Source organism: Geotrypetes seraphini, chromosome 3 (genome assembly GCF_902459505.1).
Source record: "Geotrypetes seraphini chromosome 3, aGeoSer1.1, whole genome shotgun sequence".
NCBI classification, from domain to species: domain Eukaryota; kingdom Metazoa; phylum Chordata; class Amphibia; order Gymnophiona; family Dermophiidae; genus Geotrypetes; species Geotrypetes seraphini.
In genome coordinates, this window is record NC_047086.1 from 35,734,901 (window position 1) to 35,806,989 (window position 72,089).

The 72,089-nt window shown below is 42.7% G+C and overlaps 1 long non-coding RNA gene across 2 annotated transcripts; it reads left to right on the forward strand.

Annotated features, from left to right (window-relative positions):
- The first annotated feature begins 30,738 nt into the window (after nucleotides 1–30,738).
- Nucleotides 30,739–53,714, forward strand: LOC117356484. Of its 2 annotated transcripts, none has more exons than XR_004538648.1 (4): nucleotides 30,739–30,884; nucleotides 33,740–33,889; nucleotides 34,408–34,455; nucleotides 53,149–53,714. It is a non-coding gene; the product is annotated as an uncharacterized LOC117356484 (long non-coding RNA). The 2 variants fall into 2 exon arrangements; XR_004538647.1 differs by lacking the exon at nucleotides 53,149–53,714 and adding an exon at nucleotides 44,991–45,444.
- Nucleotides 53,715–72,089: the final 18,375 nt, after the last annotated feature.

The window sequence follows — 72,089 nt, forward strand, 5'->3', positions numbered from 1 at the left end:
CCCCGACCCAGCAGGAGGGATCCCAAGGTGGCTAAACAGGTAGAAAAGGTAATGGTCAAAGCAAGGCAGATGCATGGGAAAAGAAATGGCCAGTGGGCGATAGTGCCGTTGTATAAGTCTCTGGTGAGGCCCCAATTGGAATACTGTGTGCAATTCTGGAGAGCACGCCTTCAAAAAGACATACTGTAAATAGGATGCAGTCGGACCAGAGGGCTGCTACAAAATTGTCATAAAGCGTATGGGGACAGACTTAGAGACCTCAATATGTATACTCGGGAAGAAAGGTGGGAGAGAGGATATGATAAGAGATATTTAAATATCTCCATAGTGTTAAGGAACAGGAGGTGAGCCTTTTTTCAAATGAAAGAAAACTCTGGAATGAGAGGGCTTAGGATGAAGGTAAGAGGTGATAGGTTCAGGAGTAATCTAAGGAAATTATTTTTTGCAGAAAGGGTGGCAGATGTGTGGACTAGTCTCCCGGTAGAGGTGGCGGAGACAAAGACTGTGTCTGAATTCAAGAAAGTGTGGGACAGGCACATGGGATCTCTTATCTTGAGGAGGAGATCGTGGACAACATAGAAGATGACAACAGAAAAGGGCTACAGCCCATCAAGTCTGCCCACTCTGCTTACCCACCCCCTGTCTATGCCCTAATGACCCAATTTCCTTATCTTGACCCTCGTAGGGATCCCACATGGGTATCCCATTTATTCTTAAAAGTCTGGCACGCTGTCTGCCTCGATCACCTGCACTGGAAGCTTGTTCCAATGATCAACCACTCTCTCTGTGAAGAAATACTTTCTGATGTCGCCATGAAATTTTCCGCCCCTGAGTTTGAGCGGGTGCCCTCTTGTGGCCGAGGGTCCCTTGAGAAAGAAAATATCATCTTCCACTTCGACACGTCCCGTGAGGTACTTAAATGTTTCGATCATGTCTCCCCTCTCCCTACGTTCCTCGAGAGTGTAGAGCTGCAATTTGTTCTACATTTCTAAACTGGGTGACACAATAATAATGGGTGGATACTGCTGTAAATTGTGCCCTTAAAAAATAATCAGCACAATTGCCAACACTTTTTTTTTTTAAAGATGAAAGTTGATGACTGATGCTGTTCATCAATATAAACAAACCAGCAAATACAATGCCTGTGTCCTTACATGTATTTTATAACAGGCTTTATGAGTTCACCAGAGCCTTTTGTAAAATACTGTTGCAAATTTGAATGTGCTGACCCGATTCCTATCGCACCATTCGGTGCAAAATGGAGTTTTGTATGCATGCTACCTCTGTATTAGACATTAAGACATTTTTAGAGCTATTTCCCTTCCTCAGGTGAATGCATTAAAGGGAGCTTGGCTTTCAAAGCTATTCACTAGACAAAGAGCTAGTAATTCTTGCAATGCAAATTACTGTTAGGAAGATAAGTCTAATTTAATGGTGTTGGGAGGCAGGACAGTACAAGATCTGAAAACAACATACCCTGTGTTCATCCCACTAAAAGCAGACAGAAACGTTACTTCACCGTTCAGCTAAAAAAAAAAAAAGTTTGATAAGCACTGAGAAGCTAATGTTGCAGCTAAGGCTGCAAAGATTTCTTTTGTGAAACTTTGTGTGAAACCACTGTGACGATCCTTAATTTTCCAAGTGTACCTTCAAGGCAGGGGTGTCAAAGTCCTCCTCGAGGGCCGCAATCCAGTCGGGTTTTCAGGATGTCCCCAATGAATATGCATGAGATCTATTTGCATGCACTGCTTTCATTGTATGCACATAGATCTCATGCCTATTCATTGGGGAAATCCTGAAAACTCGACTGGATTGCGGCCCTCGAGGAGGGACTTTGAGACCCCTGCTCCAAGGGTATATTTATAGATGCCAGGAAAGGAGCCCTGTCGCAGTCACTACATAATACGAGTATAGATGACCTTTACTGTTCTACAGTGGAGAAGGGTGAGGTTCAAGACAGGGGTGGGGATTTATTGAGAGTTCGCATTGACGGAGATGAGAACGGGGCAGGTAAAGACTTTCTCCCAGTCTGCCTCTTGCATTCAGTGGGGGGAGGGGGAAGATTTTAAATATCAAAGAACTTACCCTGGAGAGATCTTTTGAATACTGAACTCTGACTACTAAAATTTAGGCAAATTAACAGAGGATAACAAGACCGGGGGCAGGATTGAGGAAGCTTAGATTGTTTATTGTTTATTCAGGCTTAAATACCACTACTAACGACTGGAGCAGTCAAATCCGAGCGGTGTACGTTAGCTTACCAATGGTGTCACAAAGCATGGCTTCTGTAGTGGTGTAAAAAAAACAGAGCTAATTACATGGGCTGTTTTCATGGTGTTACAATGCATCCTCCTGAACTAATCTCATATCACATTCATCCTATGCCTGTCCACACAGCCCCTCTCAAACCATATATACACCAAACTAAAATCTAACTATAAATTTAGAATCTATAATATAATAAAATGATAGGCCGCGCATGCGCACTAAAAAAATCATGTTCCCTGATCCCGTCGCGGAAACACGAGTGCGCATGCGCGGGTTTTACGTCACCTGCTCTCCATCTCGCGCCACCAACGATCTCTGTTCCTCACTGCCAAAACCACCACCTCCTCCTTCTCGCCGGCTCACCCGCTTTTAAAAATAAAGAGAAAAGCACTACACTGCGCTAACGCTGGCTTTGCTGTCTTCTGTCCACTGCGGCCGCCCTCTCTGACTACTTCCTGTTTCCGCTAGGGTTGGCCGCAGTGGATAGAAGACGCCGAAGCCAGCGGCTGTAGCCGCCGATCTCCGTCCCTCCGGGGGGGGGGTCTGGGAGGAGAGGGTTTGCGGCCACTCAGCGCCCCCACCGAGGAGCCCTGCAACTTTCCGCTGCCCGGGACATGAGTCATTTGCCGCCCCCCTCTTCCCTTACCGCGGGCCCGACTGGCGATTTAAGCAGCGTGTCAGCAGTCTTCACACACTGATTTGGACCTTTCTACTGCCCTGATTTGCTCCGGACGTGCCAGAGTAAATCAGGGCAGTAGAAGGACCCGAAGCAGCGTGTGAAGAGTGCTGACACGCTGCTTAAATCGCCAGTCGGGCCCGCGGGAAGGGAAGGGGGGGGCGGCAAAGGACTCGGACCCGCGTTTGTAGTCGCGACTGTGGGAAGGGAAAGGGGGTAGAGGAAACGCTACAAGAAGAAAGACACAGGGGAAGGTGCACAGGGAACTGGTGTGGGGGGAGGGAAATGGAGGGGGAAGGAATGCTGCTTTGGACAGACAGACAGAGGGAGGAAGGGAGACAGAAAGAAAAGAAGAAAGACAGGGGCAGGGAGATATACAGAAAGACAAACAGACAAAGGGGGCCAGGAACAGAGACAGACAGAAAGAAAGACAGCAGGAGGCACGTCAGGAGGGGTGCGGGATGCCGCAGAGGGAACTTTTCCAATGGGTGCAACTGGGCAGAGCAGAGCAGAACAGAGGCAGAGCAAGGTAAGTGTATCATAGGGATAAGAAGGAGGAGGGGGGAGAAAAAGGAAGGGACGCCTACTGCTGGACAGGGGGAGAAGGAAATAGGTGCTGATGGACAGGGGGGGTGAAGAAAAAGGAACGGAGGCCTAATGTTGGACAGGGGAAGAAGGAAGGTGCTGCTGGACAGGAGGGAGGTAAAACAAAGGGAGAAGGGCTGCTGCTGCATAAGGAGAGCTGTGAAGGGGTGGTGGTGGACACAGGGGAAGTAAAAGGAAGGGAGAATGGACAGGGGAAGCAGGCAAGGGGTGGTGATGGACAGCCAAGGAAAAAGAAAGACAGAAAGAAAGAAAGCGGCTAAGGAGAGAGAGAGAAAGAAATAGAGAGACACACACACATATATTCTAGCACCCGTTAATGTACAGAAAGCGGCCAAGGGGAGAGAGAGAGAAAGAAAGAATGAAAGACAGACATACATATATTCTAGCACCCGTTAATGTAACGGGCTTAAAGACTAGTATAGAATATAAAAGATATGAAATATAAAATACTCCGCCCCCCACCCCCCCAAATAAATAAATAAAAGCTAGCACAGCATAACAAATTAAACCAAGACCAACTAAAGCAAAAACCAAAAGGTAAAAATTGAAGAAAGTCCATAGTCTGTTATTGAGAAAGAGATGGGGGAAGCCACTGCATGCCCTGTATTGGTAGCATGAAATATTGTTACACCTTGGTTTTTGGCCAGGTGCTGGTGACCTGGATTGGCCACCGTGGGTACGGGCTACTGGGCTTGATAGACCATTGGTTTGACCCAGTAAGGCTATTCTTATGTTCTTTAGTCACAAGGTTTAAATCTTCCACTTCAGGTCACTACAGGATCTTAGTCTGTTAAGTACCCAGCACTGAAAATCAGGGCTAGCTGATGAACAGGTTTCTAAACAAGTCAAATTTTAGATTAGAGAATGACAAGGTGACAAAATTCATCACCGTTCCTGTCCCCGTGGATAACCACGGGAAACCATCTCCATGTCCTCCTTTAAAGAGAGAGGGAAGAATCATAAGAACATAACATAAGAACATAAGCAGTGCCACTGCCGGGTCAGACCAGAGGTCCATCCCGCCCAGCAGTCCGCCCCCGCGGCGGCCCAACAGGTCATGACCTGCCTTAATCACCAGAAGGGGCCCCCTTGCCCCCTAGGTTTCTCATCGAAGTCCTATCTTCCCATCAATGTCCTAACCCTCCGGCCTTGCACCTGCACGACCTGGTGAGCTGTCTATACTTATGCAACACCCCAGCACCTCCCTCAGTACCCCACGATCCCCTTTTCCCTCAGGAATCTGTCCAATCCCTGTTTGAATCCCTGTACTGTACTCTGCCGGATCACTTCCTCCGGGAGCGCATTCCATTTGTCCACGACCCTTTGGGTGAAGAAAAACTTCCTTGCATTTGATTTGAACCTATCTCCCTTCAGTTTCTCTGAGTGCCCCCTCGTACCTGTCGTCCCTTTTAGTCTGAAGAACCTGTCCCTGTCCACCCTCTCTATGCCCCTAAGTATTTTGAAGGTCTCTATCATATCCCCCCTGAGCCTCCTCTTTTCCAGAGAGAAGAGCCCCAGTTTATCCAGCCTCTCAGCATATGGGCAGTTTTCCAGCCCTCTTACCAGTTTTGTTGCCCTCCTTTGGACTCTCTCAAGAACTGCCATGTCCTTCTTGAGGTGCGGCGACCAATATTGAACGCAGTATTCCAGATGTGGGCGCACCAGAGTACGAATGGCCACAACCACTGACCCGCAAGCTTTGCTTTGAAGAATGCTGGTGTAGAAGGACCGAGGTTGAGATAGACACTAGAAAATGACATGGGATTATTTCCCACGGTTATCCACGGGAACGAGAACGGTGATGAATTTTGTCACCGTGTCATTCTATATTTTAGATGTCTCGTTTTGTTAGGCATCCAGGAGAAGGTGAAATTTTCATCTCAAAACTTAGTGCCCCTTTTACCAAACTGCAGTAAAACAGTGGCCTTAGTGCATATCTACGTGTGCCATTCCTAGGGTTACCATTTGGTTCTAGAAAAAAAGGAGGATGGATTACGATATCCAGGTTTTACTTCCATTGTTTCCAATGGAAGTAAAACCCGTCCTCCATTTTCTGGAGCCATATGGTAACCCTAGCCATTCCCACATGCTAAGACCATTTTAGCCACTGGGTAAAATGACTGAATCTTGCCTTTTTTTTTTTTTTTTTCTATTAATGGCCAAGAGCTAATTCTCTTATTATTTTGTGGCCATTAGCTTGTGAGCCCCAACCACCACCCATGATGTAGACAGTTAAGGGTCTGATTCCATAAACGGCGCTTAAATCGACCAGCGCCTAAGGCACCGTTTACACTTGGGCGCCATTTACAGAATCATGGCCAGCGGCACCTATGTAAAAACATAGGTGCCTGAAATGTAGGCGAGGGTTTTAAAGGCCTACATTTCAAGCACCTCAGTTTTTAGAGAATCGGGCTTAGTGGCACCTAAATCAGTGGTTCCCAACCCTGTCCTGGAGGACCACCAGGCCAATCGGGTTTTCAGGCTAGCCCTAGTGAATATGCATGAGAGAGATTTGCATATAATGGAAGCGATAGGCATGCAACTCGATTGGCCTGGTGGTCCTCCAGGACAGAGTTGGGAACCACTGACCTAAATCATACTCCACCCATAGAAATGCCCATTTTGAGCATTAGGTGCCGCTAAGCGCCATGCGATAGGTGCCTTATCACCCAATTCAAATTTTTTTTAGCAATTACTGAGCCTATTAAGGGTATTTTGCATTTCAAACTGTGGTAAATCACACATTAATGCTTACTGTTGCTTAGTATAAGGACTGCTTAAATGTTATGTGGAGGGCCATTTTCGATAGGACGTCTAAGTTCGACTTTGGACATTTCCTGCAAGAGATTCATAGTTGGAGGTGGACAAACAGCCATTTTCAAAACTGGCAACACTTCAAGATGTCCAATTTTGGGGTTTTTTTTAATCTCCTAGTTAGACATCATGGCAGCCAGGGAGTCCAGCCTTTAGGACATCCAACTTTATTTGCCATTTTTGACCACAAAATCGTCCAAGTTTAAAACATACAAATCCAGACCATTTGGACATGGGAGAGACCAGCATTGCAATGGACTGACCACACAGAAATACCAACAGAGTAGTGGAACACCTTAGAGGGCACTGCTATGAACTTCACATAAAGGGTGCCAGGTGTACATCTCACCATAATCTCCTTCTAATGATGGTGAACCCTTCAAAACTCTCCCAAAACCTACTATACCCACCTGTCTACCACCCCAATAGACCTTATGGCTGCAGGTAGCACCTATATGGCAGAAGAGTAGGTTTTGGATGGGCTCACATGTTCCACCATAAATGTAATGGTTAGAGTGGTTTATGGGACTTGCTACTCCTCTCAATGGTTCACTAGCTCAACCCCCAGGCGAAAGAGACCTCTGTGCAGCTCTACTAGGCTTTCCTATAGCAGGTGCTGATGTTCCGGAGACAGGTATGTACATTTTTATTCCGATTTTTATGGCGGTGTGAGGGGGTCAGTAATCACTGGGGGAGTGTGTATAGGTCTGTACTTTGTGTCTGCAGTGATTATCTGGTCACTTTGGATACCTTTTGGGAACTTAGTCTTGGTTTTAGATCGCCTAGGTCCAAGAAATTTCCTGGCAGTCCACAGGGCCAGCACGTGCATCAGTCCCAAAACATTGTTCTTCAGCCGCCAGTCCACGGTGCAATCGATGTGGTGTTATCTTCGAGCCAGCTTTCTCTTCCTCACTGATTCAGTACACAAAGCCACGGGCAGTGGCTCCTACGCGCATCCTGCGCCTGAACCGGAAGCCTTCTTTCTGACATTGCCCACAGCTTTGTGCACTGCATCAGTGAGGAAGAGGGAGCCGGCCTGAAGATAATACCGGGGTGGCATAAAATGGCCAGGCGGGAGCAGGCCAGAAGGTAAGGCATAACATGGAGGGAGGGAGACAACAAAGGTAGGGGGGAATGATTTTATTTTTGAATTTGGTGATTGAATTATGCCAATTTTGAGAATTTACATCTGCTGTCAGTGTGTTTTGTGTAGTTTAATTTTGTGGTTAACCATTATATGTTGTTAAAAAGATTATATTGTGTGTATCTATGAAAAATGAATGGAAAAAAATAGTGTTACAATTAGTACTATTATGGGGGCGGGGTCTGGCCCACGACTTAGCCCAGTGTTCTTCAACCGCCCGTCCACAAACCGATACCGGTCCACAGAATAATTCTTTTATTTCTGCCGGCCCATAGGTGTAAAAAGGTTGAAAAACACTGGCCTAGGTCACAACGTATAAGTTCCGTCCAGGCAGCCTCGTACAACTTTCAATTATCCCTGCACTACAACTAAGTCTAAGTCTAGGTCGGCCCAAATCCCGCCCTTACCAGTCCTCCAAAAATGCCCCCTTGAGCTCTGGGCATGGAGCAGCAGCATTCAGAGGCCAAAAAACTACCGTCTGCTCAAGAGGAGGCGGTAGCGGCTAGCGTGTGCGGCATTTTAGCGCACGCTATTCCGAGCATTAAGCCCCTAACGCGCCTTCGTAAAAGGAGCCCTAAGTGTTCTGATAATAGTTTTTATGTGTTTTTATATGAATGCCTTTTGTACCTCGATAATCAATGTCTTACTTATTTACCAACTAACGCATTTCTTTCGTTTCCTCGTTCACAGGTTTTCAACATAGCATCATCATAGTGATAATCTAATATTTAAAATGTCCAAAAGAAAAAGACCGGCGCCATTTTTGATATGCGAGCAAGTTCATACTGACCGCATTTTTCAAAAAAAGTCCCCCGACGAAGCCTAAATTCTGGCGAAAAGGGTCCCGTCGGGCTCTTATCGATTATTCAGATAAGTGCATCTTCTACCGATTGTTATAATGACTTAATTGACAAGTTTAAAGTTTTCAGTCGGTTACAAGAGGTTTTTCAGACCTATGATAGAGAACCTGTCCTGCTGTTAACCACGGTGTGAATTTTATATTCTTTGTGGTACAGGCTTCTGAGGTCTTTTTCCTCTTGTTTAAACAAGTACAGCTGTGTGTGGAACCTGTGTTCTTGATTTGTTATTCACATCTTGGAGGTTTCCGTCCATTTTTTGTTCTACAAAAGAAAAACAGGACATTTGGACTCATTTATATCATTTGGTGGGATCAGGCAGAGAACTACCTGTAGCTAAATTACCAGCTGTCAGGAATCTCATTAGATATGGGTTGTATTTGAGAAGTATCAGTGATCAAAACAGACAAAATTACAACACTTATGAATTGGTCAGTGACCCAACCAACTGCATTATTTTGCTCAGTGGTGAAAGCAAATTCAGTTTATTTATTTGGATTTAAATTTATTAACCACCTTTATGAAGAGACTCACCCAAGGCGGTGTGCAGCAAGTACAATTTAACATTAAAAGCTTACAATTTTGTTGCCAGAGGATGTGGTAATTGCCAGAGGAATTGGTAAGAGTGGCTAATGTAGCTGGTTTAAAAAAAAGGTTCGGACAAGTTCCTGGAGGAAAAGTCCATAAACTGCTGTTGAGACAGACAGGGGGGAAGCCACTGCTTGCCCTGGATCGGTGGCATGGAATGCTGCTACTCTTTGGGGATTCTGTATGAAATGTTGCTACTATTCGGGGTTCTGGAATCTTGCGTACGCTGAGATAATAGAATGTTGCTACTCTTTGAGTTTTGGCCAAGTACTAGTGACCTGGATTGGCCACTGTGAGAACGGGCTACTGGGCTTGATGGGCCATTGGTCTGACCATGTAAAGCTATTCTTATGTTCTTCTTCTTAAAGTTTCCTTAGGCAGAGCAAAACTGGATGAAAAAGACAGTTTTATGGAGAAACTTGACACACTGATGGACATACTTACCTGCAAATAGAGTTGTACTGATGTGGGATGCAATTGTGCTTGTTTACTGTAGGTGGGATATGCATACTTTGTGACTGCAGCAGAGAAACGATTCCTGTGATTTAGTTAGCCTTTATAAAAGGTCAAAGAGACCATCGAGCTAAAATTAGCCCCACAGATACTTGTCTTAAATGTAATCAGTCTTCGGCCTCTTTGGGACATCAATTTTGGACTTGTCCCATGGTCCAGGGCTTTTGGACTCAGCTGCAACAACATATTACCTCAATGTAGCATCAAGGATATACTCAAGGTCCTGAGATGCTCTTTACTTTGGACCATCTTCCTCGGGTGTCCCCGAAGGGATTCCGGGGATTCTTGGAGAGAGCCTTCTTGCTGGGGAAAAAAACTATTCTTCATTGTTGGATTGTACCGGACTCGCCAACCTTGTCCCATTGGCGAACCCTTATGCTTCACCAGGCTTCTATGGAGCGTCTTTCTTTGCCATCGTTGGATACGCCTAAGGGACGTATATTTTGTTCCATTTGGGAGCCCTTTTGGCTCACTCTAACTCATAAAGCTCGTAGTAATTTGTTGAACCCATGACTTTTCATTTCTCTGGAAGATGGATTACATCCTCATTGTGGAACTTGGGTGGGGGGTGGGGGGTGGAGGGATGGATGGGGTGTGCTTGTTCTGTTCTGCTGTTCATTTCTTGTTCTTGCTATGTTTGTTTATTTTGGAAATTTTCAATAAAAACATTTAAATATAAAAGGTCAAAGAGAGAAAGATGGGCATGTCGGACTTCATCAGATTGGACCAGCCAACTTTCCTGAGGTCAGAAGACTAGAACAACAGAATCACCTACAAAATCATCCTTTTGTCATTTAAAATAAAATCTTCACATCTGCCATCATATCTTCACAAACATCTTATCCCTCAGTGCTCCACTCGAACTCTGAGATCTTCAAATCAAAATCTCTTATTAATTCCGTCTATAAAAGAATTTTATTACACACGCAAAATAAACTTTGCAGTAACTGCCCCGACATTGTGGAACTTTCTTCCACAACCACTTCGTGACGAACAAAACCTTGACAAATTTAAGAAAAACTTAAAAACTTTTTTATTTCGAGATGCATTCTTTTCCACTTAATTTCTATCCTCTCAAATTCTCTTCTATTTAATTTTGCGCTTTTATAAACATTCAATATATCTTATCCCCATCCAACATGTTTTTTTCCCTAACCCCTCTTTCTCCTTTTCCTACTTACAATGTAACTTTACCCATCCATTCCCTCTCTCCTCACTGTCAAGTCTGTCTTATTATTGTTTTTAATGTTCACTATATATTATTTAAATTACTTAATACTTTCTGTTTTCAATTGTTACTACTTTTATCTGTCAATTTTTTAAATCTAATGTAAACCGTCCAGATATTTGCTTGATGGTCGGTATATTAAAATCTAATAAACTTGAAACTTGAAAGGCTAAAAAGGAGGAGATGATGCAGAGATCTGTGGCTGTGCCTGAAGTGGAAGAGGGTGATTTGGATGAGGTGGCAGAAGAACCGCAGAAGGAAGCTCCAGTTGCTCTAGAGAAAATGAGGAAAGGCCAAAATATAACACTAAACCCCTCTTTTACTAAGGTTCGCTAACCGATAAGCGCATGCTAATCGAATTAGCGCACGCTAAAATGCATGCATGCGCTAATCGGTCAATGCACCTTAGTAAAAGATGGGGTAAGGATATAACCAACACCTCCCTTGCCTGTTTAAGACACCATAGTGGACAGAGATAGACCGCAGAAATTGCTATAGCTGCTTGCATCGATGCAGGGCTCGTCGCTCACTTGGACACTGCTTTGGTGGATTGATCACAACTAGGTGAAGGGGGCTCAGGCGAGAATCGTGGGGGAAAAAAATTGGAAGTTTGAGGAACAACTGCAGGAGAATGGCATCGGCGGCTTTTTCTTTGATGGTCGTCGTGATGATATCAGAGAATGGAAAAATGTATCCAGGTGTGGTTGATAGAGGAACATTACACAGTTTGAATGGAAGCCAACCACGTCCAATTCTGGAGAAAACCTGAAAACTCTTCTCTTTGACAATTAATTTATAAGATCACCATACGCACCTGTTCTTTTGCTTAGTACGACTAGGATCCTCCTCCTTTCTCCCCCTTCCTCCCCCTTGCACCCAATCTACCCTTTTCATTTTCAGATCGCCTAGAGCACATGTGTCAAACACAAGGCCAGCGGGCCAAATCCAGCCCGCCTGGCCTTTTTATGCGGCCCGCGGCAATGCTTCCGAACTTCCCCTTCTCAGAGCCCAGCATGTCCTCCATCCCTCGTCGGTACGAAGTCGCTGTCATGCGGAAAGTCTGCCGGCTTCGGCAGTGATTCAGCAGTGTTGCTTGTGGCTCCCTCTCCTGCCTTCCTTCCGTCGTGGTCCACCTGGGCGGAAACAGGAAGTTGCATGTCACGAGACAGACCGCGGCTGATGAAAAGCAGGAAGATGAGCAACATACAACACTCCCGAATCGCTGAGGCCGGCAGATTCCTTGGCTTGGCGGTGACATTGGATCGGCGCCGGAGGGAAAGACACGCCGGGCTGTGAGGAGAGAGGGACCGGCGCTGGAGGGAAAGGCATGCTGGGCTGTAAGGAGAGAGGGACCGGCGCTAGAGGGAAAGGGAAGCTGGGCTGTGAGGAGAGCGAGATGAAAGGAGAGAGGTTGGGTCTGGGGTAGTGTGGAGGAAGAGGGAAAAAGATACTTGAAGGGAGAACCGGAAGAGAAAGGAAGAAATGGTGACCTGAGGGGGGGGGGGGCAGGCAGACAGGGGGAGAGATGGGGGATAGTTGGTAAGAGAAAGGGAGAGAAGTTGGATCTGGAGATGGAAGGGAGGGAGAAATGTTAGGCCTGGGGGTGGAAGAGAGAGAGAGATGCAGCATCTCTTTTTTTTTTCCTTCCATCTCATTGTTCAGCATCAAGGGGGAGTGAAGAAGAACAACAGAAAAGAGAGAGAGCAAAATGTTGGACCAAGAGGAGAGAGGAGGAGCGATAGAAGGAAATAGGAGGCAGGGAAAAGAATGAGATGGGAAATGGGAGAGCTACAGAATAAGAGAAGATGGAAAATTGATAGGTAGCTGAAAATTTAAAAAGGAGAAGGATGAGAATGAGGGCAAGATTTGAGTGGATAGAGGCAGAAAAGAAAAAAGGAGAAAAGTTGAAAGGGAAAAATCAATATGTTGGAGACAGGGACTGGAGCAAGAGAGAAGAGGAGAAAAAAAAGGGCAGCAGACACAGGAAAGAGAATTAGAAGATAGACAAAATCAGAAAGAGAAACTGGGACTAAAAGCAAAATGACCAGACAACAAAATGTAGAAAAACTTATTTTATTTTCTATTTTGTGATTACAATATGTCAAATTTGAAATGTGTATCCTGCCAGAGCAGGTGTTAGACAGCAAGCGTGAACTAGGACCTATAAGAGAGCCAGCGTGGGGTTGGAGAGGTTGTATCCCTATACTTCTACTAAGACTAACCCCCTCCTTTGCTGGTGTGCAGCGTGGGTTTTTGCAGCGGCGGCAGCAAATGATCGGATGCTCACAGAAGTCCTGTGAGCATCGGAGCCGCCACCGGTGCTGGGGCCCATGCTGTGCGTAAGCAAAGGCGGGGGTAAGTATCTTAATAAAAAATCCGGCCCATGACTTAGCCTGTGTTTTAGATTTCGGCCCCTTATGTGATTTGAGTTTGACACCCCTGGCCTAGAGCCTGTTTAGGTTTGTGCGATTCACAAATATTAGATTAGATTAGATTAGGTTTGCATGGAGCCAGGAAGCAGATGTCTGTGGCATTTTGCTCCTGCAAAAGCAACTAAAGAAAAGTCTCATGCAGAAATAATTGCAGATAATTTGGTTACATGGCTAAGAAAAAGAGGAACAGGCAAAACTCTTCAAGCAATTGGAGGTGATTCCTGTAATAAAAACATGGGTTGGGAGGGAGGAGTGATGCCTTATGTTGCAAAAAAAAGCAAGCTGTTTTATACAACAAAAATTGTTTTAAAATGAGACATGGAGGAAATCAATCCACTTAATAACAGAAAAAATATATTTACTCTCTATTTAATCAAATCAAATCTATAAAAAGCCAAAACCCATTACAAACAAAAGAAAAAGCCTCAGGTCTTGGGTGAGCCAACCACTTACAACTCTACCCCACCATTGACATCATTGGCATAAAAAACTTTTGTCAATAGGTTGCGTTTAATTCAAAAGGAGAAAAAAAGTTTTAACATCAAGAAAACAAGAAAATAACACAGATCCTTCTTTGTACAATCAACATTTCATGGGGGGACCATTTCTTCAGGACTGCTGAACTTAAGTGATTATTGATTGTTCTAAGAACATAAAAACATAAGAATAGCCTTACTGGGTCAGACCAGTAGCCCATTCTCATGGTGGCCAATCCAGGTCACTAATACCTGGCCAAAACCCAAGGAGCAGCAACATTCCATGCTACTGATCCAGGGCAAGCAGTGGCTTCCCCCATGTCTTTCACAATAACAGACTATAGACTTTTCCTCCAGGAACTTGTCCAAACCTTTCTTAAAACCAGCTATGCTATCCGCTTCTACCACGTCTGGCAATGCATTCCAGAGCATAAGAACATAAGAATTACCGCTGCTGGGTCACACCAGTGGCCAATCATGCCCAGCAGTCCACTCATGCAGCGGCTCTTAGGTCAAAGACCAGTGCCCTAACTGAGACTAGCCTTACCTGCATACGTTCTGGTTCAGTAGGAACTTGTCTAACTTTGTCTTGAATCCCTGGAGTGTGTTTTCCCCTATAACAGCCTCCGGAAGAGCGTTCCAGTTTTCTACCACTCTCTGGGTGAAGAAGAACTTCCTTACTTTGTATATCCCTTTTAACTTTAGAGAGTGCCCTCTCATTCTCCCTACCTTGGAGATGGTGAACAACCTCTCTTTTTCTACTAAGTCTATTCCCTTCATTATCTTGAATGTTTCGATCATGTCCCCTCTCAGTCTCCTCTTTTCAAGGGAGAAGAGGCCCAGTTTCTCTAATCTCTCACTGTACGGCAACTCCTCCAGCCTCTTAACCATTTTAGTCGCTCTTCTCTGGACCCTTTCGAGTAGTATTGTTTCAAGTTTCAAGTTTCAAGTTTAATATATATTTGATTGATCGCTTTATCGGTTTCAAAGCGATTTACACATGTTTAAAATTACAATATAAAAGAAGTTTTAAAAATAATTAAAGACAAACGAGACATAGACAGTTACGAGATGAACTGGAAACATTGGGATAAGTAGGGGGAGAAATTACAATATATTTAAGCAGAGTGGGAAACAAATAAAGGAAAACACATATGGATAGGATAAGAGTAGGGATAATTGAAAAAATGTTAAAGAGATTAGTTCGAAGACTTGTAAAAATATATTAAATGAGACCTAATAGTTTTAAATAACAAAGGCGTCGTTAAATAAGAAAGTTTTAAGTTTACTTTTAAATTTTTCTAAATTAAGTTCTTCACGTAGATAATTGGGGAGAGAATTCCAGGTTTGGGGAGCTGTGACTGAGAAGATATACTGCCGACGTGTATTGATTATTTTTAGCGAGGGAATTGTTAATAAGTGCTGTTCATCTGATCTTAAAGTTCTATTAGAGGAATAAGGGATTAATAATTTGTGAATAAAAGCTGGAGTTTTAAATAGAAGGGATTTAAATGTGAGTAAGCAAAGTTTATAAATTATTCTGTGGGCCACTGGGAGCCAATGGGCTTCCTTAAGAAGAGGCGTTATATGATCAAATTTATTAGCTTTAGAGATAAGTCTGATAGCTGTATTTTGTATGATCTGTAAACGTTTGATTTCCTTTTGTGCTATACCCTTAAACAATGCGTTGCAATAATCTAATTTCGATATAACGAGAGAATGGATGAGTATTTTCAAAGAGTCAGTGTTAAATAATTGAGAGATAGAGCGTATTTGTCTAAGTCTAAAGAATGAAGACTTAATGACGCTACTAATGTGGTCATGAAAGGAAAGTTTGTGATCGAGAATTACTCCGAGTATTTTGGTTTTTTGTACAACTTGTAAAGGGAGACCATTAATAGAGATTGGTGAGATAAGTTTAGGATTATCTTTCCAGGGGAAGAGCAATACATTAGATTTATTGATGTTTAATGCAAGTCGGTTATTGTTTAACCAGTGGTGTATTTTTTCGAGTTTTGTATTGATTAGAGTTCCGGGGAAACTGACGGAAGCACTGATTAAAGAACACATCGATGAACATCTGGAAAGAAACGAACTTTTGAAAACAACCCAACATGGTTTCTGCAGGGGGAGATCGTGCCTAACGAACTTATTGCACTTCTTCGAAGGAATTAACAAACGGATGGACAGAGGAGACCCCATAGACATCATATACCTTGATTTCCAAAAAGCCTTTGACAAGGTGCCTCACGAACGTCTACTCCGGAAACTGAAGAACCATGGAGTGGACGGAGACGTACATAGATGGATCAGAAACTGGTTGGCGGGTAGGAAACAGAGGGTAGGGGTGAAGGGCCACTACTCGGACTGGATGGGGGTCACGAGTGGTGTTCCGCAGGGCTCAGTGCTCGGGCCGCTGCTATTTAATATATTCATAAATGATCTAGAAACAGGCACGAAGTGTGAGATAATAAAATTTGCGGACGATACAAAACTATTTAGTGGAGCTGGGACTAAAGAGGAATGCGAAGAATTGCAAAGGGACTTGAACAAATTGGGGGAATGGGCGGCGAGATGGCAGATGAAGTTCAACGTTGAGAAATGTAAAGTATTGCATGTTGGAAACAGAAACCCGAGGTACAACTATACGATGGGAGGGATATTATTGAATGAGAGCAACCAAGAAAGGGACTTGGGGGTAATGGTGGACATGACAATGAAGCCGACGGCACAGTGCGCAACAGCCGCTAAGAAAGCAAATAGAATGCTAGGCATAATCAAGAAGGGTATTACAACAAGGACAAAAGAAGTTATCCTGCCATTGTATCGGGCGATGGTGCGCCCGCATCTGGAATACTGCGTCCAATATTGGTCTCCGTACCTTAGGAAGGATATGGCGTTACTCGAGAGGGTTCAGAGGAGAGCGACACGCTTGATAAAAGGGATGGAAAACCTCTCATACGCTGAGAGATTGGAGAAACTGGGTCTCTTTTCCCTGGAGAAGAGGAGACTTAGAGGGGATATGATAGAGACTTATAAGATCATGAAGGGCATAGAGAGAGTAGAGAAGGACAGATTCTTCAAACTTTCGAAAAATAAAAGAACAAGAGGACACTTGGAAAAGTTGAAAGGGGACAGATTTAAAACGAATGCTAGGAAGTTCTTCTTTACCCAACGAGTGGTGGACACCTGGAATGCGCTTCCAGAGGGAGTAATAGGGCAGAGTACAGTACAGGGGTTTAAGAAAGGATTGGACAATTTCCTGCTGGAAAAGGAGATAGAGGGGTATAAATAGAGGATTACTGCACAGGTCCTGGACCTGTTGGGCCGCCGCGTGAGCGGACTGCTGGGCATGATGGACCTCAGGTCTGACCCAGCAGAGGCATTGCTTATGTTCTTATGTTATGTCAGAGGAGTTATTAGAGTCTATAGGATGCAGAAGTTGTATGTCGTCGGCATAGGCGAATGTATTGAAGCCGATTGATTGACATAAAGTCAACAGAGGTGCTAGAAATATATTAAATAAGAGAGGAGATAATATAGAACCTTGAGGTACACCATGCGTAGTAGAGAAGATATCAGAAATTGTATTGTTGAAGAAGACAGCTGAGGAACGATTCGAGAAATAAGATTGAAACCAAGATAAGACTTGGCCTATTGATTGAAGTCTATCTATTAATAAATCATGATCGATCGTATCAAAAGCCGCCGAGAGGTCTAGAGAAACTAGAAGAACTGACTGATGATGATCCAAGAAGTAATGGATAGATGTGGTCATGCCGATTAAGGAATACTCAGTGGAATGATATTGTCTAAAGCCAGTCTGATTAGGGTGAAGAATGTTAGTTTTTTCTATGAAGTCGGAAATCTGATTAAACACCACCTTCTCAGTTAATTTTGCTAGGAATGGAATATTGGCTATAGGTCTATAATTTGAACAATCTCCAGCACTAATTTTTTGATTTTTTAAAATGGGGTGAATAATCGAATGTTTCCAGTCATTTGGCATGATGCCTTGCATTAAACTTTCACTAACTAAAGTATGTATTGTAGGGCCGAAAATGTGAAAATAGCGTTTTAGAAGAAAAGGAGGAATAGACTCGGTTTTAGAGCCTTTTATATTAATAGTTTTAATGATGGATTCAATTTCCGTTAGACTAGGGATATTGAAGAAAGAACATCTAGAAGAGAATGAAATGTCATCGATTGATAGTTGGATAGATTTAGAGGATGAGTTTGTTGTGAAAGATGATCTGATATCTTCAATTTTTTTTATGAAATATAATGCAAGTTCGTGGGCTGTGAGATTAATCTCGACGTGTGGATTTTTCCGCTTATTAGAATAAAAAATTGAATTTAATATCCGGTATAAAGTAGAGGAATTTGGAGCTTTTTGAATTAGTCCTGAGTAGTATTTTGTTTTTGCTAGATTTATTTTTGTTTTGTAGAAATTAGAATGTTTTTTAAATAACTCGTAATTAGATGTTGATTTATCTTTTCTCCATTTACGTTCATGAGATCTTAATTGTCGTTTAATAAGGGTAAGTTCAGCTGAATACCATGGGCTGATGGATTTTTTTGCCGGGATGATTTTGGTTTGTTGTGGAGCTACTTTATCCAGTAATCGCAGGGTGTTTTTAGACCACAATTGTACGGAGTCATCCAGAGAAGTGGATGTAAACTCAGAGAAGTCTGATGGAAGAGCGGCTGAAATTATATCAAATGAGAGATTATTAAAGTCTCTGAATTTGATAACTTTTTTTATGGGTGATTGGGGATTTATGTAGTTGAATTTATATGAAACTGATAAAAGGTAATGATCGGACCAGGGAACTGCTTTACAGAAATTTAAAGAGTAGTTCTCTATTGGTGTAGAGGGGATGAGGACCATATCGATTGTGTGTCCTAGATGGTGTGTGGGTTCAGATATTAAAGGATATAAGTCCAGATGATTAATGTGAGAAAGGATAGTGTTAGTTTGAAGATTATTAGGATCGTCAAAGTGAATATTAAAATCACCCAGAATTAGAGGGTTAATAGTGGAAGAACCGAAATCGAAAAGAAGCGATTGTAATTCAGATAGATTTGCGTTATTAATTGGAGGAGGCAAGTAAAGAAGTAAGGCATCAAGTTTAGGTTTAGTTTGGAAGGAGAATTGTAGAAATCCAATAGATGAATTAGGAGGAGAATAGTCAATATTTTTTAGTAAGGATATACGAAAAATGATGGCTAGTCCACCACCGCGTCCTGGGGGACAAATATAGGAAAGGTAAGCTTCCTCTCCTTCATTTAACCAGGTTTCAGTTAAACATAGTACGTCAAAAGAATGAAGAAAAATTAAATCTTTCAGTAAGTGATGTTTAGTTTTAACTGAACGGACATTAATTAAACCTATGTTTAGATGGGAGCTATTGGGGGCTTTTGAGAGTGGTTTAAGGGTCAAGTCGGTATTACTTGTTGAAGTTAGTGGAATAACAATTCGTTCACGATGGCACGAAGAGGCTAATGAATTAGCAGTTTTGTAAGGTCTGTGGCCCCATGCAGTAGGGATAGGGAAAGTTTGAGTATTCATTTTAAAAGTGGGTAGGTTGGAAGATAGAGAATAAATTAGGTAATTAGAATTAGAAATTGATAAGGTTAAGCAGGAAAGACAATTGGGAGATGTCTTAGAGAGATGAATGGTAGTAGTGAACAAGTAGGGTGAAATAGAAAAGTTATTAAGAGCGCATAGAAGTAGCGCACAAAGGAGCGCATTAAGGAGCATGAACTGCGTGTGCCGCAAAGTGCTTGTATATATAAGGCATGTACCGGAAGGGGGAGGAGTCCTCAGCGGGCCGCGGGCCTTCATCATGTCCTCAGCGGGCCTTCATCATGTACGGCGACCAGTGCTGGACACAGAATTCCAGGTGAGGGCATACCATGGCCTGGTACAGTGGCATGATAACCTTCTCCAATCTGTTTGGGACCCCCCTTCTTAACAATTTCTAGCATTCTGTTTGCCCTTTTCACCGCTGCCGCACATTGCGCGGACGACTTCTTTGACTTGTCGACCAGTACTCCCAAGTCTCTTTCCTGGGGGGTCTCTCCAAGTACCGCACCAGACATCCTGTATTCATGTATAAGATTTTTGTTACCAACATGCATCACCTTACACTTATCCACGTTAAACCTCATTTGCCATGTCGTGGCTCATTTCTTGAGCGTGTTTATGTCATGTTGCAGGTCTTCGCAATCCTTCTGCATCTTCACTACTCTGAATAACTTTGTATCGTCTGCAAATTTAATCACCTCGCTCGTTGTACCAATTTCCAGGTCATTTATAAATATGTTGAAGAGCATGGGTCCAAGCACCAAACCCTGCGGCACTCCATTCCTGATGTTTCTCCAGTCTGAGTAGTGTCCATTTACCCCCACTCTCTGTTTCCTATCCGCCATCCAGTTTTTGATCCACATGAGTATTTCACCATCGATTCCATGGCTCACAATTTTTCGAAGTAGTCGTTCATGCGAGACCTTGTCGAACGCCTTCTGAAAATCCAGATATACAATGTCGACCGGGTCGCCCTTGTCTATCTGCCTATTTACTCCCTCGAAGAAGTGCAGCAAGTTCGTCAAGCAAAATCTTCCCTTGCTGGCTGGTCCTCATCAAATTGTGTCCGTCTAGGTGATCAATGATGTGGTCCTTTATCAGCGCTTTTACCAGAGCTTAATTATTCTCTGAGTGAAAAGATATTTCCTCCTATTGGTTTTAAAATATTTCCCCGTAACTTCGAGTGTCCCCTTGTCTTTGTTATTTTTGACAAGAGTGAAAAATCACTCCACTCAGGATTTTGTAGACTTCAATCATATCTCCCCTCAGCTGTCTCCTTTCCATGCTGAAGAGCCCTAACCTTTTTAGTCTTTCCTCATACGAGAGGAGTTCCATCCCCTTTCTGTGCTCTTGACTTTTCTCTCATCACTGAGACCTGTAACCTGCACAAAAGTAAACTACCATTCTGGCCCTTGGTGACTTCTTTAGATAACAAGATATTGAGCAATAACAAATGGACAGGTCCCATTGGAAAAATGCTGGATTCTCCTCCTGAACTGGACATAAATCCAGATTTTACTAAGATCACTATTGACTCTGATCTTTTTTTTTTTTTTTTAATTCTTTGTTCATTTTGAAAACTTACAGCAAGCGTATAGGAATATATCATTAGTAACAACAATACCACTTGTAATTCTCACATAATTCTAAAAACATAAAAATTATATCCCGTCCCACCCACCTTCCTTCAAATATTATAATCAATTATATCATAAATATAATATAAACATATAATTTAGTGAAATTTCCAGAAAAACTCCCCCCACCCCCCTATGTGTACATATATTCATCCAAGGAAAATGATGTTTACTCATTACAATATCGTTCCAATGGCCCCCAGATCTTTATAAAATTATTATAGTTCCCTTTCTGTATTGCACTTGCTCTTTCCATCTTAAAAATATGGCATACCGAATTCCACCAAAATGTATAATTAAGATTAGGTCTCATTGGAAAAATGTTGGATTCTCCTCCTGAACTGGACATAAATCCAGATTTTACTAAGATCACTATTGGCTCTGATCTTGATCACAGATTTCAGTACAGATTAAAAGCTATGGCAACAGAATTGCTCAATCCATTCTCTTCTTGAAGAAAAAGCCTTGAAAATTCTTATCTTCTCATTTATTCTTTCAAAATTAGATTATTACATATAATAGTATTCTCATTGGACTCCCTCAAGTCCAGCTCTGAAGGCTGCAAACAATGCAGAACACAGCTAACCATCTTCTGTCACATGCTTCCCGTTTTGACTGCCTCACTCCTCTATACATTCAGCATCACTGGCTTCTTATTTCTTATTCTGGCTCTGACATTTGTCATTAAACTATATTGTCCCATCTTACTTGTCCGCTCTTATCCGTATCATCCTTCTAGGGCAGTGTTCTTCAACCACCGGTCCATGGACCAGTGCCGGTCCACAGGGCCGGCATGTACATCAGGCCCAATTTAGTGTTCTTCAACCGCTGGTTCGCCTTGGGACTGAGGCGTTATCTTCGGGCTGCCTCTCTCTTCCTCACTGACTCAGTGCACAAAGCCACGGGCAGCGGCCCCTACACACGTCCTGTGCCACAACATCAGAGGGAAGGCTTCCAGATGGCCCACAACTTAGCTCAGTGTTCTTCAACTGCCAGTCCGCAGACCAATGCCGGACCACCAAATAATTATTTTATTTCTGCCGGTCCATAGGTGTAAAAAGGTTGAACAACACTGTTCTAGGGCATTGCATTCACTAAAGAGGAAATTCTATAAAGAGTGCCTAAAGTTAGACGCATCTTAGGTGCTTAACTTAATTGGTAAAATACCCTTAATGGCCTTAATAATAGAGGGAAAAAAAGATTGTTGTTTTTTTTCATATTGTACTTCTCAAAATCAATAAAACTTCTTGAACTTAAAAAAAAATTAAAAAATTAGGCAATAGGTACCTATCCGATTCTATAAAACATGGGCACCTATTGCATGGCGCTTAATGCCTAATGCCTAAGTGGAGGTTTCTATGGGCGGAGCGCGAGTTAGGAACCACTAAGCGTGATTCTCCAAAAACTTAGGCGCCTGAAATGTAGACCTGCAAATCCCTCGCCTACATTTTAGGCACCTAAGTTTTTACATAGGCGCCAAAAGCCGCGATTCTGTAAACGGCACCTAAGTGTGATTGACATGTGGTCGGCACCATTTTTCTAGGCACCGTTTATAGACTCAACCTCTAAAAGACCAGTGGCTCCGTATGCCTCCAGTTCATGTAATTCACTATGAGGTTACAATCGATCAGGCCTCTTTTTGTATTTCACCTTCTTTAGGGAATTCTCTCGCCAATAACAAAAAATTCCTTTTAACATTGAGCTGACTGACATGGCTTTCTTAAGGGCTTTGCTAGAGTTACAGTCTGTACATTGTTGTTTTATCTTTTTTATTTTAAACATAGAAACATGACGGCAGATAAAGGCCAAATGGCCCATCTAGTCTGCCCATCCGCAGTAACCATTACCTCTTCCTCTCTCTAAAAGATCCCGAGTGCCTATCCCACACTTTCCTGAATTCAGCCAGTCTCTGTCTCCACCACCTCTTCTGGGAGACTGTTCCACGCATCTACCACCCTATCTGTAAAAAAGCATTTCCTTGGATTACTCTGGAGCCTATCACCTCTTAACTTCATCCTATGCCCTCTTATTCCAGAGCCTCATTTCAAATGAAAGAGACTCGACTCATGCGCATTTACATCACGTACGTATTTAAACATCTCTCAAGAATCAAAGTCACAATAACAATCAGCAAAAAAATTGTTATTAGCCTATTGGTGGAGATACCCCATGAAAGTGCATTTATAATAGGTGGAGAAAAAGCCTCAACTTATCAACAATATACGGATGGCAACCCAATGAGTTCTTAAGCCAGTCCTGCTCTGTATCATAGGCAAAAAAGTCCACACGTTTCAAAATGTAACTTTTCAAAACGGGACCAAAGCCACCACTGTGCACAGGGAGCCAGAAAAAGAACAAAACAGTTCACTTATCTTCTGCCGATGGCAACAGCAGCGAGTAGATCTTCCTGCTATAGCACTTATCACGCTGACAAAAGACAAGGAACTGGATGTCACAACACCTATTATAAATGCACTTTCATGGGGTATCTCCACCACTAGGTTAATAACAATTTTTTTGCTGATTGTATTTAAACATCTCTATCATATCTCCCCTCTCCTGCTTTTCCTGCAAAGTACACATATTGAGATCTTTAAGTCTGTTTCCATACGCCTTATGATGAAGACCATGCACCATTTTAGTAGTCTTCCTTTGGACCAACTCCATCCTTTTTATAACTTTTTGAAGGTGCAGCCTCCAGAATTCTACACAATATTCTAAATGATCTCTCACCAGTCATATACAGGGGCTTCAATACCTCCTTTTTCCTGCTGGCCTTACCTCTTCCTATTCACCCTGTAAAGTTCACAGTAGTGCCTTCTAAGGTGTCCCACTGCTCTGTTGGCATGTCAATGTGGTCAGTCCATCACAATGAAGGCCAGTCCCACATCCGAATGATCTGGATTTGGACATTTTCAACTTGGACATTTTTTGGTCAAAATGGGGTATAAAGTTAGACATCCTAAAGTTTGAATATCCTGTCGGCCTAGACATTCAAGTAGACAAATTTCTAAAAAAAATATTTTTGGACGTCTAGCGGTTCTTCTTTCAAAAATGGAGGTTTATGTGCTTCCGACTTTGGATGTTTAGTGGGAAATGTCTAAATCAGATTTAGACATCCTTTCTGAAAATGGCCCTCAATGTGTCTGGTTAATAATTCATTCCCTGGTGACATCTTATATTAACTAGTGAAATTTTCTTCTGCACGGTCTATGTCAATATAAATTAAGGCACCTATGAATCATGTGCGTGCTGTGGACTGCCAGAAGAACTAACAAATCGATTCTGGAAGAGATCAAACCAGCTATGTCACTCAAAGCCGAAATGATGAAGTTACAATTGTTTTATTTTGGTCACACCATCAGAAGAGAAAGATCATTGGAGAAGTACATTATGTTTGGGAAGATCGAAGGAACCAGGCAAAGAGGGTGACCTGCATCAGATGGCTGGACATGTTGAAAACAACCATGAGGATGATGCTGGAGGACCTTAACGGACTAGCACAAAACTGATCTCTTTTTAGATCTGTAACTCATCAAGTCGCTAGGACTCAAGCATAAGTCGATGGCATCTAACATCACATAACGTGAATTATATAAAACTCTGCCATTAAGCTTATTTTTAGTGATAAGCAATAATAATAATAATAAATTTATTTTTATATACCGCCATACCCGAGAGTTCTAAGCGGTTCACAACAATGGGATAAGATACAAACAGTACAAGTGATTTAAAAAGACAGCAATTGAAGGCATCTAGTGGAAGAAATACATAAATTATAAAATGCATGCAGTATAAAAGAATGCGAAGAATTTTACAAAGCAAAATTAAAATATAAAAAAAGTATTAAGACCCTGGCCTATTAAATAATTGAGTTTTTATCTGTTTTCTAAAATCCAAGTAAGAAGAGGTTTCTAACACACACCGGGCAAGTCAAATATTTAATTTAGCTGCCTGAAAGGCAAAGATTCTTTCACAAAACCTTTTATACTGGCAAAATTTTACAGAGGGATAAGCGAACAGATGTAATGTATTTATTTTAGAAATTTGTAAACTGCTCTATCCCAGAAATACTAGGCAATGTAAAATATCAGCATATCCTCATAGGAGGCTGTTGAACAAACTTGAAGGGCTGAAGTTAGGACCCAAAGTGGTGAACTGGGTCAGAAACTGGCTGTCGGACAGACGCCAGAGGGTGGTGATTAATGGAAGTCGCTCGAAGGAAGGAAAGGTGACTAGTGGAGTCCCTCAGGGTTCGGTGCTGGGGCCAATCCTGTTCAATATGTATGTAAGTGACATTGCTGAAGGGTTAGAAGGAAAAGTGTGCCTTTTTACAGATGATACCAAGATTTGTAACAGAGTAGACACCGAAGAGGGAGTGGAAAATATGAAAAAGGATCTGCAAAAGTTAGAGGAATGGTCTAATGCCTGGCAACTAAAATTCAATGCAAAGAAATGCAGAGTAATGCATTTGGGGATTAATAATAGGAAGGAACCGTATATGCTGGGAGGAGAGAAGCTGATATGCACGGATGGGGAGAGGGACCTTGGGGTGATAGTGTCCGAAGATCTAAAGGCGAAAAAACAGTGTGACAAGGCAGTGGCTGCTGCCAGAAGGATTCTGGGCTGTATAAAGAGAGGCGTAGTCAGTAGAAGGAAGAAGGTGTTGATGCCCCTGTACAGGTCATTGGTGAGGCCCCACTTGGAGTATTGTGTTCAGTTTTGGAGACCGTATCTGGCGAAAGACGTAAGAAGACTTGAGGCAGTCCAGAGGAAGGCGACGAAAATGATAGGAGGCTTGCGCCAGAAGACGTATGAGGAGAGACTGGAAGCCCTGAATATGTATACCCTAGAGGAAAGGAGAGACAGGGGAGATATGATTCAGACGTTCAAATACTTAAAGGGTATTAACGTAGAACAAAATCTTTTCCAGAGAAAGGAAAATGGTAAAACCAGAGGACATAATTTGAGGTTGAGGGGTGGTAGATTCAGGGGCAATGTTAGGAAATTCTATTTTACGGAGAGGGTGGTGGATGCCTGGAATGCGCTCCCGAGAGAGGTGGTGGAGAGTAAAACTGTGACTGAGTTCAAAGAAGCGTGGGATGAACACAGAAGATTTAGAATCAGAAAATAATATTAAATATTGAACTAAGGCCAGTTACTGGGCAGACTTGCACGGTCTGTGTCTGTGTATGGCCGTTTGATGGAGGATGGGCAGGGGAGGGTTTCAATGGCTGGGAGGGTGTAGATGGGCTGGAGTAAGTCTTAACAGAGATTTCGGCAGTTGGAACCCAAGCATAGTATCGGGTAAAGCTTTGGATTCTTGCCCAGAAATAGCTAAGAAGAAAAAAAAAAAAAAAAAATTTAAATTGAATCAGGTGGGGCAGACTGGATGGACCATTCGGGTCTTTATCTGCCGTCATCTACTATGTTAAATCAAGCAAAATATACATTGAGGGCACCTTTTACAAAACCGCGCTAGCGGTTTAACGCGTGTAATAGTGCCCGCTAAACCGCCAGCCACGCTAGCTGCTACCGCCTCCTCTTGAGCAGGCGGTGGTGTTTTGGCCAGCGCAGGGGTTAGCGCGTGATGAAAAGTCGCACGCGTTAAACCCGCTAGCGCGGCTTTGTAAAAGGAGCCCTAAATCATAACAATACATCTAATAGCCTGTCATGCTTCTTTCAGAAACCCATTCTTGATATACCTAAATATCATACGCTTGAACAAAAAGGTGTGCTTTCAACAATTTTCCAAACTATCATACAGATCTCATATTTCTCAAGTCAAATGGAAGAACGTTCCAGAACCAGGCTTCCTCATCCAGTAATAATTTATCAGAAGGCTTTAATGCACAAGTTCTTATCTTTTAAGAGTGGTTGCAAGAGCGATCCTTTACCATTCAATTCCTTAAAAATTGACCCCCCCCAAAAAAAATCGGGAGCCAATGTAATTCCTTTAGTACAGAAGATCTGTACGCACCCTTGCAGCCACATTCTGAGTTTTCTGTAAGGCACTTATTATATTATTTGGCAGGAGGAGCAACGCGGAGTTCCAGTGATAGATTAATCACCTTCACAGCCTGAGGCAGCTAATGACTGGCGAAACGCTGGCCATCATCGGTGTGTGGTGTGCTTCTCACTTCAGATGAAGATCTCTCCATTGTGTTTCCAAGAAAATCTGTTTGTAAAACATTTTCATGGTGGCTTTATTCAATACCTAAAGGTTTGCATTGCACAAGGCTTTTTCCTAGTAAAATATCAATCAAGGAGGTTTATTTATGCCAATGATATAACTGTACCCCATGATAGGCTCCACCTCTTCATCAATTTTGTTGTTTGGTCGGTGGAGGAGAGGCTCTGAGGATTTTTCCTACCTTGAGGTGATTTTTTCAAGGGAAAGCCGTAAATGTGCTGGACCTGGGTTATTTTGAATAACCCCATGAACATTTAGGTACACACATTTTTTCAAGGGGCTCTGTGCGTTTCTCGTGGCATGTATGTTTGCTGTGCTGTAAGATTTTGAGAGTGTTGTTGTCATAGACCTATAAACAAAACATCAACTGAAAATTCTGTTGCCTAAGAAGTTTCAACTTGAAAAATACTTCCTGAATAACATTACTGGCATGAGGGTTTAATGTCAAGGATAAATCTACAATCACTCCAAGATAATGATAGTGTTGTGCTAGTGGGATTTCAACATGATAGTGAAGGAAGATGAAATAGGCCTTGGTTTCCAATAAACAGAAAAAGAACATGTGTCTTCATCAAGTTCAAATTAAACCTGTTTGCCTTCAACCAGCTCCTAACCATTTGCAAGTTCATACTTTAAAAATCCCAATGACCTTTTACTTACCATTTCATTGGAAAATAAAACTGAATATCATCTGCATATATTTGAGATTGCACTCTCAAACAAGCTAAAACCTGACAAAGTGGAATAAGATATACAGAATATTGAATAATGCAGCAGATACCTGGGAACACCTGTATGAACAACAGGAAACCAATCTGGAAAGTTCCTACCACAATGAACCCAATAACCCTCCCCCCCCCCTTTTTATTTATTTATTTTTTTTTTACAAAAGTAAAGCATATTTTTTAGTGCCGGCCTTGGCTCATAAAAATTCTATGAGTGTTGGAGCTGTTACTGTTCCCTCTAAGCTGAGCAGGAGTCCTCCACCCACAGTCTCACCAATAGAGGGTGCTGTTTTACTGTCACATTTTTCAATTGTGAGGGACAGGCAAGTTCTGCAGGACTCCAGGAACCACCCCTGCCTACGCTACAGTTTTGTTAAAGTGGGGGAGGGGGGGGGAATGATTTCTGAAGGAAAGGTTCAGACCATAAATCAAGTTGAAGAGGGTTCCATAAAGAAGGGGATATGACAATGAAACCAATCCCAAACTAGGTTCTGAATTGCCAGATTTCTGTCTATCCAATACTATCTCACCAATATGCATAAATGAACAGTGACTTTCCTTTTTTTTTTCCTATATCCTCCAAAATATTGTCCTTAGACCACCAAATTCTTCATACTGGTTTATCATCATTTTTTTTTATATTGGTTGATATTCAAACGTAGAAACATGACGGCAGATAAAGGTCAAATGGCCCATCTAGTCTGCCCATCCGCAGTAACCATTATCTCTTTCTCTCTCTGAGACATCCCACATGCCTATCCCAGGCCCTTTTTAATTCAAACATAGTCTCTGTCTCCACCACCTCTTCTAGGAGACTATTCCATGCATCTACTACCCTTTCTGTAAAAAAAAGTATTTCCTTAGATTACTCCGGAGCCTATCACTTCTTAACTTCATCCTATGCCCTCTCATTGCAGAGTTTCCTTTCAAATGAAAGAGACTCGACTCATGCACATTTACATTACGTAGGTATTTAAACGTCTCTATCATATCTCCCCTTTCCTGCCTTTCCTCTTTAATTCTGTCCCCATACGCCTTATGATGAAGACCACAAACCATTTTAGTAGCCTTCCTCTGGACCGACTCCATCCTTTTTATATTATTTTGAAGGTGCGGCCTCCAGAATTATACACAATATTCTAAATGAGGTCTCACCAAAGTCTTATACAGGGGCATCAATATCTCCTTTTTCCTACTGGTCATACCTCTTCCTATGCACCCTAGCTTTAGCCGTCACCTTTTCAACCTGTTTGGCCAGCTTAAGATCATCACATACAATCACACCCAAGTCCCGCTCTTTTGTCGTGCACATAAGTTCTTTACCTCCTAAACTGTACCGTTCCCTCAAATTTTAACTCATGTGAACCATTAAATGGTTCTTAAATGGTATAGAAAAATTTTAAATAAATAAATAAGTATAAAGCTCCTGGCAGATTAAATTGCTTATGTAGGGCTATCTGCTGTTCTTTGGTGATACTTTTACAGCGCTGTGTACGCCTTTCAGCGCTATAAAAATAATAAGTAGTAGTAGCCAGTTAGTGCCACAGAATATCAGCACTAAGGGCCTGATTCTCTATAGATGATGCCTAACTGGGTAGACGCTGTGGAAAACGGCACCTACCACATTGTCATTCAATGTTCGATGACATTTCTACATTTCTACCTCAGCACCCTGGGGTTGTGGGTTCAAAACCCCGCGCTGCTCCTTGTGACCCTGGGCAAGTCACTTAATCCTCCATAGCCCCAGGTACGTTAGATAGATTGTGAGCCCACCGGGACAGATAGGGAAAATGCTTGAGTACCTGATTGTAAAAACCGTTTAGATAACCTTGATAGGCGGTATATAAAATCCTAATAAACTTTAACTTTAAACTTTAATGGCGCCTAGGGGTGTCTAAATCAAGTTAGGTGCCAGTAAGAGTCTACAGCTTAAGTACTGGTATATTAGGCCAGGGTTTTCTTGGACTAAAATACCAGCATCTAAGGTAAATGTCTACTGGTGCCTACCTCTCCCAACACCAAAACTCTGCCCATAACCACACCTACTTTTTGGGTAGGTGCCTCAGTGTTGATGCCTACACAGCGCCTACCGATTAAGGCGCCTACACCAAAATTATTTTTTTTTAATGATTTTTAATTGATGTTTAATGGTGCTGTTCAATTAACAGCATTGATTGAACCAATTAAAAAAATTAACCCCCTCCCCCTCCATTTTTCAAAGCCGCAATAGATTTTTTTTTTAGCGCTGGCCATGGCGGTATTAGCTCTGACGTTCATAGGCATTCTATGAGTGTCAGAGCTAATACCGCCACAGCCAGCAATCGAAAAGCCTAACATGACTTCTTAAAGGGGGGGGGGGGAATAAGGCAGGCACCTACATTGGTACAGTAGGCGTCCCAATCTAAATGACTATCGGTAGGTGCCATTTATAGAATCAAGGACTAATTGCCAAACTCAAAACTGGCTATTGTATGGGTAGTCAGGGGCAGAAAGAGCACTTTTACAATTAAATGCTGATATTCAGCACTTCATTGCATCAGGTCACCGCATAAATAGGACCACATAAAGCAGCATACCACACTTTACTACACAACTTTTATTTGGCCATTGTGACCAGTCAGACTCTGTGCCTGACGTGTTCCCAGCTAGAAACCCCAGGAGAGGCCGAGACAGGCCTAGGAGAGCTGTTCCTAAGCCCCGCAGAGCCCAGCAGCCTAGGTTCCCTGAGTACATTGGGGAGGACTCCACTGAAGGTGGGGTCGTATCTGACTATTCAGAAGCTGAGGACATGGAAACTCAGCCCAGTTCTGCTAGGTTTGCTCCCAAGCCTGTAAATATTAGGTTTAGGCAAAATGCCCCTGTGAGAAAACCCTGCATTTACCTGACCATCCACAGGGGGGAGCCCAGGAGAGTCTCAGAGCAGTGCAGGTACACTGAGAGCAGGGCGTGGCTCTCCCTCTGAAAAGCCAGCTGCTTTCCCTTCAGAATCAGAGAGGACAAGGAAGGGAAAAGGTCCTTAGCAGCCATCCAGTCCAGAGCAACTGAACAGCCTAGAACCCATGGAAGTGGATAATTTAGCTCCAGACCAGGGAGTTGAGGCCATGCCTCAGGAGGAAGAAATGGACATTGTTGAGCAGGTATTTCCAGACCAGGAAGCTATGGAAATAGGAGTTCCCTGTAAGGCCCATTGAGCTCTACAACTGAGTTTGTTTTGTGGGAAGTTTTTTTTATAGCTTTCCACTGCTGAACTGAACTGTTTTGAATGCTATCTTGGATGTTTGTATGAACAATTACCAGGGCTTGTGTTACAACCTGCAGCTTAGTGAGAAAGAGTTTTTGGATTTTTTTTTTTTTTTTTCTTTTTGCTCACAGAACTGCTGAGGCCCAATGTGTTATAAAGAACTATGGCTGGTGCTTTCCCAGTTTGTTTTGCTGGGGAAATTTTTTATTTTGAACTGCATGGTTTTTGTTTGAGCGCAGTAAAGCCCAGGAACTGAGAACTGTACTAAGAGGGAGAAGTTTGTCAAGACCTCGGGTGGGAATATTTGAATGTGTTGAATATTTGTATGAAGACAAACTTGACAGTTCTCCTTCCCCAGCTCAGGAGCAGTGAGCTGAGGGCCTCTTGAACTTTTCCTTTTTGCATTTGTGTGTTTGGTTGAAATAATGCAGTGAAAGTTATTACACTGTGCTCTGTAAAAATTAGCTCTCTTCTGAGCAAGCAAGGCCCAATGCTAGGGTCAGAGTAAGGCCTAGGCCCAGGTGAGGCCTAGCTTTAGAAAGCTGTGCTGCACTTGCTATATAGCACAGGGACTTTGTATATCCTGATCTGCTGACCAGGATTTTCACTTTGAGGGTTTTTTTTTCTTTTTTGTTTGTCATTCTGATTTTGGTTTCGTGGAATAAAGAACCCTGGATAGGAGTTTTGACTAATTACCTGGTTTCCTTTTGACTATTTTGTTTGATATTTTGCCTGTGGGGATTGTCTCCTTATTGAGCAGCATGCCAGCGCAGTTTTCCTGTGGTCCACTCAGGGCGTTATCCGCCTAGTCCAGGGCCCGGTGGCCACACCATCTACAACCAGATATTCAGTGCCAGTGCCCGGACTTGGCCCGGCATTGAATTTCCCGGCATAAAGGTGTCCTTATACTAAGGCACGTTAGCTGTTTTAGCTAACTCGTCCGTTATATTCTATGGATGCGTTGGCGCATGCTAATATTTAGCACCTGCTAAAACAGCTACCACACCTTAGTAAATGGACGCCAAAGCCAGTGGCTGACAAAAAAAACATGCTGAATGACACAGGCTGAATATCAGCCTCATAGTTTTCTGAGACCTTGTCTTTCATGTCACACTCTTTGTGCTACTCAACAACACTTACTACTTCTCCCTTCTACCCTCGGAACATAATAATTGCCATACTGGGACATTCCGAAAGTCCATCAAGCCCAGGATCCTGTTTCCAACCCAGGTTCCAAGTACCTGGTAGAAACTCAAACAGTAACAACATTCCAGAGCTCAGATTGTGATGTCATAAAGCCTCATTCCACCACTGCCTAAAAGCCAAACTCATCAGTGACGTCACAATGGATTGGTTATCCCATACTTGGCTCACATAAGGGTTGCCATACTAGGACAGAGCGAAGGTCCATCAAGCCCAGGATCCTGTTTCCAACTGAGGTCCCAAATACCTGGCAGAAACTCAAACAGTAACAACATTCCAGAGCTGAGATTGTGATGTCATAAAGCCTCATTCCACCACTGCCTAAAAGCCAAACTCATCAGTGACGTCACAATGGATTGGTTATCCCATACTTGGCTCACATAAGGGTTGCCATACTAGGACAGAGCGAAGGTCCATCAAGCCCAGGATCCTGTTTCCAACTGAGGTCCCAAATACCTGGCAGAAACTCAAACAGTAACAACATTCCAGAGCTGAGATTGTGATGTCATAAAGCCTCATTCCACCACTGCCTAAAAGCCAAACTCATCAGTGATGTCACAATGGATTGGTTATCCCACACTTGGCTCGCATAAGAGTTGCCATACTAGGACAGAGCGAAGGTCCATCAAGCCCAGTTTCCTATTTCTAACAGTGACCGACCCAGGTCCCAAGTACCTAGCTAGATCCCAAGTAGTAAAACAGATTTTATGCTGCGTATAAGAACATTGTCATTTTGATAATTATTTATGTTTCATTGTCATATTCCCTTCTTTATGGAACCCTCTTCAACTTGATTTATGGTCTGAACCTTTCCTTCAGAAATTTGAAAGCATTACTTAAAACTCACTCCTTCTCCAAGGTATTCACATCTGATATCCCCACTACTTAGATAAATCTGACCTGCTATTAATACTTGAACCACCACGACCCCTGTGCAGATTTCAGAGCTTGTTGTCGTCTAATCTATTTACTGCCTTTTTGAAGAAATTTACCCAAAGTGGTGTACATGAAGATCAATCAACAACATCAACAAAAATATTCAATTAACAGTACATATTATAGTATAATATGCTACTTACAATAGACAACATAGGGTGTAATAGAAGGTAGAACATTATATATAGATAAGATAGAGTAACAAGAGTTAGATAGAGCATAAAGGGACTAGCTTAAATAAAGCTGCATGTGGAGTCAGAAAGATACATGCATTACTGGATTTACCTATAAGTGAAATAAGCTACAGCTTTGGGCCTCAGAATCTGCAGGGACCTTACAGAAGTTCAGAATTGGGGGAGAGGGCTCTGAAATTTTTATGTGGCTTCTTATCAAACTTATTTAAATGTTCGAGATGTGGAATTACTTTCATCTGTACTTTTAAAATGGCTTCATTTGTAATGAATCTAGGTAATATTTTAAGCATAAATTTTCTGTTTTCAGGGTTATCAATGTTTTTATTTTGCAAACTAGTTCACTATTACGTATACTAATAAAAGTGATCCAAATTACTGACTTTCTCAGCATTATATACTGTATTTTTCGCTCCATAAGACGCAAATCAAGAATTGACCTCAGCCAATCACGGAGCGGCGCAGGACCAGGCAGGAAATGCAAAGGTCACACTCCTGTGTTGTGCATCGCTCTGCAATGAAAGGCAGCCATCCAGCAGGAGACCGTGCTAGACCACCGCCAGTTAAAAAGGTACCGGGGGAGGGGCTGTGGACTGCTTCAGGCTGTGGGTTGCTTTGGGCTTCCCAGCACCAGACCACCATACGCACCTACGTGTAGAGGAGGAAAAACCAAGAAAAAAAAATTCTGAACCAAATTTTTTTCCCTTGGTTTTTCCTTCTCTACAGAGGGGGTGTATCTTATGGCCAGGTGCGTCTTATAGAACAAAAAATATGGTGTACAAAAAAGACAATGAGGATAACATTGGAGAAATTGAACTGGAAACTGATGCCAAAGAAGAACCAGATATTTTAAAAGTCATAGCAGCAATTAAAGCTTTAATGAAAAACAAGTCACCTGGTATTGATGGAATTCCAAATGCAGGAGGAGGAGGGGGTAGTAGTGTCGGGGAATTTTGTGACGCGGTAGGAGGGAGTGGGCATCTCTCCTGCTTTCAGGGGTGGGTGTCGGGAGGTTGTGCAAAAGCGATGGGAGAAAGTGGCCTTCTCTCCTGCTGATCTTCAATTTTGTTTTGTTTTTTTAATATGCAGGTGTATTCTGTGCATGTGTTGATCACTACTACCAGCAACTCATCTCAAGTAAGTTTAGCGAGCCTATGTAAACATCCACTAACCTTATTTGCATGTAGGGTCTTTTTAGAATGACTCGCCTTTTTGAAATTGTTACAATAGTGACCTCGGTAGCAGCCTGTCGGATTTTACCATTAAGTTTTGAGAATCTTCCCATAAGCAGTGTTTAACACAGCTTAGTAAGAACCTCTTTTACTAAGCCATGGTAGAAGTTTCTACTGTGGCCCGGGGCACTGGTCGCTGTACATGAAAAAGGACATAGTATTATTCGAAAGGGTCAAGAGAAGAGCAACAAAAATGGTTAAGGGACTGGGGGAGTTGCCATACAAGAGGCTAGAGAAACTGGGCCTCTTCTCCCTTGAAAAGAGAAGACTGAGAGGGGACATGATCGAAACATTCAAGATATTGAAGGGAATTGACTTAGTAGAAAAAGAGAGATTGTTCACCCTCTCCAAGGTGAAGAGAACGAGAGGGCACTCGTTAAAGTTAGAAGGGAAAAGATTCTGTACAAACGTAAGGAAGTTCTTCACCCAGAGAGTGGTAGAAATCTAGAATGTAGTGCGGGGTGGGGGTAGGGGGTCGCCATGGTCAGGAGGGTTTGGGCTCCCTCCTGGCCCGATATTGTCGGGGAGTTGGGGAATCGGCGGGGCAAGAGGGCTTGGGCTCCTTTTTGCCCCGATCGTGTCGGGGAGTCGGCGGGGCAAGAGGGCTTGAGCTCCCTCTTGCCCCGATCGTGTCGGGGGTGCCGCGGTTGGCTGGGGCAAGAGGGCTTGAGCTCCCTCTTGCCCCGATCGTGTTGGGAGTCGGGGAGTCGGCGGTCCTTCGGGGTGGGGGTGCAGGTGCGTGCGAGCGGTCCTGCTTGGGGTGAATCGGACGTCGGGGGGGGGGAACTATGTAAAAAAAATTTTGTACAACGCGCTCACGCGTATAACGCGCAAGGGTGATTCAGGAGGCGTGACCTATAGTCCGGCATCCGATGTGGTTGTGCGGGTGGCAGAGCAGAGGAGAGAGTGAGTGTGCGGGCATAAAAAATACACAGCAGAAGCTGCCAGTTCCTGGCATAAAGTGTAGGCATAAAAATCGCAACAGAATCTGCTATCTGTACCCAGCCAGGCATTTATTGACTGACTTTTTCATTCTAATGCAGATTTCCAATAAACTACATCTTTTACTGCCAATATTGATCCCAAAATGTCCAGGAAAAGAAAAGTTGACGGTGAAGGCAAACAATTTAATGACAAATGGGAAAATGAATACATGTTTGTGCTTAGTGAGGGCAAACCAGTGTGTATATTGTGTTATGAGACAGTGTCGGTGATGAAAGAGTACAATATACGTCGTCATTTTGACACCAAACATAATGTTAAGTATGGCAAATATACTTTGGAAGAAAAGCATAAAATTGTTAAAGAACTAAAAGGCAAACTACAATCACAGCAGCAAATGTTTACAAAGGCTACAGCGAAAAATGATGCTGCAGTGAAAGCAAGCTTTATAGTGGCTGAAGAAATTGCCCGTACTTCAAGGTGTTTTTCAGAGGGTGCCTTTTTGAAGCAATGCATGCTAAAAGTGTGTGAGAAAGTATGCCCAGACCAGATACAGAGTTTTCAAACTGTCAGTTTGTCAAGAAACACCATTGCAGACAGAGTTCAAGAACTCTCAGGAAATCTAACATCACAGCTGGCCGAACAGGCATGCAGTTATCTCGCTTTTTCACTTGCTATCGATGAAAGCACAGACAACACTGATACAGCGCAGCTGTCCATCTTTATACGTGCTACGAAGACCGACCTCTCTGTCACTGAGGAACTTTTGGATGTAGCTGCCATGCATGGGACGACGACTGGTAGAGATATATTTGAGGCTGTGGAAAAATCTATAAATAATTTTAAATTACCCTGGGAAAAGTTGGTGGGGCTAACTACCAATGGCGCACCTTCAATGTGCGGAGAAAAGAAAGGCTTGGTTGGACTAATGAAGGAAAGAATGCAAAAAAGTCACTGCCACACACCCTTGATTACTTATCATTGCATTATCCACCAAGAGGCTATGTGTGGAAAAGTTCTGGACATGAATGACATAATGACCACAGTCATTAAAACTATTAACTTTATAAGGGCACGTGGCCTGAATCATCGCCAGTTCCAGCAGTTTTTACAGGAGGTGGGTGCAGAGCATGGAGACGTGCCATACCACACAGAAGTAAGATGGCTGAGCAAGAGCGCAGTCCTCAAAAGATTTTTTGAGCTCAGAGAACAAATTGCTCTTTTCATGGAAAGTAAAGGAAAGCCCTTGCCTGAACTGTCGGATCCCGCCTGGCTATGTGATTTTGCTATGATGTGTGACATATGCGAGCATCTCGCCCAACTGAATCTGAAGCTGTAGAGACGCAAACAAGTCATCACGAAGATGTCTGACATGATCACAGCATTCCAGCATAAACTTCAACTATGGAAGTCCCAACTGGAACAGGACAATCTTGCACACTTTCCCGTTTGTTTGAGTATCTCAACCACTATTTCTGGTACTTTTCCTTGCAGTCGGCTGGCTACCAAAGTTAGCCGTTTACTAAGTGAATTTGAGCGGCGCTTCTCTGACTTTAGAACACAGCACTCAGGCTTTGACATCTTTGCCAATCCTTTTACAGTTAATGTCAACAATGTGCCCCATCACCTTCAGATGGAGATAATCGAGCTTCAGTCTGACAGTGGCCTGAAATCAAGGTTTCAGGATGTTGAAATTGAGGACTTCTACCCTCTACTGCCCCCTGACTCAATGCCAGAGCTCCGACTTCATGCTGCCCGTATTCTATCCATGTTCGAGAGCACCTATCTTTGTGAACAGATGTTTTCAATAATGAATCTGAACAAAAACAAGCACAGATCACGCATTACCGATGACAACCTCCATGCTGTTTTGCGGGTTGCTACAGCCCAAGAAATAAAACCGAACATTGACTCATTGATACGGGGAAAACGGTTTCAGACATCTAGCCAGAAAACAAAACAATGAGCATTTTAGGTACATTCCAATATTACTGTTTTGCTTGATACCAATATTACTGTTTTGCTTGATAGCATGTGAGTTGGTTAACAGCACTGTTAAGGAAAAGATTGTTCCACTCATTTTAAATTCACATTTCTGGTTAACATTGTCAGTTTTTGACTGTTCAGTAAACCATTCGGCCCGCGATTTAGGCTGGATTTTAGATTTTGGCCCCTTCTCTGATTGAGTTCGACACCCCTGCATTAGAGCCTGGAGGAACTGGAACTCATATTGCAGCAGGGAAGGAGGAGGCTAAACCTATTGGGGAGTCTCCCTGTTCCTTTGGCGAGACCTGTGATGATTGACATGGAGGCGATTTGGAGTCATTTAGAAACTTTACATATGGTAGGCTCCCAATTTGTTGCCTCAGTTCACAATACTAATACTCAATTTAAAACTTTTGAAGAGAAATTCCAACAAAAATCTGATAGAATGGACAATTTAGAGAAATCAATGGCAGAAGTGAAGATTTCTATCAACTTACATCTGAAAGAAAAGTGTTTGCTTACTAGGAAAATAGAAAATTTGGAGAACGCAAATAGAAGCTTGAATTTGAGACTTTTAAACTTTCCTGACTCTAAATTTCAAATGCCTAGAGATTTATTTCATTCCTTTTGAAATTTCCTGAAAATAATATGCCACCGTTACAAAAGTTATATTACTTGAATCTTCCTAAAGAGGATAAAGAAAAAAGAGAAACAATACCAAGAGATTTGGATCTCACTGGTATGTTGGAGACATCTCAAGAAGAAATAATTACTAGAGCCACTTTATTGGCGACTTTTGTTTTTCTTCAAGATAAGGAGGCAATTCTACGTCTATTTTATAGGGCCGATAATGTGGAATTTCATGGATTCAAAATTTCAATATTTCCTGATGTATCGAAGTGGATGCAAGCCTGATGTAAGAAATTTCTGGCTTATCGTCAGTCTGTTCTGAGTATAGGAGCGACTTTTCAGTTACATTTTCCTTGCAAATGTTGCATTACTTATCAGAATAATAGATTTATTTTTTTTATGAACCTGATCAGTTGAATTTTTTTTCCTTGAGGGTAAAACAACTAAAAGAACTTCAGAGGCTTCCATGGAATCTCCCCAACCAGGCCATTAATTAATTGACTCCAGCTGTACTCTGTAATGTGATTTGATTTTGAATTATTTCCTGAAAACCAGCTTCCCTTGGAGGTGATGGATTCTCTGTTCTCATATTGTGGACTATGATTTTAGTTACTAATGTGGAATTATTTTATAATTTGATTTATTTGTTTCCTATTTCAATTGTTTATTTCTAGTTAATTGTTGTTTTACAAGTTGTAAAAGAATATAAATTAAAAAAATTACAGCAGCCCAACTACAGGTAGCAGCACTTAATACATTATTGGGCACTGCCTTTATAATCCCAAACCTTTGGATAGGGCTAAAATCATGATGAATCTTCTAACATTGGATGTAACAAACTATGGGCTCCTTTTTACTAAGCTGCGTTAGGGCTTTAACGCATGGAATAGCACGCGCTACATTGCCCTACGTGCTAGACCTTAACGCCAGCATTGAGCTGGCATTAGTTCTAGCCGCGTAGCGTGTGGTAATTTCCTGCGTGTGCTAAAAACGCTAGCGCGCCTTAGTAAAAGGAGCCCTGTGTATGAATTGTGGATGATGATGACGATGATGATAAAAGTTGCACAATATTGATTATATAAATTGCCAAATTGTAGAAACCAAGTTCTCCAGCCAAGTGAGATGAAAATGCCTGCAAGAATAATATTAGAAGAAATACAGTATTTTACAACCTCTAAAGAAATTGGTTATATTCCCATTCAAAGGCCATCCAAGCTGAGAACATAAAAAAAGAACATAAAATATCCTTGGAAGTTGTAACCAGACATTTTGGTCAGGCAATTTTCCATAGGCACTTGGCAACTCTCTTATTCCAGGAGAGCTTAGATCTATATAACACAGTTCACAAACATCCAGGCCACTAGACAGTGAACACAGTATAAAGATTAACATGGCTTCAAGATTTTGGACAGGATGTTAGGTAAAATGATACTTGTCAGTGTATTGTGGAAACATTCAAGAACTGGCAATGTCTGCAGCTGGGTACACTCACGAAGGAGATAGACATAAAGCCCTTCTTGGGACAGAATACAGGAACAAAGATACATATAGATATATTTTTTTATAATTCTTAATTTTCAAAACTTCAACAGTGCAATACAACAAATGTAACGTAAAATGATACAACAAAAGCACATTCAACTTTTACATGTTCATAATCAACCATTCCCCCCATCCAATAATCATTCAATAAAACACAAAAACATATATTACCATAAAAACCGTACCCTATTCTGAATATTGATATCTTCCCACCCATTCCAAGTGTGAATATTCAAAAATCAATTTATGACATAAATAACCCCTTCCCACCACTGTTCCCTCTAAGCTGTGCGCTTGTGCGAACGCACACAACTTGCCAAACCCACGCACACAAATTAAAATAGCGCGCACAAAAAAATAAATTTTTGCTTAAAATGATTTTCACTGCTAAAATGAAATGTTGCAGAAGACCAGCTGTTCCGATTTCCCATTTATCACATTTATTGAAGCGCTAAAATATAAATTTTAAGTCATTCATGTGATTCCGTTATCTTTGGCAATTGAACTTGACACATCACATGCCCCATAGGGCCATAGGATATGAAACACTTCCAATTCTTTGGCTACCTGAAGTTCCACCATATTGTTTATTTCGTGGAATCGTAGTGTGCAGCGTGGTACTGCGGTTGTATAACTGTATTCGTTTATTAAATTGCAACCAGATATAACTCTTAAAATGTCTAAACTGCGAATGGTGAAAAGTGTAAAACGTAAGAGAGCTGCAACAGCTTTTAAGTCTGAATGGCTTGAAGAAATTGTTGAAATGGAGATACCGGAATCTCGAAATACAATGCGTGTTCGACTGTGTGAAATATTTACCTATGACGAAGACGATGGCGTTGTGTGTTGTTATTGTCAAGATGCCAAAGCAACTGGAAAATTCTCTACTGGAAAAATATGGGATGATGTTTGGAAACTGGACTTTCTGAAACGCCATCTATCAAGTAAATCTCATACCAACATTATTAGGAAACTCAGAAGTAAAAATCTGAATTTAAGAGGGGGACTGGTCAACATGTTGCTTGAAAGCCCAACCAAAAAATAAAACAGGCAAATTAGTAATGAACGGAAGCGTTCCAGTCCTGATGAAATTAAGGTTCTTGTTGACAGTGTTGTGCTGGCCATTAAGATGAATATTTCAATGCTCTCTATTCAAGAGAGTACGGTACAGGGATTCAAACAGGGATTGGACGGATTCCTGAGGGATAAAGGGATCGTGGGATACTGAGAGAGGTGCTGGGATGTAACATAGGTATAGAAAGCTAACCAGGTAATAAGTATAGAAACCCAACCAGCTCATGCATGTGCAAGACCGAAGGGTTAGGACTTCGATGGGAAGATAGGATTCAATGGGAAACCAAGGTGGCAAGGGGGCCCCTTCTAGTGATTCAGACAGGTCGTGACCTGTTTGGGCCGCCGCGGGAGCGGACTGCTGGGCAGGATGGACCTATGGTCTGACCCGGCGGAGGCACTGCTTATGTTCTTATGTTCTTATATCAATGAGCACATGGCAAAGTATGTTAGTATACCTGATAGCTGGAGAAGCAAAAACTATGCGTTTGAATTTCTTGGAATTATCAATGGCTTCGTGCAAGATGATCATATGGCAGACATTAAATTAGCAACGTATCACGTTAACTGTTGATGAACGCACAGACATTTCTGTCAACAAGTACTTAATACTCTACTTTAAGTATCGGCCAGTCAATTCAAATGAGTATAGGACATCATTTGGTGGGATGCTACAGTTAGAAGCATGTGATGGTACATCAATAGTAACAGCAATTAGGGAATTTTATAGGAAATATGAACTTGACCTGAATAAAATGGTTATGTTCACCTCTGATGGTGCCTCTGTTATATTGGGCAAAATAGATGGTGTTGCAGCACAGCTGAGAAAAGACATTCCACATTTAGTGCAGCAACATTGTGTTGCACATCGGAAAGATTTGGGACTTTCTGATTCCTGGAAAGAAGTATAATTGATGAAAGAAGTAGAAACTGTAATGAGAACTGTGTACACGGTGTTCTGTCAGTCTTCTACTAAACGATGAAAATCTCAAGAAATAGCAGATGCATCTGAATGTGAATCAATTGCTTTCAGACCTCTGAATGTAGTGCGCTGGTTATCTAGACACTTTGCACTTAAAGCAATTATTCGAAATTATGATCCCCTGTTAAAATATTTTGAAGAAGACAAAGATAATGATCCTATTGCAAAGTACTGCTATAAGAAGCTGAACAGTGAACAATTTCGTATTACACTTAAAGTTTTGAATGATGTCTTATCAGAACTGGCTTCCTTAACCATGGCATTTCAAAAATGTAGTTTGACACCATTGGAAGCTTATCATCTTGCACAGGGTAAATTGAACAAACTTCGAATGCAATACTTAGGTGACAAGGTTAAGTGGAGTGATAAAGTCAACAGTCTTCTTGATAATAGGATGAGGTCTGGAGAAAAAGTTTCAGTGGATACTAATTCCATATTAACCTTCATCAACATTCTATGTTTGCATCTGGGTGAAAGATTTACTGAAAATGAAGTTGAGGAATGGTCTGCTTTTGACTGTACAGCAATATCACAATGCGACTTTGACTTCGGAAATGGACATATCAGATCTCTTTGTTTAAAGTATAAACAATTTCTTCCGGAGGAAAGTGTTATTATTCAGCAATACAATGACTTTAAATTCCTTGTTGCAGAAAAAATCAAAAGCAATCTGATAAACAGCTTTCCAGATATGACGAAATTTGCATTTCAGAATGATCAATTTGCAGATTTAGCAAAATTGATGGACATTGGTTCCACATTCTTAGCATCTAGTTCAGATTGTGAGCGTGGTTTTAGTCTAATGAACAATTTGAAGACTAAACAAAGGAATCGTTTACATTTAGAGCATTTGGAAATGCTGATGCGTGTTAAGAGTCACCTTCAAGACGGAGGCTTAACAGATCTTGACAAAATTTATTTGGACTGGATAAATATGAAAGATCGCAGGGAAAAACTTTGAAAACTAAATTGCAGTTATTTTCTAAATTTTAAGTATAAAGTAGTTATGGGCAGGTCTTTGGGTTTAGTCTGAATTAACGAAAACACAATGTAATTTTAGTTACACTATATGTAACATAAAGTCTCATTTCAATAAATATAAATTATGTTTCATTGAGCGCTACCTATAAATATTATGTTACTATGTATTTATAGGTAGCGCTCAATGAAACATAATTTATTTTTATTGAAATGAGACTTTATGTTACATAAAGTGTAACTGTTGCAACCTAAGGGGTGGGATACACTATAGCCCTCCCCACAATATCTTCTATATTACAACTGTTTATTAACAAAAGTCTTCAGGCCCTCAGAGGTGCCACCAGATGCTCAATTATGTCTCATAGCATCTGGCTTTATGCCCCCTATCGTCATCGGGTCTCTTTAGTTTTTTTAAAGTTTTTTTTGTGCAATGCTATATTTTCGTGTTAATTCAATAAATAGTTGATAAAAGTTAGAACTTATCTTGGGTGGTTCAGCCAAGAGGGATAGAGTCTGTGTGTGCCCTGAGGAAACCCGAATAGGGTGAAACATGTTGGCAGTACTCTATCCCTCTTGGCTGAACCACCCAAGATAAGTTCTAACTTTTATCAACTATTTATTGAATTAACACGAAAATATAGCATTGCACAAAAAAAAACTTTAAAAAAACTAAAGAGACCCGATGACGATAGGGGGCATAAAGCCAGTTGCTATGAGACATAATTGAGCATCTGGTGGTACCTCAGAGGGCCTGAAGACTTTTGTTAATAAACAGTTGTAATATAGAAGATATTGTGGGGAGGGCTATAGTGTATCCCACCCCTTAGGTTGCAACAGTACGCATTCTTCTATAAATATTTTCCATCTATAAGCCTATATACTAATACATAAAGTGTAACTAACATAAAGTGTAACTAAAATTACATTGTGTTTTCGTTAATTCAGCCTAAACCCAAAGACCTGCCCATAACTGAACTCCGGGCCCTCTGGCTATCATTTTTATAGTGCACACAAATTTAGTTTTTCTTTAAAATGCGCACAGATGAAATTTTTTGCACACACAGCCTATGAAAAATTAGAGGGAACATTGCCTCCCACCCTTCCCTGGATATGTACCAAAGTAAACAAAAGACTGACTCACAGTCAACAATCAATTATAATGAGGTAACATATGATGCCAATGGGCCCCATATCAATTTAGATATATTACCTTGCCCCAAATTTTCAGCATTTATTCTTTCAAATCTATAACTAGAGCAAAGACTTGCCCACCAGAACGAAAAATTTAAACGATCACAGTTCTTCCAGTTTCGAGTGATCATCTTGATGGCTATCCAGTCATTATAAGGAAAAGACGACCTTTATATTGATCTATAAGGGGCTTAACGTAATATTGTACCACAAATGACTGCCTCATACTAAAATATATTTGAACTAACAGTAGCATATGAGCGTTGGAGTTCTTACCGCCACGGCCGGCGCTAAAAACGCTAGCACAGCTTTGTAAAGGAAGAGGGATAGTGAAAGTGTTTATATATTTCCAGCTGTAGTTTTACATCCAAAACACTGGATTGTAAAAGGTATGTAACTTAACTGTATAATAGCTATGATCGTATAGGAGATGTGTGTATATTCCCACTCATATCATTTCATTTTTGCAGATCGAATACCATAGAGCAGAAGTGCCCAATACGTTGATCGCGATCGACCGGTCGATCGCAGAGGCAACGCGAGTTGATCGCGGAGCCATGCAGTTTCCCTTCTTTTTTTTTTCCCCCTTCCTGACCAGCGTGCAATTAATTTGCCCTGTGGAGAACGCCGGCCAATCATAATTCCCTTTTTTCCCCTCCTGACTGGCGTCCAATTAATCCACCTCTTGGAGAACGCTGGCCAATCAGAGAGCTGGTAGGGTGGGGTTAGAAGGTCAGCGGGGGATGGAGCTTAGCACCGTACTACTCAAGCCAGAAGAGGTACAAATTGGATATCAGAGGACCGGTGGTGTACCAAGGTGGGGGCGGTCTGCCCTAGTTGTATGCCCTAGGAAGGTGCCCAGCCAGCCCACCGGGTCTGGAACCACCCTCCCTGCTGTGCCGCTGCTGTTTTCCAGGACCAGCAGCAGCGGCAGTAAACTTTAAATTGAGTCATCGTGGGACCTTTCTGCACCTCCCCACGGCTGCCGGTCCACCCCTTCCCCCCCCCCCCCGACATCACTTCCTTATTGGAGCAGCCGTGAGGAGGTACAGCAAGGTCCCGCAAAAACTACCGTACGTTTAAGTTTACAGCACCGTGTGTCTCTTTTCTTACAGGAGCTGGGGTTCAATGAAATAAATGAATCGCCCCTGTGTGGTTTTTCAGGTTGCAGCACTATGAGACTGGTGTTCGCTGCCCACATAACTCACTCCTGAGCCAGGGTTCAAGGATGAGCCCACAGTCATTAAAATATCAACATAATAATAAACTTACTATCGGCCGGGTTAGTTTTTCAGCTGGAGCTTGCTGTGATCTCACGGCCGTGTGTCAATTCGAAGGTTGCAGCCTGCAGCACTTTAAAACTGGCCAAGGTGACTTTATAAAACTCTTTAAGTGCTGCAGCCTACAAAATCACCCACACGGCCCAGACAACAAGGGTTTGCCACCAAGTGCTCAAGCGGAGGAACAAAAAGCGCCGCCCTACTCCTGACAACAGCCCGGTGAGGTGAAATGTGGCCATGTAGAGCATTTGCTTTAAATAAATTGTGTTTTGCACATTTGCTACTTCTGCTGTGTGCATTACAGCAGTCACAGTGCCCTGCATTTATTATTTTTTTTTTTTAAAGCAGTGCTGGGATTTAGAAAAGAACCCATTGCTCGCTGATCTTCCAGTAATGGGATCTGAATGCAGAGAGAAAAGCTTGAGCCTTACTCTGAAAACAGATGGGACTAGCAGCAGAGAGAGAGAGAGAGAGACGAGGAAGAAACTGTAAAAAAAGAGTGGCAACCAGGAGAAGAGAGAGGGCAGCTCAGCTTTCCCACTACAGCAGTAGCTAGCCTAGTTTTAAACTAGCTGATCAGGTTATGCTTGAGAGCTTCAGAGGGGTCTGGCAGATCCTCAGCTCATAATTAGAACCTTGCATAATATGGGCCACTGGCATGGCTGAACCATTGATGGTACTCCCTATAAATGGGAGCCTCCTGCCTTCAGTTTGCACTTGCATTGCTTCACTGGTTCACAGCTGCAGAGTCAGCGGAGCCCAGATAAGCAAGCATCCAGATGATAGTTTTGGGCTAGTGGAAGCTAGAACTCGGATTTAGCCGGAACAGGGCAGGCGTGGCACAGTAAAGAAGTGAGGCTGAAAATCCAAAGCAGTATGTGGCCGAGCTGAGAAACAGCAACAAGGCAGAGTATCATGTATACTACAGGAGCTGTTACGCTGTGGTGAGTGCTAAAAACCGTGCTACGATTTTGTAAAAAGGAGGGGGGGGGGTAGTTTGTGATTGTGTGTTCCATACTGGGCGAAGGTGTTTTCTGTGTTCTGTGTGTACAAAAGACATGGTTCTCTGTTAGCATTGACTGTGTAGGATCAATCTGTACTAGTCTGGCTTATTTAGCTTTAGAATGGGTTTATTGATGTTCTACTTCTCACTGCAGTATGTAAGATGTTGCCTTTTCCTTCTTGTGCGATTTGTGGCTTGTTACTAAAAATCATGCTTTTCATATAGATGAGATAGGGGGTCAAAAACTGATGAGCCCCGGGTGTCACATATGCTAGGTACGTCACTGCAGAGGACTGGATTAGAATCTGCATTCTAGCCCTGTTTCATGCTGTTATGTAAGGTAAACAATATATATTTAAAATATAAAGTACACGTGGAGGGGCATAATTGAAAGGGACGTCTAAGTCCGTTTTCGTCTAAGTCGCAAGTCGTCCAAAGTAAAAAAAAAAAAAAAAAACAGCCTAGGACACATTTTCAAAAAATACTTCCAAAATTTTATTTTCTTTCCAAAATCGTCTAATTATACGTCCTGCAGATCTGATCGGCCAAGTCGCTAAATCGTCCATCTTTATACCACATTTCCGTCCAACTTTTCGTCCAAGTCAAAAATGCCCAGAACAAGCCCTTTTGGGTGTGGGAGGGGTCTGCAAAGTGATGGACTGAACACCCAGACATGGCACCTAAATAGTGGGGTATCTCACTGCTTTGAACGTCACAAAAAGGGTGCCATAGCTTCTCCTCAGTACAGCTCCCTTATAGGTTACGGTGAGCCCCCCAAACCACCTCCAGAATCCATTAGACCCACTTATCTACCACCCCAATAGCCCTTATGGCTGCAGGAGCCACTTATATGCCAGTAAAAAAGGGTTTTGGGGGTGTACAGGGGAATGCACATGGTTAAGTATCAATGCAGTGATTACAGGGGCTTTTATGGGCATGGGTCCTCCTCTCCATGGATCCCTAACCCACCCCTCTGTGCTGGACGACTAGGCTTTCCTATGCCAGGCTGCCAGGTGATAATGGTCTGGAGGCTGAATTTTAAAGGTGTGATTAATATTTTATTGTCGGTAATCACTGGGGTAGTGTGTGGGGATCTGTTTTATGTGTTTCAATGCTTATCTGGTGACTTTAGGTGGTTTTTTGTGACTTGGACCATATTTTACATGGTCTAAGTCACAACGTCCAAGTTCCGTCGATCCTGGGTTGTATAACTTTTGGTTATACATGCTATACGACGTCCCGCCCAACAACCACCCTCGACACTCCTCCTGAAACGCCCCATTTAGTTTTGGTCGTTCAGTGGCACTATGAAGGACTAGGTCATTTTTAAATACGTCCAAAACCCCGTTTTATTATCGGCACTTGGACGTTTTAGACTTATGATCGTCCAAGTGCCGACTTCGGCTGGTTTTTGGACATTTTTCTCTTTCGATTATGAGCCCCTTGGTATATATATATATGTTTAACATTTTTATTGTTGGTACATCATTTTGACTTGGTCATTTTAAAAGTAGCTTGCAAGCCAATAAAGTGTGGGCACCCCTGCCATAGAGGTTACGGCTACTTCAAGATGGATCTGCTTGAATCATCCCGACGTAGTCGGTGACGCGTCAAAAACCGCGCGAGACAATCATGCACAGACAAAGCCGGGCTGACAATCGCACGCAGGACATCAGCGCACTGGATTTAAACTCAATTTGAAAGCGCTCTGAGGGTGCTCCTAACTTAGTAGTGTTGGCGCTGCCGTTGGGGGAGAGGGTTGGGGGGGGAACCCCCCCACACATACACAATACAGAGGACACTGAACTTTTTCCCTAAAAAATAGGGAAAAAGCCTGTTTCCTCTATAATGGGGGGGGGGTCCCCCCACAATCCCCCCCCCCCCAATGGCAGCACCAACACTACTAAGTTAAGTGTGGTGGTTCCCCCCCCCCAAAAAAAAAAAAAAAAATCCCCTCGGAGCCCTTTCAAAATGAGTTTAAATCCGGCACGCTGATGTCCTGCAAGTGATTGTCAGCCTGGCTTTGTCTGTGCGCGATTGTTTCGCATGGTTTTAACAATGAACCATGTAGTTTGCTATATTTGTATGGAGTACGCACTGAAAGCAAGTAGGAAACTTATTTCTAAGTTTGTAAAAAGAGCATATGTAGGTTATTTTGATGTCAAGCTTGGAGATCAAGATAAGCCATGGGCTCCTCACACTGTAAGCAAAACATGTACAGAGCATTTACGCCAGGGACAAATGGAAAGAGAAACTGCCTGAAATTTGGAGTACAAATGGACTATTTTTGTATTGTTAATATCATAGGCATCAATCAAAATAATCATGGAGACCCTGTTCTGCACTTAAATCTTGTACCCGTTCCACCTTTCCATGAACTACGACAGCTCTGAGAGGATGTTGTCTTGCATGTTTTTATATCGCACAAGATAAAGAAAGTGGGGACACAGTGACAGTGATTCCCAAATAACTTCACATAGTGAATGTTTTGACCAGACTGAATTGAGTGATCTGATCGGGGATTTAAATCTTTCCAAGGAGTCTTCTGAATTGCTTGCCTTCAGACTAAAGGAAAAGAATGTACTTCAGCCTGGAATAAAAATTACATTTTAACGAAGGAAATAAAAGGACTTATTGCCATTCTTTACTGAAGACAATAGTTAGTATTCTGCAATGACCAGAAACCTTCTGAAGAAAATAGGTCTTTCAGAATATAACCCAAATGAGTGGCGTCTTTTCATTAACAGTTCAAAACGTAGTTTGAAATGTGTTCTTTCAAATATCGGCAACAATTAGGGTTCTGTTCCAATCGGTCACTCCACCAGGATGAAAGAAGAGTACAAGGTCATCTCTTTAGTCTTGGAAAAGATAAATTACCAGGAACATCAATGGGTGATTTGTGTTGACTTGAAGATGGTTCATTTTCTTCTTTGTCAACAAAGTAATTACACAAAGTAATTACCATGGTAATTGTGCAGCATTTTGAAAAATCACCTGGGAATACCACAGTAATGGCGGACTGTTCTGTGGTAGTGCCGTGGGAATGGGGACCATTATTACGGCATTCCCGCAGTAATGTGGAAGCCCTCCCAGAGCCCCATGATTATCTGCTGTGCTCCCATGGTCCTGTTTCTCTTCAAGTTGAATGGGTCCCCGACAGCAGTAGCAATTCCAACATGCTGCCTGCCACTGACCCAGAAGCTTCCCCTATGCCACAAATTTGCTGTTTCTGAAGGAAGAATATGCCTTATTTAAGCAAATGCACCTCTTTACACAGAGGGGTGGAGTTAAGAAAGAGCACCAAACTGTAGAGACTGGTATGTGTGGCAGCGGCCAAAAAAGCAAACAAGATGCTAGGAATTATTTTAAAAGGGATGGTTAACAAGACTAAGAATATTATAATAACCTCTGTATTGCTCTATGGTGCAAACTCACCTAGAGTATTGCATTCAATTCTGGTCTCCTTATCTTAAGAAAGATATAGTGGCACTAGAAAAGGTTCAAAGAAAAGCAACCAAGATGATAAAGGGGATGGGACACCTCTCATATGAGGAAAGACTAAACTGGTTAGGGCTCTTCAGCTTGGAAAAGAGACAGCTGAGGGAAGATATGATTGAGTTCTACAAAATCCTGAGTGGAGTAGAATGGGTACAAGTGGTTCGATTTTTCACTTCGTCAAAAATTACAAAGACTAGGGGACACAAGATGAAGTTACAGGGAAACCAATAGGAGGAAATATTTTTAACTCAGAAAATAGTTAAGCTTTGGAATGAATTGCCTGAGGTTGTGGGTGACTCCCCCAAGAAATCCCTATGTTAATGGTGTCCCGTATTATTTCTATTGCTTCTTGTTGTGGTATGTTTGTATAACCCTGGATAACATCTTTTTTTTTATACAGTAGTTTTAAGTACAGTGGTACCTTGGTTTACGAGCATAATTCATTCCAGAAGCATGCTCGTAAACCAAAATACTCGTATATCAAAGCAAGTTTCCCAATAGGAACTAAGGGAAACTTGCTTAATACGTTCCCACTCACTCCCACCCCCCCGATGCCAGCGAGAACTGGCATTGCTCCCCCCGAAGGCCCCCCTCATGATCCGCCCCCCCCCCTCTCGATCTGGCACCCTCCCCCCGCGATCCGACATCCCTCCGCTCGCGTCGCAACCCCCCCTCTGCCATGATCTGAAATCCCCCAGCACCCACCCGAACACGCTGCTTACCCCCATCTGGCCACCGGCACCAACGCACAGGACATTCAAGTTTCAAGTTTATTGAGATTTTGATTTAAACGCAATATCAAATATTTTCAATGCGTATAATAAAGATAAATTTGGGGAAATAAATAAAACCATTTAAGCAATAAACATACAAACATATCCATAAATAATTAAAGATACATAAGGAGTACAAGGATAAACTACATCTGTTTAAAATAAAAAAAGAAAAGAAAAACATTTAGGGAAGAACATCAGGAAGGGTTAAAAACGGTGTCAGTGTCCGAAGATCTGCGTCCTCTTCTTTGCTGGGCCTTGAGCATCTGCGCATGCTCAAGGCCTTCGAGTTCACGCTCTCTCCAAGATTATTATAGGTGTGTCTTATGTGCCCACTCCTGCTGCCAAGCAACCCCACTCCCCCCAGCAGCAGGAAGGATGCCAGCTTCCTCCTGACACTGCCATAAAGCAACCCCCAACACCCCCCAGCAGTAGGATGGATGCCCACTCTCCTCCCGCTGCCATTGTGCCCCCAGCGACCACCCACCCCACTAGCTTGCTCATGACTTCCTCCAGCCAGCAGGCCCGCCACTTCAAAATGGTGGGCCTTCACCTCCCTGGTGCATCCTGTGATGGGCCGGGGAGGGGCCTAAGGCTCTGATTGGTCCAGGTTGCTTAAGGACCCTCCTATTGGAGAAGCCTTAGGCATATAGGCCAATCAGAGCCTTAGGCTCTTCCTCGGATGCACTGGGGAGGGGCCTAAGTCTCTGATTGGCCCAGGCGCCCAGTGGCGTGCCAAGGGGGGGGTGGCGGTCAGCCCCAGGTGCACGCTCCAAGGGGGTGCACAGCCGGCCGGGTCCGGAAGCTTCCGCGCAGCTGAAAACGGCACCTCAGCGCGGCTGCCGTATTTATTCCAGAGCAGAGTCAGTAGCCGCGCTGAAGTGCACGAAGGTCCCACGATGATTACTTTTGCTGCCGCTGCTTCGGAAAAGGTAAGTGACGTCGGAGGGGGTTGGACCGGCAGCCGCAGTCATCGCAGGACCTTGTCTTTGCTGGCCCAGCCCCCCTCCGACGTTGCTTACCTCTTCCGAAGCAGCAGTAGCAAAATTAATCATCGTGGGACCTTGCTGATTTCGATGGAGAGAGAAAGAAGCATAGCAAGGTGGTGGAAGGAGAAAAAGGGGGTCAGGGTGGTATGGAAGTGTGGTGAAGGGTGAGAAAGGGGGTCAGGGTGGTACTGAAGTGTGGTGAAGGGTGAGAAAGGAGGTCAGGGTGGTATGAAAGTGTGGTGAAGGGTGAAAAAAGGGGTCAGGGTGGTATGGAAGCGTGGTGAAGGGTGAGAAAGGGGGTCAGGGTGGTATGAAAGCATGGTGAAGGGTGAGAAAGGGGGTCAGGGTGGTATGAAAGCATGGTGAAGGGTAAGACAGGGGGTCAGGGTGGTATTGAAATGTGGTGAAGGGTGAGAAAGGGGGTCAGGGTGGTATGGAAGCATGGTGAAGGGTGAGAAAGGGGGCAGATGCTGATGGAAGTGGGGGGAAGGGAGAGGAGAGAGTGATATGCCAGACCATGGGGTGTGGAAGAGATGGAAGGGGGAGGCATAAAGTTTCTGGAAAGTGAATAGAAGGAGAGAAGATGCCACATAGAAGGGGCAGAGAGAGGGTAGACCGTGGATGAAAGGGAGTGACAAGAAGATGAAGAAAGCAGAAACCAGAGAAGACAAGGTAGAAAAAAATTCTATTCTTTTTTTTTTTTTTTTGCTTTAGGGGAGATGCATTGCTGTTTCTGTGGTCTTGCTTTGTATGCAGAGTCCAGCTTCTTGGTGCTTCAGTTTAATCTTTGTCTATGTATTTTTATTCTATCTCCCCATTTACAAAACTGTAGAGCGTTTTTTAGCATTGGCATCTGAGCTGTTACCGCCATGGCTAAAAACCACACTAAAGTTTTGTAAAAGGCAACATGGATTCACCTGAGGCAGGTTTTGGCAAACAAAACTGATCAATTTCTTTGACTGGGTGACCAGAGAATTAGATAGAGGGAGTGTACTAGATATGGCGTATTTAGATTTTAGCAAAGCCTTTAAGAGAATGTTACATACAGGTGTCTAATAAATAAACTGAGTGCCCTTGGGATGTGCCCAAAATGATGGCCTGGGTCAGGACCTGGATGAGTGAAAGACGACAGAAGGTAGTGGTCAATGGAATTGCTCTGAGGAAAGGGATGTTACCAGTGGTGTGCCTCAAGGTTTGGTTCTTGGGCCTGTTCTTTTTAACATTTTTCTAAGCAATACTGCTGAAAGACTGTCAGGTAAAATGTATCTCTTTGCAGATGATACCAAAATCTGCAATAGTGTATCTTCAAAAAAAAATAAAATTTAAAAAATGGGGCCACTGTTTCTCACGGAGGATTCCTCAGGGGTATGTCCTGTGAATGCTGATTTTTTTTTTTTTTTTTAACAACAAAAAAACATAACAACCTATTGTGTGAAGAACCTCTGCAAATGTAACATTTATCATTGCAGCGTTTCTGCACTTACTTGTTTGTTAAAGTCCTTTCACTTTCCTTGAAAATGGCACTTATTCAGTCAGACGCGTTCAGTATAAACGAATGTCAGCTACGTCATTGATATCTCAGCCAACAGTAAGACTTGCATTTGCAACATCAAATGTGTTTTAAAAAAAAATCAATTTGCTTAATGTGTCCTTAAAGAAATACTCCCAATCAATGTATGCATTCAAATCATGTGGCTCAATGGTGTTTAATTTAACCCTTTTATTGGCAGATGGTGAAAACTGCTGCTTTATGTGACTTGATGTTGAACGAGAGCAACAGTTCCAAGTAACAGGCATTTGGAGATGCAGATCTCCCATAAGAGCCAGAGAAACCTGTTTCTTCTGAGCAACTATGCCAAATAAAAGGTTAAATATCCATTCCGTCTTCCATTGCTGATTGCGATCTACCCCCCTCCCCCCAAGGATGAGCAGACACTGACTGTCAATTGCAGTGTCATAAATCTTCACGTTTATGATCTAATGACATGCAGTGTTCTACAAGGTTCTTTTAAAACTTTCTGATGTCAATTAGATTTATGTAGCAACATGGGTTTTAAACATTTCGATGGTCATCCCTATGCATACTGTAATTTTAGAACAGGGACAAAGGATAACATAAGTGAGAAAATCCATTTCACAGTTGGAAAATACATTTCTTTTGATCATTAGGATTTAGAAATTCTTTTATTTCCAATGTGTTGTCACAAATACTACAGTCTCCAAACTTAGGGCTCCTTTTACACTAAGGTGCGTTTATAGCGCACGCAGGATATTACCATGCGCTAGAACTAACGCCAGCTCAATGCTGACATTAGCGTCTAGCACGCGCGGTAATGTAGCACGCGCTATTCCACGCGATAATGCCCTAATGCAGCTTCGTAAAAGGAGCCCTTAGAATGCCCAAATGTACCAATTTTTTTTTCCTATTGTTATCCCAAAGTGCCGCTGGACATAAGATTTCTTTCAAATTTTTGCTCCTTGAAAATGTTATTCTCAAAAACTATCTTTGAAGTAGAGATGTGACTTAGCAATGTCCCATCTGCTCTTCAAAATCTTTGACACTTTTGTCCCTTGTGCTGAATACTTAGTAACTCAGGTCTGGACGTTTTCTTCTGAAATATGCATGTTTATTTGCCTTGTTTAAAATTTCTTTTGGATAACCTCTCTCATTCAGTTTTAATTTAAATATTTTTGCTTGCTTCATAAAGGATTGAATATCTGTGCAATTTTGTCTAATCCTATGCATTTGAGAATAAGGTAAACTGTTTTTTAATTGCTTCAGATGACAACTTGTATATGACAAAAACTTATTCCAGGTGTTTTTTCATAAGTGCTGGTAATGAACACCATTTTTGTTTGATGTCAGTATCTAAGGCCCCTTTTTATGAAGCAACATTAGGCTTTTTTAAACTGCTTATACTGCCACAGCAGTGATAAAAAAGCCTAACGTGGCTTCATAAAAGGGGGGGGGAGAGGGGGTAAAAAATTAATCTTCTCATATGATGTTTGAAAATCAAATTGTATATTGGAATCACATGAATTTAACTACAAGAAAAAAATGTTGAATTCATCTCGTGAATCTGTCCACATTAAAAAATATGTCATCTACAGAGCATCCATTCAGTCTTATTCAACCCTTGGATTCTCTGTAGGCCAGTCCTCGCCATGCTTCCGTGTTTTCCATGGCTTCTTTCAATTGCTTGATGTTCATTCCCGTGTCATTAACGATGGTATATACATACCTTTACCAACTGTATATCTTTGCTCCAAACAGTGGCCCCCATCGGGTTTCTCTGAAGATAAGTACTTGTTTCATGCTCTTAAGTGGAATGTTTGATTTTGCAACCATATTGATCGAAAATGTTTACATGAGCAAGTCACTCAAAAAGTAAAAAATTTGAAGAAATAAAATTTAAAATAATAACACACATTCGTATTAAAGGGAGTGTTTTAAAAATTTATTTTAGAGATGACCAATGAAAGATATTGGCACCAAATTTAGCAAGAACTTGAATTATTCCAGTTCCTGGTTGGCCGCTGAGGTCTCTCTTTTTATCCTTTTGTGGAAAGTCTCTCAAATATTTCTCTAGCTTTTTTTTTTTTTTTTTTGCAGAATTGTGATGTCAAAATTTTTAGTCTAGAGACATCTATCTTCCTTTATCTTGATGGTTCTATCCAAAACCTACCCAAAACATATAGGTGACACCTGCAGGCTACTGTTGTGTACTTTTGGGTATTGTAGGTTTTGGGTGGATTTTGAAGGGCTCACCATACAATAAAAGAGTTATTCTGAGATGTGTACTTGGGACTTATGTGAAATTCACTGCAGTTCTCTCTAGGGTCCCCACTGCTCTGATGGGATGTCTGTGTGGTCAGTGTACTAAAAATGATGGCCCCTCCTACATCCCAATGGCTTATTTTGTGTGTTTTGCTTTTGGGTGTATTTTTTTAATGGTTCAAAAAAAATAAGAAAACAACAAAAATTCGAATGATACTACACTTCTCCCTCCAGATTCGCAGGGGATAGGGGCAGAGCTGGACCGCGAATGGTGAAATACCGTGAATATCTTCTGGTCCGGCTCTGACCTACCCCCAACTCTCTCCTGCCTTCCCCCCGGTGTCTAGCCCGGTGGTCTAGTGGGCTTTTGGGGCAGGAGCAATCTTCCTATGCTCCTGCCCCGTGCAGATCGCCAATAGGAAATAGCTGCCGTGAGTTCCCGTAGTCTCTCGAGACTACGACAGGAACTCACCACAGCCATTTCCTATTGGCAATCTACATGGGGCAGGAGTGTAGGAAGATCACTCCTGCCCCATGTAATTCAATTTCTGCATTCTCATAGTTGCCATTCCTGGAACCTTAAAAAAAGTCTTCCATATTCACAGCTAGTACGGTTCAGGAGGATATGTCATGATGATTTGTCCTTTAAACATCAAGCCTGGCAGTTCCTACATGACGTGGAACAGAGGGGGTATCCCAGACGTGTGTTGAAGAGAGTGCACAAGCAAGCTAAACATCTAAATCGTGACCTGTTGTTGCAACCTAAATCCAGGGAAGACACAAATTCCCATACTATGACACTTGTTACTCAAAATGTATCAGGAGGAGAACAGATAGTAAGTATTGTCAAGAAAAATGGGCTGTTATGCAGATGCATCCTGCATTCAAAGATATTCAATTATGAGTGACCTTTTCCCGGGATAAAAATTTGAAAGAACTATTTAGTCCTGCAATGTTACCTACCCCAGAGATAAGAACAGTGCCAACTGACATCTTAGATGTGATTCGTGTAAGACCTGCAGTAGAACCATGGAAAGAGATACATTCATTAATCTCTAACAATAAGGTCTACCGAGCAGAACATTCAACCACATGCAAATCTAAAAACGTTGTGTACATTTTGATTTGCTTATGTAATAAGGTACATGTGGGAAAGATTACACGGACGTTGCATGTTAGAATGACTGAATATAGATCAGTGGTCTCAACCCGTAAATTAGGTGCATCATTAGTACAACATCGACAAGCCACAGGGCACAATTTTGATTGCTTTAAAGTAATGGTCATTGACGTGATATTACCAGGGAGGAGAGGCGGGGTTATAGATAAGTTTCTTACACAAAGAGAACAGCGTTGGATACATCATTTGCAATTAGTTGAACCAATAGGATTAAATAGGTCTATAGAATGGAGGGTGTTTCTGTAGGTGTGATTGGCAGGTTTCTTTGAGTTTTTGTGTGAATGGGTGACATGATAATTGCATATGATAATGCTGATTGTGAGTGATAGATCTGGCAGTTAGACTTCTCCCCCAGCTAGCACCCTGTTTTCTAAACAGTATCAGGCAGGTTTCTTTTAGCCTTGGTTTTTGCACTGTTGCTGAATTGGGTATTGGATCTATAATGAATTTTAGTGCCCTTTGAGAATGCAGAATATGGCTTTGTACGAGTGGAACGCCAACCAATCAGTACAGTCTTCATTCAAAATCGGGGCATATCTTACCTTTAAGCTTGCCACGGTGTCGGGCCGCATTTGAGACGCCATTATTTGTGGCGCGTTGACACGGGTTGTTTATGTTTAAGTGCTCCTCGAGGTCGTAATATTGACTTTCTTCACAATAGTAAGTGTTGGAACTGGATTATATTTTATAAGGCGTTGACATTGGGAGATAGCTTCTAATGCTTCAGGGTAGTGATATGAATATTTTAGGGACTTGTTGAAATAGGGTTTATTTGTTGCCTAGAACATCACTATCAAATGTAACATCACTATCACATTTGTAAGAATCAGCACAGGGAGACTCTTCGGACAATTACGATTCCGATGATCAGCCCATGATATCCAACTAAGACAGTGTTAAACTGATGCCTTTTCTAATTTAGCGTTTTATATATATATATATATATATATAGTTAGCCCAGATTATGAGTGTTTTTCATGTATGAATGTTGATGTGTGCATGGATCTTGTGATAGATATGGCTTGTGCCTTATTGTATGTTCTTAAACTTTTTTTTAGGCACTTATGGTGAGGATTGGAAGGAAGCAGGCAGACTGGAATATCTCCAGTTCTGACATAAGAACATAAGCAGTGCCTCCGCCGGGTCAGACCATAGGTCCATCCTGCCCAGCAGTCCGCTCCCGCGGCAGCCCAAACAGGTCACGACCTGTCTGAATCACTAGAAGGGGCCCCCTTGCCACCTTGGTTTCCCATTGAGTCCTATCTTCCCATCGAAGTCCTAACCCTCCGGTCTTGCACATGCACGACCTGGTTGGGTTTCTATACTTATTACCTGGTTAGCTTTCTATACCTGTGTTACATCCCAGCACCTCTCTCAGTATCCCACGATCCCTTTATCCCTCAGGAATCCGTCCAATCCCTGTTTGAATCCCTGTACCGTACTTTGCCTGATCACTTCCTCCGGTAGCGCATTCCAGGTGTCCACGACCTTTTGGGTGAAAAAGAACTTCCTTGCATTTGTTTTGAACCTATCTCCCTTCAGTTTCTCCGAATGCCCCCTAGTACCTGTTGTTCCTTTCAGCCTGAAGAATCTGTCCCAATCCACCCTCTCTATGCCCATCATGATCCTGAAGGTCTCTATCATATCTCCCCTGAGCCTCCTTTTTTCCAGAGAGAAGAGCCCCAGCCTATCCAACCTCTCAGCGTATGGGCAGTGTTCCAGCCCTCTTACCAGTTTCGTTGCTCTCCTTTGGACTCTCTCAAGTACTGCCATGTCCTTCTTGAGGTACGGCGACCAATATTGAACGCAGTATTCCAGATGTGGACGCACCATCGCTCGATACAATGGCATGATGACTTCCCGCGTCCTGGTTGTTATGCCCCTCTTTATGATGCCCAGCATCCTGTTGGCTTTTTTCGAGGCTGCTGCGCACTGCGCAGATGGCTTCAGTGATGCATCCACCAACACACCCAAGTCTCTCTCTAGACTGCTGTCTCCCAACAATCCCCCCCCCCCCAATTTGTAGTTGAACAACGGGTTCTTTTTCCCTCTATGCATGACCTTGCATTTTTCCACGTTAAAGCGCATTTGCCATTTGTTTGCCCAGTCTTCCAGCTTGTCCAGGTCCTCACACTCCTCCCTGGATCTAACTCTGCCGCACAGTTTGGTATCGTCTGCAAATTTTATAACCTCGCACTTTGCCTCCTTTTCCAGGTCATTGATAAATATGTTGAAGAGTAACGGCCCCAGCACCGATCCCTGTGGCACACCGCTCGTGACTCCCCGCCAGTCAGAATATTGTCCCTTTACTCCGACCCTCTGCAGTCTACCCAGTCAGACCTTTTGGACTGATTCTCTGATGAAGCAGTGGGCGAAATGGGCTCATTAGAATCAGCATTTAGAATCAATGTCTCTTCAACCATAAGATTAGTTGTTCAGATGATTTGAATTATTTTTTAAAAAAAATTTTAAGTGCATATCTACAATTTGTACATATGATGAGTTATGGAGGTGGAGGGAGACCTATGGATTACAACATGGTTCAATCTAGCTGAACAGCTATTTTGCTGGCTTGTAAAGACTAGTAATCCATCCGAGGTCTTTTCTTCCCCAGACTATTACAAAATAAGTGGAAAATACAATTAATGGAAATCCAAGAAAAATTTTCTGGGTACATTAACAGATGAGAAGTATTGTTTATTGAATTCTAGAATTCCACTTTTGTTATTATCTTTTTGAACCATTAAAAAAATTTTAAAGGATGGAACTGTGCACAAACACATCAAAGAAATGGTAATTATTGAAACACGAAGATAAACGTTTTCCCGTTCTAAAAATGGTAATGTTTGCTACTGGATTTTTGAATGTTTTCTGCAAAATATCCAAGCTCAGGTTTAGACGGCATATCGAAAATGCCCCTCCATATTAAATCAATTTGTTATTTCTGCAGTATTTGCCCTCCTTTTGCAAAGCAGCAGTAGCGTCTGCCATGCAGCAAATGCTTTGATGCCCATTAAATCCCTTTGGGCATCGGAGTGATTACTACAGCAGCAGACTCTACTGTGGCTTTGTAGACCATGCATTATTTATTTAGATTTATTAATCACCGTTTTTCATGAAGGGCTTCTGCGAGGAGTGCCTTGCTCAGGAAAGCGTTTTTCTTCTGCCCTGAGCTGATATCTGGACTTGACTCTAACAACTACTACTTTCTGCCGGGTCACAGCTATCCCCGCCCACCAGTGACATCATCGGGAGCGCGGAGCTGAAAAGCAGAGCCTGCACACTAATTCGTTTCAAGTTTAGTACTGAAACTTTATTGATTTCTCTTCTTTCTAAAATCCAACAACTACGACTTCAAAATAAATGTTCAATTTTGCTTCAGTTTGATTTGTCTGCAGTGTTTGATGTAGTACATCATGACATTTTGCTCCAATTACTTTCAGATATCAGTCTTAATCAGGTTGTTCTTGTTTGGTTTTCTAAATTTTTATTGTCCCGATCTTATTCAGTTAATATTAATGGTAATATTTCTAACTCCTGGCAGCCTCCATGCGGAGTTCCAGGGCTCTCCAATTTTGTTCAATCTTTATATGACAACTTTGAATATTTATAAGCTGTCAGCGTGGGAAACGCTTTTTACTTATGTGGATAACATTTTTATACTGATTGAGATTGACCCAAATATTACCAATTTAACTTTTAAAATAAATCACTGTATCTCTAAACTTCAAACTTGGGCTATATCTGTCCAGATGAAGTTAAATGCAGCTAAAACTAAACTTCTGTGGTTAGGCCCAAAATTGGATCATCTTCCTTCCACTATACTTTTGGATTCTGGAGCCTCCCTACAAACTGAGTTCTCCTCTAAGATTTTGGGAATACTTTTTGATTCTTTTCTTACTTTTAAGGATCAAATAAACTCTCTGGTTAAGAAATGTTTTTTCAGCTTACGAATGTTGAGGAAGATCAGATCTCTTTTCCATCAACATCATTTTTCTGTTTTGGTCCAATCTATTATATTATCCCAGTTAGATTATTGTAACACCATTTAACTTGGCATTACCAAGAACTGCCTTCAAAAACTACAATTTATTCAGAATACCACCGCGAAGTTGATCTATGGAAAGAGCAAATTCGACCACGTGACTCCTTTGCTTTTCTCTCTCCATTGGCTCCCAGTTTATTTTAGAATTCAGTTTAAGTGTTTATGTATCGTTTTAAAGATTTTACATGGTATCTTTGCTCCTCTTGTTCCACAGCTATGGAATGTTTATAGATTTTCATATTCGAGAGGCATTCATCGATTTGAACTTTTTCTTCCATCTAGGAAAGGAATTCAAGGAGTTAAGAATTTTAGCAGCTCTCTAGCGTTTAAATTTCCCCAATTATGGAATGAACTTCCCCTAATTTTGAGGTGTTCCAGTTCCTCAACTCTTCCGTAAACTTCTTAAAAATTTTTTTATTCACTAAACATTTTGAAAACTAACTCTCTTGTATTTCAGTTTACTTTATTTTTTTAAAATTTTTAAACTGTGACAATTGCAATTTAGTGTGCACTAAATGCTAAGGGGTTCATAATCAAAAAAAAAAAACCGTCTAAAAAGTGTCCTAAATGGCTACTTGGACGATCAAAAAGCCTGATCGTCCAAGTACCCATAACCAAAGCTGGTTTTTAGACGTATCTAAAAACAGCTTAGGCCTTTCCCCTGCCTCTAAACGCACAGAGAGAAAAGAGGTGTGTTTAGAGGAGGGGAAAGGGCGGGCAGCGAGCGGGAGGTGGGCCGACCTACACCTAGGCGTACAACACATATAACCAAAACAGTTGACAGGTTGCCTAGTCGGCACTTAGACCTTTTTGACTTAGATGAAGTCAAACCAGGTCTAAGTGCCGAAAAAGGGGCCGCTGAGCTAATGGCCGCTGGTGCGATCAGTTCAGCAGCCTGGCAACCTACCCACCACAACCATCACGGCAGGAGAGATGCCCAATCTCTCCTGCCGCAATACATCACCCCTCCCGACAACGTCGGGGCAAGAGGGAGCACAAGCCCTCTTGCCCCGTCGTACTGCGCCCCCCCCCCCAACAACATCGGGGCAAGAGGGAGCTCAAGCCCTCCTGCCCCGCGATCGCAAACCCCCCCGATTACGGGTCGGGCAGGAGGGAACCCAATCCCTCCTGCCCCGGGCATCCGCGGCACCCCCAACAACATCGGGGCAAGAGGGAGCCCAAGCCCTCTTGCCCTGGCGATTCCCCCACCTACACGAATGGGCCAGGAGGGAGCCCAACCTCTCCTGGCCCCGGCAATCCCCCACATACACGAACGGGCCAGGAGAGAGCCCAACCTCTCCTGGCCTTGGCGACCCCCCCCCCACCTACACGAACAGGCCAGGAGGGAGCCCAAGCTCTCCTGGCCCCGGCGACCCCCTACCCCTCACCCCCCACTACAATACGGGCAGGAGGGATCCCAGGCCCTCCTGCCCTTGACACATCCCCCCTCCCCAATGACTGCCCCACCCAGAACCCCCGATTGGCCCCCCGCTGACCCACGACCCCCGGCCGACCCCACGACCCCTCCACCCCCAGACGAACGTGTGCCAAGCCCGCCCATCCGGCAGGCCAGCCGGGTCCAGAATGGGGTCGGATTGGCACAGACGGCAGAAACCCCGCCCACAGGTGGGGCCTGAGGCACCTGGGCCAATCAGAATAGGCCCGGGAGCCTTAGGCCCCTCCTGTGGGCGGGGCCTTAGACACATGGGCCGGGTTAGGCGCCTATCAAGAAAGTGTGATTCTGCAACAAGACGCCTTTAAAAATTTAGGTGGCCTTCAAAAAAAATAGGCGCTATGCATATTAGGTGTGGGCGCGGCTACGTGTTAGGCACCTTCTTACAGAATCACTGCTCTTAAGCGTGCTTAAGTGCTCGCATGGGCGCTTAACTTTTAGCTGTGCCTAGAGCTGGCCTATTTAATGGGCGCCTCCGAAATAGGTGCCGCTCAGCGTGATTCACTAAACAGCACCCAATTGTGCTTGAATCGCGCTGAACGGTGCCTAAGTCAGTCCAATCAGATCATTTGCATGGGGACTCTTTATTGAATCGGTCACCTGCCAAGACTAGCCTTTAATCCCCCCCCCTCCATTGTCCCAGGTACATTAGATAGATTGTGATCCTACTGGGACAGACAGGGAACAATGCTTGAGTACCAATCCATCATCCTCTCCAGATTGGACTATTGCAACTCTATCTACTTAAGCCTAACTAAGAAAAACCTCCACAGACTCCAACGGATTCAGAATGCCGCGGCCAAGCTCATCTTCGTTAAAAGTAAATTTGACCATGTCTCCCCGCTCCTGGCCAAGCTCCACTGGCTTCCGATAATCGCCAGGGTCCACTATAAATGCACCTGTTTAACTTTCAAAATCCTATATGGTATCCTCCCTCCCTTTATCCCTCTTTCTTGGAATTCCTCAAACCCTAATACCACCAGAACCTCCCACAAATTAAAACTATCCTTCCCCTCGCTAAAAGGCATTTCCCACACAGGAAAGCTAGGGACCTCCCTCCACTTCAAAATCACTGAGCTCTGGAACAACCTTACCTCCCCTCTTCGGAACTTGAGCTCTCTCCAAGTTTTCCGCAAACATCTGAAAACCTGGCTTTTCTCAAAAAATGTAAGTCTCCCTCCAATTTAGGAATCAAGGAAACTCTTATATCTTGGCATCCCAAGTCCTCTAAATTTTCTTCACACTTCTACCTCTAACCCTCTGTTGTAGTTCCTTCCTATTTCTCCTACTGTAAACCGCGTCGAGCTCTACGAACGTGGAGATGATGCGGTATACAAACCTAAGGATTAGCTTAGATTAGATTACCTGAACAAATTCATGTAAACTGTTCTGAGCTCCCCTGGGAGAATACTTGTGTAACCTGATTTGTGTACTCAACATTACACACTAGGAGTTACACCAACCATACACATGGCATAATAGTGAGTATGCAAACGCAGCAGTATTCTACATAACATAATGTAATCCTGCTGGGGAATGGGAGTGCAGAGAGTCTGAGTGAGATTCCCCTGGGGGTTACTGAAACTAGTTAGGCCAGAGTCTGATAGTGGAAGAGGAATGTTGAATGCATGGAGGGAGTGGCATATTTTGTGTCAATAGCTAAATGTGTGAATATTTTGGATTGCTATGTTTTAGTGTATGTGTATTTTTATGCTTTTATATATGTTATTTTGGAAACCGCTGAGACTTTTGGCAGTATGACAATTTATTAAATAAATAAAAATAAATATCTACTGGATTGATGAGTGAAAAGTTACAGTTTACAGCAATGGCTATGAATTTTACAGTTATGTTAGATAGGTGTCACTGGGGGAAGGAGATTTAGGGGGGGGGATAAAAGTACCTGTGTTGCTAGGAAAAGGGTCTTTGGTACGACAAGTGAGTTGATTAAATTTGCGGACGATACGAAGTTATTCAGAGTAGTGAAGACACAGGGGGCTTGCAAAGATCTGCAACGTGACATAATTAGGCTCGAGGAATGGGCATCGACATGACAGATGAGGTTCAACGTGGATAAGTGTAAAGTGATGCATGTTGGTAACAAAAATCTCATGCATGAATACAAGATGTCCGTGGCGGCACTTGGAGAAACCTCTCAGGAAAGAGACTTGGGAGTTCTGATAGACAAGTTGATCAAGCCGTCTGCACAATGCGTGTCGGCGGCGGAAAGGGCGAAAAGAATGCTAGGAATGATTAAGAAGGGGATCACAAACAGATCAGAGAAGGTTATCATGCCGCTGTACCGGGCCATGGTGCGCCCTCACCTGGAGTACTGCGTCCAGCACTGGTCGCCGTACATGAAGGACACGATGCTACTTGAAAGGGTCCAGAGAAGGGCGACTAAGATAATTAAGGGGCTGGAGGAGTTGCCGTATAGTAAAAAATTAGAGAAACTGGGCCTTTTCTCCCTCGAACAGAGGAGATTGAGAGGGGACATGATCGAAACATTCAAAATACTAAAGGGAATACTTAACAGATAAAGACAGACTGTTCACCCTCTCCAAGATAGGGAGAATGAGAGGGCACTCTAAAGTTGAAAGGGGATAGATTCCGTACAAACGTAAGGAAGTTCTTCTTCACCCAGAGAGTGGTAGAAATCTGGAATGCTCTTCCAGAGTCTGTTATAGGGGAAAACACCCTCCAGGGATTCAAGACAAAGTTGGACAAGTTCCTGCTAAACTCGAACATACGCAGGTGAGGTTGGACTCGTTTAGAGCACTGGTCTTTGATCTGGGGGCCGCCGCTTGAGTGTACTGCTGGGCACGATGGACCACTGGTCTGACCCAGCAGCGGTAAATTCTTATGTGCCCATGCTCCCAGCCATTGATCAGGAGTGAGGGAGCAGCATCCCATGATGTATCGGCAAAGAAAGCTCTGCAAACTTTGAATGAGTGGAACCTATCCCTGTCAGCGCGCAGAGCCCACCCACTCTCCCAGCTCCACGAGTGAGCTCCAGAGTTGAAGCAGGGAGGGACTTTGGGAGCTCAGCAGGGCAAGAGTGTCTGCAGTGAGACCCGAGGCGGGTGAAAAAAAAAAGACAGCACGTGCTCCAACTGGGAGGACGGACCGCGAGGTCCAGATCACCAATGTTGCAGCTGGAAAAAGACCTGGTGGGATCACAGTGTGGTAATTAGGATTTTTGTCCTTTTGGTAGCTTTTGATTTTTCATGCCTGGCTGAAGGAGAACCAGACAGAGTGCAGCCATGTACGGAATTCAACCCTTAACGGCTCCCATGTCATGGATGTGCTAAGAAGTTAGCATGCCATGATGTCAGTGCACCAGTGCATATCCATTCTCTGTCCCTTCCAAAATAAAGAAATACAGATGTGCAGATGGGTCTGGGGCATGCTAGCATCTAATGCAGCTTAGTGAAAAGGCCATTTTGTGATTATGTTATAATGTGCAAATAATCTGTGACTAGAGCAGAAATATTCAAATACTTGACAGGTATAAATAATACATTAGAGCCAAATCATTATTCAGTGGGAAGGAATTTTGAGAGCAAGAGGTCACACTATGAGATTCAATGCCAGTGGACTGAAGATTAACCCTAGAAGATACAGTTGTAGAAAGGATAAGCCTTACGGTCCTTATCCAATCCTAAATTATCTGTTTCTATGTAAAGGACCAAAGGATCAACATAGGCAGACAAGCAGCAAGCACATGACTACATTGAAAATCGAGTTAATATTGTGGCTTTTAAAACTTTGGTTAGAGGAAATGTTGCCTTTGTGATTCACATTTTTCAGCAATGACAGATTCTGAGTGGGATAAGAGAGACAACACATAATCATTGCTGGTTGGGTTACTAATGTTAGGGATCATTTGTGAACACGGCCCTATTCAATCAAACATGGACTATTTGAATAGACGTAGCTCTTAGCAAAGACATCCCATATAGATGGTTTTTTTTCACCATGTTGAAGGAGAGTGCAGAGTGAGCATTACAATTCATTATATATACACGTATAGATGCTCAGAAAATATATATACACATACATATATATATATACATACATGTCTGTATATATACATATATATGTGTGTATATAATAATAATAATTTTATTTTTCTATACCACCATAATCTTGCGACTTCTAGGCGGTTTACAGAGAAGATTAGCTATACAGTAAGCAAATTACAGTATACAGATAAAGAAGAGATTACAGCGAATTAACAGTATATGTGTGTGTGTATACTAGAGAATGACACGGTGACAAAATTCATCACCGTCCCCGTCCCCGCGGATAACCGCGGGAAACCATCTTCATGTCATTCTTTAAGGAAAGAGGGAAGAATCAGAGTATGAATGGCCACAACCACTGACCCGCAAGTTTTGCTCTGAAGAATGCTGGTGTAGAAGGACTGAGGTTGAAACAGACATTACAGAATGACAGTCTCTGGTATCCAGAGCAGATATTGTGATGTCATAATGCCTCATTCCACCAGTGCCTAAGAGCCAATCACATCAGTGATGTCACAATGGCTTCATTATCCTTGGCTCACATAAGAATCAGAGTATGAATGGCCAGAACCACTGACCCGCAAGCTTTGCTTTGAAGAATGCTGGTGTAGAAGGACCGAGGTTGAGATAGACACTAGAAAATGACATGGGATTATTTCCTGCGGTTATCTGCGGGGACGGGAACGGTGATGAATTTTGTCACCGTGTCATTCTATAGTAGTGTATACATATATATGTATGTGTATATATATATATATATATATATATATACACACACATATAGATGCTCAGAACTACTAACTGAGATTGATGTGAAATCGTATCCCGATATTAGCCAGACCCCCCCTCCCCCTCCGAAATAAAAACCGATCCCCGTTGCCATGCTGCTTCAAGGCTGTTATCAGAGAGCATCTAAATACACCGTAGTTATCCACTGAAAATGGTCACCCAAGAAATGAGTAGAAATACAGTACTCTAATTCTAGACGGCACATGCCGGATTTTTTCATTTTCTTTTGGAAAGCAGATCCATGCATCTCAGATCTATAGAGACGGAGAAAGGAAAACAAATTGCAATCTGCACTGCAAAAGACAATAAATAAGAGCTAGGTTTGCACACATTGCTGCTCGATCTGCATCAGCAGCAAGAACACATTTTCCTTACGCACACCGGGAGGGAACCTCCGCAGAGCCGGGGGTCCGACTTCCCCAGCGTCCAGAGCGCGCTCACCGGGGTCGGGGGAGGCGACCGACTGTGCCAAAAAGTCCAGGGCTCTGGAGCAGGACCAAGCACGCGCATCGCCCACCCACTCCCCCCCCCCCTCATCTTCTCAGTTCCATGCTTGCGCGCGCGCCGGGCTCGGTCTCGCCCACCCATCCTTTCAAGGCGGCGGCGCGCGCTCCGAGCTCTGGCTTAGCTCTCCCCCCCCTCCCCACTCCCTCTCCTCTCATTTCTGGCGTTGCCTCTAGCCCGCGCAAACCGAGATGGACAACGAGGCGGCAGCGCCGAGCTCCGGGTCCGCTCCGCCCGCTCGCACAATGCCTGGCTTTTAGGAGAGCAGCCGCCGCCGCAGCGTCCAGCTCTTCCCGTGAGAACCGGGTAAGTGGAAGGCTCCCTCTCCCGTTCCCTGGCCACCCAGTCCCCGCGCGCTAGGTAAATGATTCCAACTCTTCTTCCCCCCCCCCCCCGCCCCTGCGCTCTTTCTCTGCCTCGCGCGCGCACCTGCAAGCACCTGCCGGCGGCTCTCGCGCCCTTGGCGGGCAGCGGCCGGCTCGCCTGCAGGCGGCGCCCCGGGTTTGCAGCTGCAGCTGGGCGAGTGAGGCAGGGGCTACTTCGGCCACAGAGGAAGCCCGCTCGCAGCTTCTCTCCACTGCTGCCTCAGGCAGCTCGTTGTGCTGGAATGAAATAATTAGGCGGTAGCTTTTAATTTATTTATTTATTTTTTAATTGCAGGCTAGGAACAGCAACAAAAAAAAATGTGGAAGGTTGCTCTCACGCTTTTTGCTCCCTGTAGGGATCGCCATCCTGCGTAGGGGCGACCCTTTTTCATCCCCCCCAAGCCCATATGCCCCTCTCCTACTTTAGAAGATCTGAATAGAGGAATAGCGTTGCCCTTCACTTGGCCACTTCCCCCTCCGCCTTCCCAGCGTCTTTCTTGGAGTGCACCAAGTCCGGGGAGTGGAGGGGGGGAGGAGGCAAACTTTGTTTCCCCTCTCCGGAAACCTCTTCCCACCATTTCACTGCAAAATCTTGATAACCGAAGCACCTGACTCTCTGCAGTGGCATTTACACCGGGTACTAAGTTGAGTTACACGCTCTTTCATTCTCCTCTTCTTTTCTAATTGGGTTGTTTTTGGGGGTTTTCCGGGTAGTTTAGGCTAACAATCAAGGGATTAAAGTAGACGTATTAAAAAAAAAAAAAAAAAAAGCCCGCAGCAAATTTTGTCTGAGTTAAGACTTTTCTTTTTCTTTCCGAAATCTGTTCTTGTGGATGTTGCATAGCTGTTGGCATGACTGCAGTGCGGTGATGAAAAAAAAGAAAAAGTGTTCTCGGCTCGCTTATTTCTTGACCATTGATCATCTTTCTTTCATCCTTCCTCCCCCCCCCCCCCCCTTCCTACGAGTCTAGAAGTTGAGCCCAACATGGACGCGTTTCCAGAAGCAGCCGGCATGCCCTTTTACCATCCTTTTGCTGGCGTAGAAATAGCCACCGCTCACGGGCTGGGGGGGGGGGGGAGGTTGTTGCCTCGCAAAGACCTATCAATTGGCTAAATGTTCAAGAATCGCACAGCTGTGTCCGTGTGGATCGACGGGGGCGCGTGACTCTCTCAGAGCCGTGGTGCTGAAACCTTCCCGCTCGAGCGCCAAGTGCATCGTCGTTTTCAACACAAACACACAAGAAAACGCCTTCCTTCTTTAAAACACAGTGGACGCATTATTCTGGATTTGTAGGTACTTGGAGGGCCGCAGAAAAAAAATAGTTAATGTCTTATTAAAGAAATGACAATTTTGCATGAGGTAAAACTCTATAGTTTATAAATCTTTCCTTTTGGCTAAGTCTTAATAATAATATTGTAATTTATAAAGAGACTAAAGAGACTTATGATCAAGAAACTGTTTTATTTTACTTTTGTGATTATGATAAACATGCTGAGGGCCTCAAAATAGTACCTGGCGGGGCCGCATGTGGCCCCCCCGGGCCGCGAGTTTGAGACCACTGCCCTAGTTGCTGCTTCTCTAAGCTCTTGCCTTTTTGCATTTCTGGTAGGATTGTAAAGGGTGTGCGCCGTCCTTCCCCCCCCCCCCCCCCCACTTCCACCCTCTGCAACAAAGCGAATGTCCTGTGACCAGGGGAGGTGGGGGGGGGGGAGTTATTTTCAATCAGGCTCTAGGTTTTTTTTTTTTTCCACGTTCCAGTATGAATCACGGAGGGATCTTCTCTTTGTTTAGTTAAAAGTGAAAAGACAGGAAGGCGGCTGTTTAAAGGAGCATTATGAATGGTGGCAAGGGGGGGGGATTAAAGTTAGTCCGTCTTTGGAGAGGATTAAGTTCTGCTTGGGGAGCTTCCCATCCCCCACGCAGTGAAAGTCCATACACCAGATGCTGTTGCAGATGCAACTTTAATATTTCATTTAATTGGTTTGCCCTCTTGTAAATCTGGTGAAAGGTGTGGGGATTTTTTTTTTGTGTGTTCGTTTGTCTGAAATATTTTTCTGAGTGGAGGGATGAAAGAAAAGCGTGCCTATTTCAGCATTTATCGCTTATTTTAAAATGTGTCCAAGTGAACTCGAAAATGATTTTTCCTTGTTTGCTGAAATGCTTCTGTGCTACAATTTTGCCAACTTCTGTGTTTGGCTTCCCACTGAATATTAAAACAATCACATCAAAATCACCTTACATTTAAATGAGAAAAGACCAAGATAACATAAAGAAATTTTTTAAATTACCGATATTACTAACAAATAAAATGTGACATGCCTATCTATACTGTATTTTCCTATTCTTCTGGTGAGCAGAGGAAAACTTCGGTCTTGAAATGGGATTATTACATATTTTGAGATTGTGAATCCCAGACTCCTAGACCTGTGGATCTCCTTCAGTACAGGTTTGCTTCATAACCACTGAATTGAAAAAAAATTCAGTTCTGACCAGGGTCTATGTGCTTTTTTTTTTTTTCTTCTGGAACTATTTACATATAGGACTGTTTATTTAAAACAGAAATGATGGCTCCCTATCCTTGCCTTACCCCCTACTAAAATCATATTTTACTAAAAATGAACTTAGTTACCCTATTCATTCCACCATGAAGATACTAGGTGTAACTCTGGATCAATGCCTAACCATGAAAGACCAGGTGGACTCCTTAATCAGAAAGGGTTTTTTTTTCACTCTCTGGAAACTTAGATCCATTAAATCATATTTCAATACGTCAGCATTCAGAACCCTGGTTCAATCCCTCGTACTAAGTCAACTTGACTACTGTAACATCGCCTATTTAGCAATTTCCCCAAAAGAATATGCGACGTTTACAATTAATGCAAAATGCAGCGGTCAGACTAAAGAAATTTGATCACGTGACACCCTACTACCGGCAGTTGCATTGGCTACCGATGGAAGCACGCGTAAAGTTTAAGTTCGCCTGCCTCTGCTTTAAAGTACTATACGGACTAGCCCCTAAATACATAACTGACCTTTTCTCCTTCTCAGCCAACAGACACAAGAGAAGCTCACATTCGAACTTCATTTCCCCCCCCAGTTAGAGGTTGTAAACTGAAAAAACACCATGAGCAGCTTCTCTCACATCTAGCAGCATTATGGGGTAAAGATCTAGTGCTCTCGCCCACTACTTATGAGGAATTCAGGAAGCGTCTAAAAACACACCTGTTCCTGAAATATCTAGACAACTGACCCATACATCTCTCTCTCCTCAAAAATGGTTTTCTTGACCTATTAATCACTTTCTTCCACCTCTCTTAAGTTCAATCAATTTGTACCTTCGTTTAATCTTTTGTAAACCGCATAGAACTTTACGGTACTGTGGTATATAAACTTATTATTGTTATTATTAAAAAGCAAAGATACAGTCTTGAAATGCTGAACAACTGAATGTTCCTTTAGCTATCAAATTTGATCTAGTTTTAAAATGACGCAGGTCCTTTGCGGACAGCTGTAGTGGAGGCATGCCAACAAAAGGTTTTAGTGTACCGTACTTCAGATAAAACAGGATTGAAGTGTGGGATAGATTAGATTACAGAAGAAAGGGGCCTTCACTGGGCTGCATGTTGTATATCTGTAGTTATTTATTTTTAGAACTATGCGTTATACAGTTTTGGATGGTTTAATTGTAGTCGGGCATCTCCACAACATAAAACAGTTTACGTTCTTGCAGAATTCTGTTTATTCTGTTGATTACTTCCAGCAAAAATCGTCTTATTAACACTCCCCTTTTACAAAACCGTAGCATGGTTTTTAGTGCCGGCTGTGGCAGTAACAGCTCAAGTTTCAAAATTTTATATAATCGTCTATCAAAGAATTTCTAGGCGAATTACATTTTGAAATAGGTAAAAACAATACAAATATAACAATTATAGTATAAGTATATTTAATGACATTCCCAGGGGGAAAACATACGAAAACGTGAAGCAATAAAGGGAAGAACTGCAATAATTATAGGTTAGAAAAACATAAACGGTTAACACAACTGGGAGGGGGAAATGAAGAGAGAGAAAGAAAAAGAAGAAATAGAAGATGATTTTAAGGTAGAAAAGAAAAAAAATAAATAGCTGGAAATATTTTTTAAAACCTATATTTGGTTTAGGAATTCTGCACTCGCTTCTATGAGCATCGGAGCTGTTACCTCCCTGGACGGCGCTAAAAACCACGCTATGGTTTTGTAAGAAAAAAAATGTGAGTGGGGGGGGTAAATCTAATGCCATTTGTTGTAAATTAAGCCTTTTTTTTCTTACTACCTGAGAGGTGGAACTTTATGGGAAACATTGGAAAATAAATTTTTGTGCTTTTTATTGTTTTCAGGAAAGGTCATTTATCCTGCACAAAGTTGTACTGTGTTCTTGCTTTTAATTTTAATTTTCTTTGTCTTGGTTCAATCAAGTAAGCTAATGCTGAATGTCACCCCAAAGTCAGCTAGCCCTGTTTAACCTAAGACTTGTTAAAATAGTTTGATGTGCTT